The following is a 65,338-nucleotide window of genomic DNA, read 5'->3' as shown; positions in this document are numbered from 1 at the left end:
CTCAGACCCTATGGTCTTAACAAACAGAAGGATCGGATCGCATAAACCTTTTTTTGAATGCAAAAGGGAATAAATCAAGTTCAAACGAACAAAGTTAAATTACGAAACGGCATCACAAAACTGTTTTCGGGCACAAAAGTACTAACACTTGTTCACAGATTATAGATAAATGTTTATCAGACTCGACTGACTAATGACCCCTCCGAGGGAGAACCATGTCTTCAATTTTTCTCGCCAGACTTTCTGTGAGAGGAGTCACCGCCACTTCTATTTCATCCAACTCGGAGAGCTCATAGCCAGGCATGAAACCTAGGCTCATTGCCCCCAGGTTGATGTTAACATCATAATGTGAGCGGGCGATGGTGAAGGCTTGGATAATCCCCAAGCAAAAAGCTAACTTCTCTAGCTGGCGCACCCGCGCTGTGATGTCTACGGCATGGGCCACGAGCGAGCTGGTTCCCTCCGCATGCACCACCTGCAGGTCGTCGTAGATGACGCTAAGGCCAACCTTTAGGAGTTCGAGCTCATCGCTCTCCGCCTGAAGAACACTCCTTGCCTCAGTGAGATCCTTGGCAAGTCCGACAACAGCGCCCTCGGCCTCCAGCTTCTGAGCCTTCATGGTGTCAAGCTCGGCCTAGAGGGAGTTGATCCTCTACTGCGCCTCATCATGCTCTCAGACAGCCTAGTCGCGCTCCTCGTGGACCGTACCATGCTTCGTGTGAAGCCTCTCTGAGGTTTTGAGCAGCTCATCTCGCTCCCTATGAAGCCGGGCGACCGCCTCAGCGTCCAGCTTTGCCCTCTGCTCCAGGGTCATGTACCTCTCCTCGGCTCGCAGCTTGAGCTCCCGCTCCATCCCCATCTCGTCCAGGAGGTCGATGATCTGCTGGCGGGTCTCGGCATCCCGCTGGAGCAGCTCATCCTGCTACTTCTGCACCCTGGCGGCCTCCTCCACGTCCAGCCACGCCCTCACTGCTAGATCCTAGAACATCCTCGTGGCGATTGGCGGCGGAGGTTGTAGATACGAAGGCGAGGAGGCGAAGTACAAAACCCTAGGGGCGAACCCCATGGTTTTATAGGGGCGACGGATGTGAGAAGAGCAACCACCTGCCTCGATCTCTGGTCCTGCCATGACACACCACCGCATCATGCCACGGGATACGCGCCCACGATCCCTATCCTTTCCCACCAAAATCATGTCGGACGGTTCGCCTTCCCAAGCGGACCGGACTCTTTTCCCACAGAGGGGATACGGGTCAAAAAAGCTTCTTCTCTAGCCCACCTAGGCCCAGGAGTCCAAGGGTTGGCCCAACGGTCTCGACGGCTGTCCCAACGAGGGATGGGCCCACGAGTGGCTAGAACTCAGGAATACAAGCCTCACGGGAACCACAATCCATGAATCAAAGTCCCAACCGAGCTAATCCTAGACATGATCCCCATGAATGGGATACTAGGGTTTCCTTTAAACTGACCAGATTGACAAAAAACCAAATCGCACAAGCCATACCCACGAAGGGTCTGAAATTACCCCCCGGGCGATTCTATCCGAATCACCTAGGGGCTCAGGGGCTACACCCAACGGGTGCGCTCGCGCGCACCCTCTAGCAAACCAAAATACCCCTGGGCGACTCTACCCGAATCACCCGGGGGCTACACCCGTCGGGTGCGCTCGCGCGCACCCTCTGGCAAGTCAAATCACTCCCTAGATGATTCTGTTCAAATCACCCGGGGGCTCAAGGGCTACTGTTGGGGACCTAATACCGGGGTACCCAATGAGGTGGAACTAATAACCATCGAACGTCGATGCTTCTGGTCAAACAAGAACGCTACTACGCTTCTTGCCCGAACGATGGAAGATCAGTTCCGCCTCGCCCGATCTCCGAGAGTTGGCTCCGCCTCGCTCGATGGCTGAGAGCTGGCTCCACCTCGCCCAACCCCCAAGGGCTAGACTCCACCTCGCTCAATGGCTGAGGGCCAGCTCTGCCTCGCCTGATGCCCAAAGAGCTAGCTCTGCCTCGCCTAAACCCTGAGAGCTGGTTCCGCCTCGCCCGATGGAGGAGAGCTGGCTCCGCCTCGCTCAACACTTGAGGGCTAGCTCCGCCTCGCCCAACGGAGGAGGGCTGGCTCCGCCTCACCCGACGCCCGAGGACTACACTCCGCCTTGCCTAATGGCTAAGAGCTGGCTTCGCCTCACCCGACGGCCGAGGGCTGGCTCCACCTCGCCCGACGACTACACCCTGCTCCTCCACGTTGACAAGGGCAGGGTACGATAGGACATTCGAGTCAACCACAATATCAAGGACCATGCCCTGCACGCCTGCAGGAAGGTACCATTAGGATATGATGGGACGGGTGCTTTAAGCCCTTTCCGACATAACAGTGCCCAAATAGTGTTGTAGGCACCGACTTTTGCCCATAGTGTAGTAGGCGCCACCTTCAGCCCTCGGGCACGGATACTAACACAGACATACGACAACCGCTACAATCCAAAGAAGAACTCACGTCATCTACAGTAACAGGCGTATAGTCATTTCCCTATCTACCCCCCGCGGAGTCATGGCTAGGCGCCCTGACACCCCGCACCATCTGCTGGGGGGGACGGGACATAACCACTCACTGAAGCAAGGCCAAGGCATGGCCCTATTAGGGTCAGCGGACACGCTATCCCTGCCATGATCTACCATGACAGTGGAACGGGCTCAAGGGAAAAGGAAAGCTTGGCACCTCCGAAGGGCGACCTCTACCGTAGGTTTTTTCATCTTTCTCCCATCTGTAAACCCCCTACTCCCCCTTGGTCTATAAAAGGGAGGGAAGGACACCCCACGGAGGGGGATTAGTTCGACACACACAACACATCATGCACACAGCCAAGCAGCGACCGAGCTCTTGGCATCCTTTTGACCATTCCATCAGAGACTTGGGACCCTTCCCTCTCTCGACCGTTTGTACCCCTACTATGAACCTTTTTCGGTATTGATAACACGAGCAGCAGCAGACTGGACGTAGGGACATTTAGCCTGAACCAGTATAAACCTTGTGTCCCTTAGTGCACCATCCAGGCCTAACGCGCAACAATTATAAATTTACTAGCTAGTGTTTGTTCGAAACACCGACAAGAGGGGGTGAATTGGGCTAATTCTAAAATTCTTTGCAATAATTAAACCCTACGGTTAGCCCACTTCACCCCTTGTGCCTAGAAAGTGTTTCTAATGTTCTATTGCACAAAAGTCTTACAACCTAAGTTCTAATCCTACTCTGGCATGGCAATTCTATGATTGTAAAGATAAGAATTGAATTGCTCAAAGTAAGTGCTTAAAGTAAAGAGAGAAGGAGGAACGCGGCGATGTTTTGCCGAGGTATCGGAGAGTCGTCACTCCCCACTAGTCCTTGTTGGAGCACCCGTGCAAGGGTATAGCTCCCCCTTGATCCACGCAAGGATCAAGTGCTCTCTACGGGTCGATTCTTCGACACTCCATCGCGGTGAATCACCCACAACCACTCACAACTTTAGTTGGGTCATCCACAAGCTCCACTAGATGATCACCAAACTCTCAATCACCACCAAGCCATCTAGGTGATGGCGATCACCAAGAGTAATAAGCAAGAACTCTCACTTGACCAGAACAAGCCTAATGAGAAGGGTGGATGCACACTTGCTACTCTCTTTTCACTAATGAGGCCTCTCTCTTGGATTCTCAAATCTCAATCACCTCACTAGGACCTTGCTCTCCTTGACACTCTCAAGGGTGTTTCTCAGCTGTTGAAATGAGCAAAAGTGATCCCTTGAGTAAATAGAAGAAGTATTTATAACCCCTCATTCAAAACAAACCATTATGTGCCACTGTGGGGTGACCGGACGCTTCAATCAAGGTGATCGGACACTCCGGTCAGTTCTCCCTGCCACCAAGCAGTTAAGTTGTGACCAGACACTGACCAGCGTCCGGTCAGCACTGACCGAACGCGTCCGGTCATGAAACTGCCCTCTGGAACCTTACTGATGTTGACTAGACTCTAGCACCCAGCGTCCAGTCACTTTGCTGCTCAGCAGCCGGTCAGTAGCCAGAACCTGACCAGCATCTGGTCAGCACTGACCGGACATGTCCGATCAGGATTCTCCCTCTCTGGAACCTTACTGGAGTTGACCGGACTTTGGTACCCAGCGTCCGGTCACATTTCTCTTAGTGTCCGATCGTAACCCGACGACTTCACCTTGATCAAATGAACTGGCTGGACTCTGCACCAGCGTCCGGTCACACCGGAACCAGCGTTCGGTCAATATTTGACCCTCCATTCACTTCCAACATGCAATCATATGTGAATGAAGTTTGCTCCAATTGATCTTAGGGCTACTTAGGAGCTACCTAGTGCTAGATTTGACAAGTGTGCACCACATCTAACCCACTACACTCACCTAGGTCAAGCTACTAGTTTATATCCCCCTTAATAGTACGGCCAAAGGAAAAACAAAGTCCTAAACTACTCTAAATGTCTCTTTAACACTAGACGACACTTAGAACTAGTCCATCCTTAACTTTGTCGTCCATCCTTTGAAAACCAAAACAATTTCCATCGTAGGGGCATGACAACCATGATTGCCCAATCAATTGCCATTACCATGACCTAACTTAATTGCATCTGTAAAACACACATTAGTTACAGTAATCTCATATTGTCATTAATCACCGAAACTCAACTAGGGGCCTAGATGCTTTCAGCTTGTCTTGGGCAGGCGTGGTGTCAGCTCAGTCATTCAGTGGCGGCTCCTGGACCTCCTCCTACACGAGGATCTCCTCCTCATACTCCTTGATCACCTCCTCGAACTCGTGGTCTCTGATGGTCATGATCTTCGCCAACTCGTTCTCTACATGCATGCGATGATGATGCAACGCTTAGTATTTTAGCAACAGTAGCTCCTAAATTAAGAATACACATGGTAAACTACTAAGCTAGCTCTAATGACTAAGATACTAAGCTAACTATCATCTTCATCAAGTAAAGTGTTGGGTTCAACTAACAAACACCTAGCTTTACAAATGAAGGATATATGTTTATTTCTACTAATGATTTAATGTATATTTGAAACAAAGAGCATTTAACTACCCTTATGTTAAGTCTATTCTAAAGCTACAAAAATTACATTGAGCACATAATAATACCATGAAGCTACTGTAAAATTTTCAAAGCTACAGCTATCACCATATTGCCACAAAAATTCCTACAATATTTAACCTAATAATATTAAGCACTCTCAAATGATTTAATAGTTCCTGGTATTAACAAATATATATATGAACTAAATACACCAATAGATAGAGCACAATTTTAGGAACTAACAAAATTAGTTTTACAATTTTTGGATACCTACATGATTTTATATGATTTACCAAAGTTCAGCTCAGAATTAAAATGAAAAGCCTTTTCTATTCTCCACGAAAAAGATAAACTGATTTTGGCCCAACGCGGCCCACGCGGCGCAACGCGCGCGCGAGCGCGCGGCGGCCCCCAATCGAGGCGCGGCTCACGCACGAAGGCGGCCCACGACGAGGAAGCCCACGCGCGCCGGCACTCTTGCAAAAACGCCACTAGACTATGAGCAAAATAACCCGCAGTCCATGTTACTATTTCTATAGACAGCAACTTTGCAACAGAACCCTCAAATCTTTCTCCTCTTTACAACAGCAAGGTCCTCGGCCATCCCCGCACGCTCTAGTGCGGCGAGCGGTGGCACTGGCGCTTACGCCGGCCACACGGGACCCCCACTGACCAATCTACGAGGCCGACGCTCACCTAGGGTTCGACGCTCCGGTGCGATGATGGGCGGCGGTTGCATGAGTTGAGACGCCATAGAAGGACCTCTCCACGACGGCAGGCACCCTGCGGCAATGGCGACGGTGTTCAGGCGAGCCGCAGCAACAACAAGGTGGTAGGGGTAGCGGGTGAGCAATGACCACTCACCAGTGACCTTGCCGAGAAGCTGGCTCAGCCAAAGACAACCCGAGCGAGGCTGGCCACATGCACGTTGTGAAGTGAACGGCGGACCGCAAAGGCACGGCCGCGTCATTGGCGAGGAAGCGGCACTAGAGCTATGACTAGCACGCGCACGACGAAGAGGGAGCCAAGGCTAGCTAGTGGTGTAGAGGAATTAACGTGGGGTGAAGTGGTGGAGGCTGGCCACGACGCGGGCGGTGACAGGCCTTAACGGCACGGCGGCGGGCAAAGCTCCAAAATTGGAGCTTAGCGTGACGCGAGTCAAGGCAAGGTGGGGTCAGCTGGATAGGGGGTGTGAAGGCAGAGACGTGAGCATGAGGAATTGATGAGAGGTGCTCGATCTCTGGCTTCACCGTGACACGACTCGACGGCGGCGGAAAGCAGAGGGAGAGAGAGACGGTCGCGATAGTGGGTTTGGCTCATCCACGCCTTGGTGGGACGCGAGCGGTGAGCTTGGGAGGCCCACGCGCTGGCGCTACAGACAACGTGTGCCCATGTCCGAACGATGTGGCCCACGCGTTGCAGTGCCATAAATGGCATGGCGACGATGGCTCGCCCACATGCGCACGGCTGAGGCGACATGCACAGGGGCGACAACAGCGCAGAGGTGCAGCGGACCGACGCAGATGTGACGACGATGCGACGGCAGCGGCAGTGTCGCGACGCGAGGAGCGTCGGTAGTACGGACGTGATGGCAGCACGACGTGGGATGGGGCATGTGGCAGCGGCGGTGGCTCCATGCAGCGGGCCAGCGGCAGCCGAGCCATGGCCAGGCCAGAGGCGGCCTCGGCCGGCCGCGAGCGGCAGCATGCGCACGCGTACAAATTTTAAAGCGCTCAACACGACCAAACGGTTGCTCCTAAACCTAAACCGTCTTCACCATGCTCAAGATGGCACATAAGACTACCAAATCGAGCTATAACACTACACCACTCCTTAACCTAATCTCTCACAATAAATTGCAAAACATAGCAGTGTCTAACTATTGGCAGACTTGAAAATTTCTAAGTTTTTGAGCTGAATTTGATTTCCATTTGCGATTTCTAAGCTAGTGGAAATATTAGCTAGTAATATCATTTTTTGACCGCAATCATTTCATTGTCATCTACAAAGTTTGTACTTCAAACTTTATTTAAGTATCACACACATGTTCTATAGCATTTTTGCTTAATAAAAATTGGTTTTAAACCCTAAGTGATATAACATGACTATCGAATCAACTTTTGCTCCGCATTTTAGTTGATCGTTTCGAGTTACAGAAATTGATTACACGCTTTATCACTTGCATTAGCACATAAACATGATGCTCATGATATGTTTTAGTAAATGATTTATGGTGTAACACCGAGGGTGTTACACCGAAAAATGGCGGTGCCCACGATGGTGCACCGTCGCACCTGTGGCGGTGCACACCGCCACTGATGGTGCCAGCGCCAGCTCTACCTCCTCTCGGCCACTGCCAACTGGGCACTGCCCTAGGGATGGCGGTGCCACCGTGGTGGTGCCCTCTAGGGCAACACGCTGCTCTCGGCCTCCCCAGCCGATCACCGCCATAGGGGTGGCGATGCACCGGACAGAGGGTGACGGTGCCCTCAGGGCAGCACCCTGAGCCCAGTTTCACCTCCTCTTCTTCACCAACTTCTTCACCTTTGTAAATATGCTAACACCACCAAGTGTTCACCACCTTATGCACGTGTGTTAGCTTTTCACAAATATTTTCCCAAAGAATTAGCACTCTTTTCATCACGCCACTCGATCCTAACACATATGCAAAGTTAGATCGCTCAAGTGGCACTAGAAGACCGATATGCAAACAAGTTTGCCCCTCTTGATAGTACGGCCATCTATCCTAAACTCGGTCATGCACTTCTCTATACAACCTTTGATTGGTGAAATGAAATGCCCTAGGTTTTACCTTTGTCTTGTGCATTCCATTCCATCTCCTCCAATGTTGATGTAACACATGCACCAACCATATCACAAATGGTATGATTCACTTCATATCATCACGTGACCTTGTTGGTTCATCGATCTTGACCTCACTTGCTTTTCACCGTTGCCTTCATCCATCGGGGCCTAGTCTTGCTCAAGCTTCACCGCCACGTGGTCCATTGCTCCAAAGCCTCCAACTTGCCCTTCACGCTTGTAACCGGTCCATCAAGCCAAGTCTTGTCTTGATCTTCTCCACCTTAGTCATATGACTCAATGTCATGTCTCATATGCAATGAGCTCCTTCATCACATGTGTGAGCTTTGCGACACATCCAAGCCAACTTCACCATCATGGCATGAGTTGCTTACACAAGTGTATATGTGAACTAATCACCTGTGTATCTTACATTTAAAAACATTAGTCCACCTAGGTTGTCACTCAATTACCAAAACCAAACAAGGACATTTCAAACGTACATGTATATTGTCATTGTAACATATGCAACATTAGATTCATTTTTGCAACATCCAGATGAAACATATGCACCAAACATCTGAAACGCATGAAACATATGGTTGAAACTTGTGCTCATCTACTTGCTGCTCCCTAATGGATGCTCGTTGACGTGGAGCTTGACGCCGGCACAGAGCTCGATGCCACGGCGCGGAGGTCAGACCTTGGCTGTGTAGCGCGAGTCCGGACGAGAGACCCGAGGTGCGGCGGAGCGCAGCACGAGGCGTGAGGTGTAAGCGACGCGAGGCGAGAGCAGCACGCACGCGGCACGAGGCGTGGGTGGGCGAAAGGCATGAGACCGCAGGCGCGTGAGGCATGAGGCGCAGAGCGCGTGACCGACCGGACAGACGCTCCATAGAAAGCGTTACCAATTAAAAATGTAAGAATCTCAATTCTCACCATTCGATTACTTTTCTTCTACGAGTCAAAATTTTCAAGTAGGGAATCGAAAAAATTCTTCGATACTATGATTATTATCTATCTATTACACCTAAAAAATCCCTACAGCTATCATCAGCGTCGCCCCGCCCCACGAAAAAAACACCGTAAAAAACCAACATCCCCATTTCCAATCGAAAAAATCAAATACGGCAAAAAAACGTTTCAGAAACAAACTCTTCCACATCCCCTGTTTCAGAAACAAACTCTTCCACATCCCCCGTTTAAGAAACTAACTCTTCCACATCCCTGTTTCCAAAAAAAATACCGTTTAAAAAACAAATACAACAAAAAAACGTTTGCGCATCCAGATCAAAAATCATATACAACAAAAAAAACTATTTCCGAAACAAAATGTTCCACATCCAAAATCATATAAACGACTGATTACAGGCTGATGAAACCGATCATCGAGTTTGGCCAAAAAAAAACTTGGTCTCTCGACCGACTACGGCGTCGAGTCGAATCAGCACCCGCGTTGTCTATACTTAATAAATCCACGAGCATTTTCATGATGTTATGGAGGATGTAGTCGATGAATGGGCACGTTACTAGACGCCTCGTCGTCTGGCACACATTGTCCCGCATAAGGTCGCATGCCTCCGTGGCGGTGGCCGAAGGCTGTGAAGACGAGGAGTTGACCTGAGACGCCTTCGAAGACAAGGAGGTGGTAGGCGAAGACGTCGTTGACGACGATGAAAAGGATGAAGAGGAGGTGCAGCGTATGTACTTGTAACTATCAGCGAAGTTGACGTCGCAGAAAGAGACGACGGCGAGGGCAAGCAGGACGCGAGGACCGGCGTGGCAATGGTGATGTAGATCATCCGTGACAATGTAGTGCCCTTGTGGAGCTTCATGGCCGCGAGGGGCGTACGCAAACATAAACGACGAGAAAAAAAAACAAATCCTCGCGGACAAACACTCCAACATGAAAAAAAAGGACAAGGATGTACATAGTAGACGGAAAGATAACATGGTTCCATATATATAAAAAGAAATTTAGAAATAGTTTAGGTTGTCAATATAAATTTGTGTATTAGTTATTTAATATTTTCTGAAAATAATCAAATTTGTTATCGTATAGTAGATATGCGTGAGTAAAAATATGACCCGTGTAACTCACGGACATATATGTAGTAAGAAAAAAAAAACCTTTCCGGCCCGGTTATAGCACCCAGGCCCAGCCAGCAGGCCCGGTTATATAACCAAGCCACCGGCCGACCAACCACGCTTTCTTCTTCCTCTCTTCGCGGCCGCCGCGTCTCAACTCTCAACGCTGCGCCAAAACCCTAATCTAAACCCCAACCCCGCCGCGCCTCGCCTCTCCTCCTTTCCCGTACTGCAATTCGGGACGAGCCGCTGCCGGTCCCGATGGGGAAGAGGAGCGGCAGTAAGAGGCAGGACAAGAACAAGGTCATTCTCCCGCCGGAGCTGCCGCCGGAAATCGACGACGATGAGGTGGATCTCAGCGACGAAGACATCGCGTTCTATGGCACCGACGGCAGTAACGTAGCTCCCTTCCGCCGCTTTGACAAGAAGTCCATCGACAGGTTGGTGTCGCTGGGCTCCGGGGCGCTGCACTGTGCCTTCCGATTCCTCACTTCCCTCCCTTGGTGTCGCATTGCTCCTGATTGATATGTCGGGAGCGTGGAATTTCTCTTTGGTTCGTTAAGGTATGTCGGGAGGGTCGCCGGACGCGACGAGGGCGAGGTCGAGCGCCTCTACGAAGAGCGCCAGAAGAGGAAGGCCACAGGGTCCTCGGGGAGACCCCGCGAGGATGATGACGGTTTGGAGGTCGACCCCGTCGACGCACTCCCCATCAAGACCCTGCAAGGGGAGCTCATCTACAATAGAGGTAAACCGTTAGATACACAATTCCCGTGACTAATCATTACCATCAAGTCTGAGTTTCCAGTAACATGATTTTTGTAACAACTTTTAACCTGTGCAAAACAGGAATGTCCTGTAAATTGCAGTGCACTTGAAGTTAATAAAAACACGTTATCACTTGCAAATGACATTTTTACACATTGATGTCTGAATTTTGAAGGACAATGATGTTTTTTTTCTTCTTCAAATTTGTTCTGTTTGTGGTGTACTGGTGTGAATGCTCACATAATTTTGAAACATGTATGTATGACATGACATGCAGCGAAGAAAGCAAGGTCTGAAGACAATTCTGGCAGTGTTAAGTCTAAAGCTCAAGAGAATGGTGCAGATGCCAAGCAAAGTATTAAAAAAGATGAACCGAAGGGAAAATCTAAAAACAAAAAGGGAGATGATAATAAAGTGAAAAATATTCAATCTCAAACAGAAGTTCCAAAGGGACAACTACACTCAAATGTGCTGGTACTACTTCTGTTCCCTTTTTTAAAAATATGCACCAGTCAAAATTCCATTTTTGAAATCTCCTTTCTAGTTGCTCACTTGCTCTAGTTCATTTTAGGCTCATGGTGTGTTGGTAGAATATAAATGTACCAGTTTCTTGGCTCCTTTCTTTAGAGTAAAGATAAGGATATATATCTGATCATAATAGTGTCATGAAGCATGACTGTAAATGAATTTGCTACGTTTGGTAGTAATATGTAAGTATATTAGGCATATTCAACCTCAAGTAAGTTATGGAAAGTGGTTTGTATATATCCCGATTTGAAGGTTCGATAACTCACTTGATGTTGACATAAAAATCATTTGTAAAAAATGTTAACATAAAAATACTAGGCTGAATAAAGCAGAAGATTTGAGCCAAATTAACTATCTTGCTGTGTTTATCAAAGGTTGGGTCAATCTAACGAACTACAGAAGTTTTGGGCTGGGAGTGTTCTACTGATTTACCACAGTTTATACATTTTTTAATAAAAAAATTCCCTCACATACCTTGCATGGCACATGACAGGAGGAAGTGAAGGAGGAACTATCAGCTGAGGAATTATTCGAAAAAAAGAAGGCTCAACTTGCCGAACTGGGGATGGCTATGCTTGAAGATCCTGAGTCAAACATTAGATCTCTGAATGATATGTTAAGTATAAGCAATGACAAAGACCAAAAGGTTGCTAAACTTGGTCTGATGTCCTTGCTTGCTGTGTTTAAGGACATTATTCCGAGGTATGTTACAATTAATTTTTATTATATACCTTGGCTGGATTTGTTTCTTCCCAAGTTACCTATACATGTTTTTTATGCAAACTGCAGTTATCGGATTAGGCAGCTGACAGAAAAGGAGCTATCAGTAGAAGTTTCAAAAGAAGTGAAGAAGACAAGATATTATGAGTACACACTTATTCGCTGCTACAAGGTCATACTTGGGTCTCCTTCATGCATAGTGAAGTTTGCCTGGTCATGAACTATGCTAAATAGATATTATTTACCTACTGATTTGAACTGTTGTTCATCTTTGATTTTGGTGCTCTGGATAACTTCCAAAATTCTGATGGTTGGAGTTGGTTTTCTTTTGTGAATTTTCAGGCATACCTACAGAAACTGGTATCGTTGGAGAAGCAGCCCCATTTTTATACTGTGGCTGTTCGTTGCATGTGTGCTTTATTAGATACTGCCCCACATTTTAACTTCCGTGAAAACCTATTGGCTAGTGTGGTAAAAAATCTAAGCTCCTCAGACGATGTAGTAAGGTAAAAACTCTTTTTTTGTGTCAAGTCCTTGGCTGATCTGAAATTGTTTAAATAATGTAGCTGAGTACTTTATAAATAAAATATTGCTGTGTCAAACCATCATCCTTACTTTTTTGATTGATTAGATACACCATGGAGCTAGGTAGCAGAATAACTTTATTAATTCATCTTACAGTGGTCTAAATTGTTTTTGAGTTTCCTTCTCTTTCCTTGAACTGAAAAGGATAATGGGTACAAATCATTTATTTGAGCAAATATACCATACCCAATAGCACTAATTGTGGTATTTGTTGTTACTCCTTGATAGCTCTTAGTAATTAATAAAACAAGGAGTTTTTCATGTGATAATGTACGCTATTTTTACTTCGGCGCAGTTTTGTAGTCCATTGGGTCACTGAAGTAGTCCACATATACCTAATTTTTCTTTGTAGGAAAATGTGTTGTGAAGCAATAAGATCATTATTTATAAATGAAGGAAAACATCGTGGCGAGGCAACAATAGAAGCAGTTCGGTTGATTGCAGATCATGTGAAGCTCAATGATTGCCAGCTCCATCCTGATAGCATTGATGTATGGTGATTATCGGCTGTCTTATTTGTCGTATGTATTTAATGTTCATTTTGTACCTTTTTCATGCAGTTTATGTTTAAAAGAAACTGAGCATGGATCAATATTCTATCATTGCTGACTATGTACTGGGATGTTTATCTTAGGTCTTCCTGTCTTTGAGATTTGATGAAGATATTGGAAAAGATGAGACTGAGGAGGAAAAGGTGAAACCAAAGAAGAATAAACGTTGGCAAAAAAATCAGGAGGTTCCGAAGCAATTGCCAGTTAATGATAAGAAGAAAACCAGACAGGAACTGATCTCAAAAGCTAGAGAGGAGGTAACATCAGATAAGACATTATTTATTGGAAGGCCGCGTGAATTCGTATAATCATTTCCATTGTATTTTTTAAGGTTGATGCAGATCTTAGAGCAGTTTCCTTCACTCTTGATCCAAAAGAGAGAAAAAGGATACAAAAAGAAACACTTTCTGCTCTGTTTGAGACTTACTTTCGCATTCTGAAGCATAGTGTGACCACTTCAAATTCAAGGTCTGTGTTTGATTTCTTTACCTGTATCATAACAAATAATTCCTTCTTTGTGGAATTATATGATATGCCTTTTGTTTTGGATTTGACATGTTGATTTAATAGCATGAAATTTCACTTCATTTTGGAATGAAGTTACCATCTGACAGTCATTGTATTGTTAAAAATTCCAGGACCAAGGTGAATAATGTCTCCCCAGGTGGCTCACACCCATTGCTCACTCCATGCTTGGAGGGCTTAGGAAAATTTTCACATTTAATTGATGTAGATTTCATGGGTGAACTTATATCTTGCCTCAAGAAGCTTTCTGGGTATAGCGACCGACAAGATGAAATTCCCAATGATAATGCACTGTCTGTCTCAGAACGTCTGCAGTGCTGCATAGTTGTGTTTAAAGTCTGGAGGAGCAACCTTGAGGCATTGAATGTGGATCTACAGGATTTCTTTGTGCAGCTTTATAACCTCATACTGGAGTATCGGCCTGACAGGTTTTGACTCCTTGCTCTTGATGATAGTTACAACGAAGAACTATCTCTGCCCTTTTTTTAATCTATAGTTACCATTTGTTGAACAATCCAAGATAACCTGCTACCGTATTATTCTTTTCAAACAAAGGTACTCATGGCAGATAGCAAAGTTTTATCACCAACCATCATTAATGCTTTAAATCTTGTTGAGATCCCTTGTTAATTATTGCTTCAATGCTATGGACATGCTGACAATGCCTATCATGCACTTCATCATACATTTTCTTTTATTTTCTTCCCAAAAAAATTATTGTAATCTTGAAGAATGATAGTATTATGTCCATGCCTATTTCTGATCTTTCAATAATGTAGAGACAATGCTATACACTAAATATTTCCATGGCGATAGTTGTCTTCTTTACTTTTTCCTCCCTGTCTTGGTATTTGTGCCATTTTCAATATATTTTGGATAATTTTAGGGATCATTTTCCTTGAATTAGCCTATGTAGTTATTAAGCTGTCTTGTACCATGAAAATACTTCTTTCTGTTACATCCAGGGATCACGGCGAGGTATTGGCTGATGCTCTGAAGACACTTCTTTGGGAAGGCAAACAGCAGGATATGCTAAGAGCTGCTGCTTTCATTAAACGTTTGGCCACATTTGCCCTCTCATTTGGCTCTGCAGAAGCGATAGCAGGTTTGTTCTGGAGGTCTCGTTTTTGTTTGTCCCATCCTTTTTGAGCTGATGCCTGCAGAACTTCTATAATATCCCAAGATGATTAATAGTAATAACTAATAATGCACGGAGCACTTGTCAGGACTCAGGAGTACTTGTCTCTATTTAGTTCAAGCGTTGGTTATACAATAAGTATTAGTATTGTATTAAACCTGCTTGAATACATTTCATTACTGACTGCTCCCTCTGTCCTGAAATATAGCGTATTTTCATTTGTCTTAAGTCAACCCACCTCATGTTTGACTAAAATTATAGGGAAACATGTTAACTTCTACCACATCAAAATGGTAAGTTATAAAAATACATTCCATAGTGTTTCTAATGGAGCTTATATGATGTAAAAAAATAGTATTGTTCTTTTCTACAAATTTGGTCAAACTTAAGATGGGTTGACTTAGGACAAATGAAAATACACTATTTCAAGATGGAGGAAGTAGTGTTATGGGTATTAGTTATCAAGCATAATCTTTCCTCTTTTGTTTAATGTCATAATTGTTTACATGTTTGATGATTATTTCAGCATTGGTCACACTGAAGCATCTCCTCCAAAAAAATAGCAAGTGCCGCAATATGTTGGAAAATGATTCTGGTGGCGGTTCTCTGTCTTGCTTAGTTGCGGTATATTTATTCTCATGTTCTTTTTTCCATAATTGGATATTGACACTTTGTATTTATTTGATCATGCTATTCCTCTTCTTTTATCCAGAAATACAACCCTGAAGCTACAGATCCATATCTGAGTGGTGCACTCGCTTCAGTCCTTTGGGAGCTCAGCCTCCTAGAGAAGCATTATGATATCTCTGTTTCCTCGATGGCTTCGAATATCTTGAGTATGGCAAACTTGAATCCCACGCAGAACCCCGTTCCTATCTTGAATGTGAACCCTCTTGAAGCATACAGAGACCTGTCAATGGAAAGGGAACTATTAAAACCAGCTAGCAAAGCATTGCCACTGAATCTAAAAAAGAAGCGACGTGGCAAGGAGTTTGTTGCGCTAAGCCCAGATGTACTTCAGAAGGCAGATTGCTCGGTGGATAAAGAAGAGCTCGAAGAGAAGTTGCAGAGCCATTTCGCTGTGCTAAGAGGCATCTCGGAGAATGAGAGGTTGAGGGCCGAGCTGAACAACACGTTGTCATCCATAAACATGTACAAGGAGTACAAGAAGCAGAAAAAGAAAAACATGAAATTTAAGACCGGGAGGAAAAAGGTAGCAAGGGTTTAGGGCTCCACTGGTGAATGGGTGTAATTATCTCAAAATTTTGGCTTATTTCTCATGGCTACTATACCGCAGTTTTCTGCTACCTTTTGCAGTTTCTGCACACGATACTATATATTGAAGATTTGTTTCCATTCGTGATTTTGGGAAATAGTTCAGGCCCTATTTGGGGAGCTGTAATTTTTTCAAAAGCATCTGAAAGAACTTTAGAAGCTGTAACTTCTGCTTTTAGTATAGCTTTTTGGATTCGAAGCGACCCTATTTGGAGGAGCTGCTGGCTCAGAAGCTCTACAAACAGGTCCTTAGAGGCACAGTGCAACAGTTTTTCGACCTTTCTAGGAGAGAAATAGAAGAATCTTTGATGGTAAACTGAACTCGTCAGGGCAAGTATATTCAATCTAACAAAAGAAATGGCGCTCAAAAGAAGAAATGGCCTTTAGGAGAGTGGCTTGTGGGCATCCTTTGCATCCATGAAATTAGCTAATTGGAAACAGAGGCTGTAGTGCTAGGGTTCTTTGGTTTTCTATGTAATAAAACCATGTATCGAACTTGCTCTCTTCTTAAAAAAATGTTATATAGTGAGTTTCAAAAAAAATGTTATATGGTGCTCCTGCAAACTTAAAAAAAAAGGTACAGTGCAACCGTCACAAGCTTGCGAGAAAACCTACCTAGCCACATTTGAAAGGAAACAGTAAGTTTGCAAAAATTGAAGTGAATTTGGGCGATTTAATAATAAGTTAAAGAACAGGCACGTGCTGTAAGCCTGCACATGTCCTCCAAGGTGCCAGACTTGACTCACCTATTCCAGCAACTGAATCCTTGTCAATTTGTAGACAAGCCTATAACATTGGCAGATGATCTCTCTCTTGAATTTTCTGTCACACTCACTTTTATGTAAAATACAGAGACCTTCCGTTGAACTCCCCGAAACAAGGAGCCTACATGTTACAGCACAGTAGATACCAGCACCAGGGTAACCCTCTCTTCACGAGAATGGCGCAGGGTTGACGACGATATGGCGAAGCGGATTTGACACATCACCGCCGCCAGCATGCTTAACAAACTCTGCGGGAGTGAGGAAGCTACCATGGCAGACGCATACTATCCTCACATCCTCGCCTTTCTTGTACCTGTACAGGAAGCCGTCAATCCTCCTGGTGTTAGGCCCTTCTACCTTGGATGAGACCATTGGCATGTCCTCCATCATGAGCTTCCTGATGTCACTGGTACTGCTCGTCCGTGTCGTGAGGGAGCCAAGCGTCCGCAGGCGAGGCTGCTCTGTCACAGTGCCATTTAGTGGCTTCTCAGCCGCTTTGGTCGGAGGAAGCATGTTATTTTTATTTGTGTTATCAGAGGTTGATGGACTCGAGTCTGTGGACTGGTTAATTGCACTTCCACCAATACCTGGGAATATACAACAGCAAAGATTTTGAGATTATTTCACAGGAGAAAATGCAAGCAGAAACTGGAGAGATTATTTGATGGGGAGAAAATGCAAGCAGAAACTGGAGGAACAGTCTGTTCTCCTTTTCCCGACAGCACAATCATCAAAACGATAATGCAAAACTATTTGGTCCAAGTACTAACCATAGATTGGAATGTCAATCAAACATCATGGTACTTCAACAAGAAACTTCAGGGAAACTTCAGAAAAGATTAATAGGTCAATGGTTCAAAAGAATGGAACTTTTGATAAGCAGTTTGCAAATGCAAGCATGTAGAAGTTTTGAATTGTATGTGTATTAGCTTCCCATGATTCAGAAAACAGTGCCTATCAACCTAAAGTTAAGCGTCACTTCCAACATGGTATGAAATAATTGTTGAACCAATTCACAGTGGGAAATTAATCAAAATTGAAACGTCCCTTGTCAAGATAAAGCTTGGACATAGCCAACTAGCAACTGAAGTCCCAGGATTCAGCTGCAAGTTGAGGAAAAATGGCAATTGATGTTCATTGAAGAGGGGAAGAAACAGTCTCGAAAGTAGATAGATGTCAGATAGCCAAGCAGTGAGAGTTCAGCTAGTCTTGGCAAGTGGTATGCTGTATAACTTTACTGCCAGTATATAATATAAATACAAGTTTGTTATCAACTTGACATGAGCTTCGACCAGGGCGTTTGTCTACATTTTTTTTCATAATAACAACACAATCCCAAATACTGAATTCATCACATACAAAAGCATTCTCTTTTTTCTGATGTACTTGGTTTACTAAGTCGTTCACCGGTTGGAGAAGCGCAAGGTTAGTTTTCCTGTAAGTTCATTTAATTTAGCAAAACAACACAGTTTCCAATTCATCTGCAACTACTAATTTGCAGTTTGCACTAAGCTTGAAACCGAGACAAACTTCGTGAGACTTAGTGGGGCGTGACATACATAAACTGTAAGATCTGCTCATTCACTGAGTCGCAATGGACAATGTACGGTCGCTGAAAGCCAACTAAAGTTGCGGAGAAGCTGGTGAAGAATAGGGGAGGGCAACAAAAACTAGAACAGGTGCATCATGTTTGGAGTTTTTTTTTCCAGTTGGGTTTAGACCAATTTCTGATTAAACCTACATGTATGCCATTAAAATGATAATATAAATGCAATTATTCTCCATAATTGTAAACCTAAGACAAGATCACGAGAACAGCTCACAAAACATGTTGTCTAGATCTTTTATCCATGCTTGGATTTGAGAATCAAAATTTGTCTTACTGAAATATAGAGCTTGTGGTATGCATTGTTTTTAAATGAAGATGCCATATATTTCCTGCTATGGCTGGTTCAGTACATGTAACTTTCCATCTAACCTTTCACATTATAGTGTCATTATATGGCATTGGGCTGTACTGTTCAGATGGCATGTTGGCATATTGACTGAGTCCAAAAATGGCGAAGTTAGTTATTCCTAGGCTTCAGAAACTCAGGGGCTCCGGGATTTAATACCAGAATATCCAAATTAAAGATGCTGAAATTGCAGTTGCTTGGATCTGGACCTGTGGCTTGAGCCACTAACATATAGGACTCATTGAACCCTACAAATATTTTTAGCCCAAATCATCTAGATATTTAAGAATTGCAGTAGCTCAAAGTATTTCCTTGCCTATATGACTACAGCTTGTGGGATGCAATGTTTGAAGCAATGGCCAGCAGTCGTGCTGCCTTGCTATAATTTGTTCTGCCCAGGCAACTTTACATCATCCCGCCATATTGCTAAATGCCAAACTAGAGCAATAGATTAAAAAGTTTGGATCACATATTAACACATCCTACAATTATGATCCAAGCAACAAAAAAAAATGTGGGCTTAGTTGGTTATCCTTAAGGCAATTGAGGTGTCGTTACAGGATCAAATCCCGGATATGCAAAATTGACCAACCAAGCATGCAGTTGGCTGGAGTCGGATTTGGGGTGGCTACTCAGTAGCCATGCATGGAGTAGGCAATGGCTGGAGCACCTATGTGGCACACGGGAAATTTTGAAGTCAACCGTTCTCCTGCCCAAATCTGGTGCACGGCACGAAGACTAAGTTGCTGACTAATGCATAGCAAATCGTGATATGATATGAAAACAAGCATTCGATCCACCAAGCAGCAGCAACTAGAAAACCATGGTAGCCGAACATGAGAATTTAAGTAAACAGAAGTAGCTATTGAGTTTATGATATGATCCATTCGTGTATACCTTGCTCAGTGGTGCTTACAGAGTTGCTCCCCTGCGAGCCGATGGACCTCCTCCCACTGCCGATGGCGGCGGTCGCATCTACGGCAGCGGCGGGCTTGGGGCCGGCGGGGACCAAGGATCCCATGGAGTTGCGCCGCTCGACGCGCTTCCGGCGCGCCTCGCGGCGGCGTCGGCTCTGTATCTCGCGGCGGCGCCAGTGCTCCTCCTCGGTCTCGGTGGGCAGCGAGGTGGTGCGCAGCAGCGGCAGCGGCGCGGCGGGGGACGGGTCGGCGTCCGCGTCCGCGTCGCCGTCGCCGTGGAGGGAGCAGACGGAGGCGATGGAGGAGGAGCGCGGGAGGCGCGGGCGCTTGGCGCCGGCGTCGGTGCCGAAGCGGCCGCCCAGCGAGAGGCCGAGGCTGAGCTCGACGTCGGCGGCGTTGGCGGCGTACGCCGGCGCGCCCGACCCCTCGCCGCCGGCGCCGAAGACGCGCAGGAAGTCCCTCGACGCCATCGGCCTCCCCACGCTAACTAACAGCCTGCAGGCTGCTCCGTGCTCCCAAGCAAGGAAGAAGCTTGGGGGAAGAATTGATTATTAAGAATCCATGGTGGCAACGACCGACCGACGAATGGGGAACAGCAAGATGTCGGGAGCAAGCGCACCCCCGCCCGGCCGCCCCGCACGCGGACGAATCTTCCTAGAAGCGCGGCCGGATCGGCGGGCGGCGAAGGAGACGCGACCGAGGCATGCAATGGTCACCGCGGGCAATCGGGGGGAGAGAGATGTCAGATATGGCAGACAGCAGGTTGGAAGAACGGTAGGGGGAGGCGAGAAGATGAGAAGAGCAATCAGATCTCCGTCCGTCCCTGCCTGCCTGCAGCGGCCTGGCTGCAAGACTCGACTCGGGGCGGGGGGACGTGGCCGTCTAATCCGATTTGCCCCCACTCCTCCGTCCTCCGCCGGCCCCTCGATGATTGGGGTTGGCAACTTGGGATTGGGGGCACGGCAGCAAAAGGTGTTTTTTTTTATTTTTAATTATTGTTTTATTCTATATTTTAATAATAATTGTTTCTAATTTTTTTTTATGGATTTAACCCTTTTGGTCGTGCCATTGACGCTGGCGCGGCCAAATAACATTATCGCACCGCATGCAATGACACGACGACATCCGCCACGTTAGAGGGCGTTTCCGACGTAAAAAACGTTGTCACGTCACTCCCGCTGACGTGACAGTATTATTCTGTCGCGCTACCGGAAGTGGCGTGATAAGACCAAATCTTTGAAAAATTATAACTCTTTGATACGACGTCGGATGAAAACGAAATTTATATGAAAATTATAGCTCTCGATGAGATATACAACTTTATAGTTTTGAGTTTTTTCATCTGAGGACGTTAAGATACTCAAAAAAATAATATGAATTTCAGGAGCATAATAACCGCGTACTTATCGTATTAGAAGAATAATATCATTTCTGTATGTCGTGAACTGAAGATACATTTTACAAGAAAGTTGTAGCTCTTAATAAGATTTATAACTTTGTAGTTTTGAGTTTTAACATTTACAGTCTGTTCGCTGGTTGATTTCAGCTAGGGCTTATCAGTCAGTCAATCGTGTTTTTCTCTCACAACACGTCAGCGAACATGCTATTAGAGTCGTTAAGATGCTAAAAAATAATATAAAATTTCAGAATTGGGCCACCACCGCCAGGACGAGCAAGCCGCCCCATCGTCCGGCGATGAGCCGAGCCAAGAGAAGGACCGCACCGCAGCAGCCAGCTGCTCGGCTCGCGATCGGGCTCGGGCAAGGTAGGTACAGACAAGTGCGGCCGTGCGGGGGACGTGGCACGTGATGGACCAGGCGCGGTGCTCCCCCCACACGACACGACACACAAAGTGGCGCGGCAACTAGGCAGGGGCAGGAGGGGCCCACGCAGCATCCGAGGGGTTGAAAGAAAGAAAGACTGCCGCCCTGGAACAGCCGCCCCGCCACTTGCGCCTGCTCTTGGTCCCCCCCGCGGGCGGTCTCAAAGCCTCGCGCGACGTGGGCGAACCGGACGGCGACAGGCGGCAGTGGACCGGATAGCTTAACCTCACTCACCCAGAGGCCAGCGCATGGACGTGCATTAATTAATTAATTAATGGTAGCGGCAGCAACCTTGAGATTGAACGTCACCGGTCGGTCGGTCACGTCACGTCGACGGGCAGCCACTTGAGCAGAGCAGGGCAGCGCAACAGGCGAACAGCCGTCGAGTCCGACCCGTCCACGCGGACAGCTGCCTCTGCTGGGCTCCCCGTGGGCCGTGGACCGCACCGCAGAGCGCAGAGCGCAGAGGCCTGTCGCTCTCGTGCGTGATCCGCCAGATCGCCGTCGCCGAGACCCAAAGGCCGAAAGGTGGGGAATGGGGATGGGGAGCGAACCCAACGTCGCTTTCCACCCGTCCCCGTCCTCACCAGTCTCATCTCACCACTGTTCACTCCGGGTGACCGTCAGTCCGGTCCTCAAACTCTAAGCGTATCATCCCGATCTCTAAACTCTCGTATTCGTCCGAACGGGAATGGATTCGTACCCGAGTGCAGAGATAGAACTTGATTGCTTGAAATAAAATATTAGCGGGGTTAAAAACAAAATCACCCTGACACATAAATTACACAAATATTTACAGGGGACTATTTTGAAAGTAGTCCTCTTCTTCCTCGTTAGCAAGGCCGCGTGAGTTCATCTCTCTCTCCAGTGGTAGGCAGGCGGCGGCGCGACGCAGCAGCAGCAGGCGGTGGCGCGGCCCGCGGCACGGAGTGCGCGCTCGCCTGCCCCCGACGCGACGGTGTGGCCCGCGGCGCGCTCGCCAAGAATTAGCAGTAGTACTACTAGCAGTGAAGTTCGGATGAATGAGCACGACGGCCATTCTTTGCACTTGCGGCTGCTTGCTCATCAGGGCTCGGTGTGCAGGACGGCCTCGTCCTTCCCCTGCTCCTCGTCGTCGTCGTGGGGGTGGTCATCAGGCGCGCCGCCAGCATGTGCTGCTGCGGAGGGAGGCAGTCGGCAGCGGGCCGGACGCGGCCGTAGTCGAACCCGACCCCGCCCTGCCACGTCTTGATCCCGAACCCGTTCTGCGCGCGGCTGATCCGCGCCTTGTCCAGCGCCACGTCTGCCACCACCGCGAACGCGCCACCCTTGCCGAGGCTCCCGATGCTGCGCCGTCGCCATCCATGGGCCATGCACGAGAAATCACGTATGTGAACAGGAGGAAGAAGAGCTCACCTGATGCCGTGCCCGGCCCGGAGTCGATGTTCCGCATCTTGGCGCCGAAGCTGCCGTTGATGATGGAGATGGAGTTGTCGCCGGTGCCGATGCGGCAGCTCTGGATGGTGACCGTCGTGGACTCGGCCACATGGATGCCGTCCGTGTTGGGGCTGTCCTGGCGCGTCGATGTGCAGCCCGGCCATCGGCACGCGGGCAGAGCAGTCGAATAATGCAATCGGTGCGCGGACAAGCCGCCGCTGCCGCAGCTGCACGGGGAGATCAGTGACGCGCCGGCGAGCTGACCATGGCCATGAGAGAGGTGAGAGATAAGAGATAGAGCTGACACGTGGGGCCAAATCCGTTTGGATGAATGTAAGATCCAATAGAGTTTAGGGTTATTTTTTTGAATTTAGGGACCAAAATAACATTCGAGACCCGAACATGAACATCACTCTTTCTAAAATAAACTAGAGGCCCTCGTCGGTTGCACTACTCCAGCTGCAGCTGCACTTAGTACTACGATGCAACGACTAGCCCGTGCATATATGAGAGCACAACTATAACCATAGCTAAAGTAGAGCAACTCGTCATAGCCATAGAGTTTTATTTAATATTTTCAGTCAGAGAATCGTTTCTCTCTGAAAAACAGCTTCTACAAAAAGTAATCGGAGTTCTACGGCACAAAAACTGCTACCTCTGTCCTAATAAAAAAGAATACATTTCAAACAGTCCTGCTGTTACTCAACTATACAAAATTTAACCAAGTATATAAACCGAGAGTAATGATATTTATATTCTACCAAATATGTATATTATAAAAAATATATTATATGGTCAACCAAATAGTACTTATCTAGGATAACAAATACTTTGATACTTGTTTTTGTAGATTTGATCAAACTCTAAATTGCCTACATCCACAGGCTTTACAGCGGTGAAGATAAAGATTCCCATTTTCAAATTTCGACAGCAAATGATGAACACCGCAGGTGATACAGTTACTGATGCTTAATAACATATATTAATTAACTCACAAGAAACACAACAGTAGTGAGAACCAAACAATACTTCGCATTATTGAATACCATGACAACTACTTCGCATTATTGAATACCATGACAACAGCATCAAACATGGACACAGATTTCTGCAGTCGCCGCTTCATATGATTAGCGTCTAACCTCCCACCAATCCTGATTGGCAGATGACACAAGTTACAGACCACAGTCCAACAGCCAGTTGATTAGCTCATCAACGGCAACAAAATTCACCTACCACCAATGGACGACTGCAACAACCAATCTCGTAGCGAGACCAACACGGTACAAATAATAATAATAATCAAGCTGTCTGATCAGCAATGCTCCTACTACAAATAATCCCTGCACTCAGCTCACTTGAATGTAGCCTTATGCTTCCAACTTTGATGTAAGTCTACAGCCTGATGCCTCTACGCAGCAACAGGAGCTTGCTTAGGGCCATTGTTGACGCGACTGAACCTCCTATTCCCGTTCTGGTAGGGTCGAGATGGGTGGACACCATTCCCGTTCTGGTGGTAACTGTTCCCTGGTGGAGGTGGGCCCCGTCCTCGTCCAGGGAACTCATTCTGATTTCTGAAGTCGTTCCTGCGGTTGAAGTTCTCACCACCGTCGATCCTGCGGTTGAAGTTCTCGCCGCCACCGTCGTTCCTGCGGTTGAAGTTCTCGCCGTCACCGTCATTCCTGCGGTTGAAGTTCTCGCCGCCATCGTTCCTGCGGTTGAAGTTCTCGCCACCACCGTTGTTCCTGCGGTTGTAGTTCTCGCCGCCACCGTCATTCCTGCGGTTGTAGTTCTCACTGCCACTGTCATTCCTGCGGTTGTAGTTCTCGCCGCCGTCGTTTCTGCGGTTGTAGTTCTCGCCGCCGTCATTCCGCCAGTTGTAGTTCTCACCACCGTCGTTCCGCTGGTTGTAGTTCTCACCACCATCGTTCCTGCGGATATAGTTCTCGCCACCATCATTCCTGCGGTTGTAGAACTCCCCTTCATTCCTGCGGATGTACATCTCCCCTTCATTCCTGCGGTTGTACATCTCCCCTTCATTCCGGCGGTTGAAGTTGTCGCTGCTTCTGTAGTTGGCATTGTCCACATAGCCACTTCCTCGCCCTCTGAAGTTATCACCATGGTACACTCCCCTGCCAGATTGGAAACGACCACCTACACCATTGTACAGGGCCTGAGTCCAATGACTACATTGCATAAATCGAACAATAGCAACAAAGTGTTTAAGAATGCCCAGTACAGCAAATGGGAAATTGTGTTATTTCAAATATTCAATTGAAAACAATACCGACCAGTACAAAATTACAAAAAAAACAAGGTCAGCAGATACAGCAACCTAAAAGCATCTTGCCATGTCCCCTACACGAACTTGCAAGACACTCAAACCATTTTTAACAAGCTGAATAATATGGATGATGATTAGTATACAGGGGAAGAATTTGGCAAAACTTGTATCAAATTGAGAGCAAAGGTACATAGGGGAGGAAAAAGGACTCTGATTGATATATCTTGACATTAAATTTATGGTTTACTGCTTACCTCGTGAATTGGCTCTTTTCGCCTCAATGCCGACTTCTTTGTCCTCCATATGAACCGGAGATGCCTGGGTGACAAATAGGAATCATAACTTGGCCTCAGATTGTCAAAACCACTATCACACCGATATCATCAGGTTAAAATATCACAATCAAAACTATAGTTATCAAGCAGGAAAGGATTCAGCAGTAATCTGAAATACTGAAATATTAATCATTAGAAATCATCTATCCAGCTGCAACATCCACAGATAGTAAATTCACATAAAAAAATATGAATTCCAGTATTCATGTAATTTAGATGCTGACAAATTTCAAAACCACAAAGAAAACCATGATAAGAAAAAAAAAAGGATTACTATAATTATAGCACTGCAAACTTTTCCACTAGTCAAGTAGAGCAAGGTCCAGAAAGGAAACTAACTACTACTACAACTACAGAGTATCAGTGATTGGAAGAATAAATAATAAAAGACTAACCTCAATTGCTGCTTGCATAGACTGCTGGGACTCGTACTCCACAAAACCAAAAACATAACGATCGACCTGTACCAGTACGATATGAATTTTCTAAACCAAATATTGCAGATGGAAGAACCCAAAACCAAAAGTTCTAACCTTATTGTGCCGGACTTGGACACCACCTGGCTTTATAGTACCAAATTTCTTAAATTCCTCCTCAACCATTTCAATATTGGCATGGTAAGGCAAATTCTTGACGAAAATTGAATAGCCTTGCTCTGCAGGTCAAGTCAATACAGTGGCAGCATTGCTAATAATGCTAAAGCACTTAATAATAGGAATAAGTCACAAGCCAAACAAACCATTGCGAGAAGAATTGTTTTGAGCAACAATCCCATCACCAGTTTCAATAGCCTGGGTAGGTTTCACGGATGGTTTTTCCGGACCTTCGACAGCCTTGGACACTGGTTTAGGAGCTGGCTTCTGTTTGGAAACTGACGACGTTGTTTTGGCAACTGGAGGAGTCGGTGGGCCCTCCTTCATGACCTTGACCTGTGAGCAGGTCGTAATAGGTATGTAGTTAGTAAGAAGCAAACTAAAAATCCATATAGTGATATCAGCCAGATCACTTCTAGTAAACTAAGAACGGAATCATGTGTTATGTGAGTTAATAAAACAGAAAGCTTTGTACAACAATAAATCAAACAGAATGATAAATAACTCACAATGGATGCATAAGATTTCTTAGTAACATCCGTCTGAGTTGGAGGAGGGGGACGAGCAGCAACTAGGGCCTTTTTGGGATCCTCTTTGGGCACTTGCACAGCTGGCTGGGTTTTAACATTATTTTCAATGACAGTCCCATTAGCAGAGCGATCATCACTAATTTGCCTCTCTGTGACATTACTCTCAGCTGTCACATGGTCTGAGATCACATTCCTGTCAGCTGGAATAGGTTCTGGTAATGCTGAGCATGTTTCAGATGCAGGTCTACCATTCTGACTGATTTCATTTTCTTGAGTAGCAACTTGAATTATCTCAGCTGGTTTCCTTTCCAAAATAAACCTAAATATATCAGTGAGAACAAAATAGCCACCACTTTCTTGTGGTGCTAGGAAGAACGACTGGGTAAACCTACGAAAAACGCCTTCTTCTGAAGTCAAGGATCCAGTAACAACAATGAGCACCCCGTCCTTGTGAGATAACTGTGCATCTGCAGTCTCTATCTCTGTTAAGCAGTTCCTGACGTCCATAGCCATAATTTTTTCATTAATGGCCTGTAGAGAAAAAAGATGGATCCGAGAGTTAGTCTCAAATTCAGACGGCACGCCTATTGTACAAATGAATCAATAAATGGCCATACAAGAACTTACACTCATAGTGCTTACATACACCATAGTTCCATTAGAATCTGGTCGACCAAGAATACTTGAATCTTGGTAAAACTTGTGCACTTGATCTGGTTGCTCATGTAGAATTTGATAATATTGCTGAACAAAAGCACCACCTATCTATAAACAACAAAAATAACATTCAGCAATATTTGTGACAATCCCATGCAATAAATAGAAACACAGGAGAATATAGATTACCACGTGGGGACTTATAGGGTGGTTTACTGGGTTCCCTGCTTGCCCTGCCATTTCTGAGGGGAAGAAAAATGCCTTGCCACAAGCACGATAGTTATGCCTCACTAGAACCACAAGCACAAATGCAACTTGTAGAGGTGGACGATCAAGGATAGAATAGGAATTAAAAAAGCAAACGAGGGGAAGAACAAACTAATGCCTTGCCACAAACACGACAGTTATGCCTCACAAGAACCACAAGCACAAGTGCAGCTTTTAGAAGTGGACAATTAAGGGTAGAAAAGGAATTAAAAATGACAAGCAAACCATAAGCATTTAGATCTGTCCAAATAGGTATAAGGTAACCTAGAATTTTGTATATATAATAATACTAAAAACAGTGACACATGCCTGGTTTCAACAATCAGTCAAATAGAATCCATAGGTTAAAAAGGCATAATTCTAAGCCCAAACTAGTAAACATCAGACATTTTCTAAGTTTCTTGTCCAACAACCCCAACAAGATTATCACTGGCATAAAACGATACTCAAAAAAAAAAAATTGCAACAATTCCTTTCAAGAAAGTTCAATATAGGTAGCCAATCATTCATGACACTTGTAAAACAGAAGCTTCAATAACTGTAACCTTTGATTTTAACACACTTACTAGTTCACAATAAACACGTGTTACACACTTACACGCATCATATTCCTCTTGGAACGTGCTACGGAAGCGAATCAGACAAATCAAATAGGAAATACACAATCTAGCCATCCTTTGCAACTCTATAATAATGTTCTAAAATCTAAATTGAACATGACCAACCACAGGGTCAATAAGTCCAACCAAATACTAAGCAAGATAAACCCTGCGACCATGGAAAGAAGCCATTTTGATGCTGTTGAATAATACCTATGGGCACAGAAACAGCATTGCATAGCCAATAACTAACATACCGCCATTGAAATGAAGATTGCATCAAAATCGGAGACGAAGGGAGAAAGTTGTATTAGGCAGAGTCACGAAGACTAAATACTTGGCCAACGATTAATCATTCTAGTAATCCACAACAGAGAAAAAAAAGAGTGACCCCTCAAGAGCAGCTTACAATCTTTCTGATCGCATGCACAAGGACAGTAACAACGGATAAATCGGAAAAAGAAAACTTGGCCCGCTAGCACCACCGCACCTAAAATGCGCAGACAAAAACCTAATCCGCGCCGGGCACCACATCCCGGCAGCGCCACAAGCACTATCACCCAAAAAAACCTCCCCAGACATCCATCCGCGACAAGCGACAAATAGACGGATCGAATAAACCAGCGGGACGGAGAGATCGACACACGTGAAGGACGAGAAAGGCGTCGAGACGGAATACCTTGCTCACGGGGGGAGGGGCCGGCGAGGCGCTACCGAGGAGGAGACGGGCTGGAGGGTCTCGCCGGCGCCGCCGCGAGACGACACCGCCGGCGGTCGCGGAGTGGGGCGGGAGGAAACCCTAGAAAAAGGCCGAGGACTGAAGAGGCGGCGGCGGCGAACGCGGTAGTTTTACACAGGGGCGAGGCGAGGGGTTTAAAAAGCAGCAAAGGGGTTTTGCACCCACACTCGTGTGTCGTGTGTTTTTCACTTTCCCCGTCGCGGGTTTTACCACTGCTGCGTCGCTGACTCGTGGGATCCACTGCTCTGGCGGGGCAACGGGGCAAGTGGGGACTGAGGCATTTTTGTACAAAAAAAAGTCAGAAAAAAAATGTCCAGAACATTTCTTCACCAGCAAGTTTTTCGTTCATTCAGAATCTAGTCTGGCAAATTTGCTGTTAATATACGGTACATGATTCGTATACGTGGAAAAACTATATCATCATGCTGAGTAGCTTCTATGGTAGAGTTAGAGCCGTTTTAGAAAATATTTGGCAAACCTGACTCCAGTGGCAGTTTTGTAATAATCATAAGATCTTTAGTTTTCCAGCCATGTCAACAGCTTTAGTCCTATAGTTCCCTCTTCCCTCTTCCCTCTACGTCCGTCCGATCCGGCCACCACCGCTCCATCTCGACCCTGCATTTTAGGGGCTCAGCCTCTTCCCTTCCGCGTCGCTCCACAAGTTTGCATGAGAAAAAAAAAGCTTTGCGCTCCACCGATCGCCGTCCCCATTGCCCCCTCCCTCTTCCCCATCTCCCACCGCTCCACCTGTCGTGGCCGCACAGTACCTTGATCCGTCGCGGCCGCGACCGCCAAGTGCCACCCCATCGCCTGTCTCCCTCTTCCCTGCGCGTGCACCTCCCTCTTGCTCCCAACGGGTCTCCCCAACCATATAGACCCGTTCATGCCGATGTAGGCCGCACAACCCGTGGGTTACTCGTGCGACCATCCGGGTCGTCAATTGGACGGACGCCTCTCCAATGTCGAACCCCCGGGCCCTCCGTCGCACGCTCGTCTCTCTCCTCTCGCTTGCTCGCCTCCCATGCCAAGCATCATGCCTGCTGCCGTCACTCACGGGAGGAGGCAACGCCACGCGCGTCCGCTGGCCCTGTCTCCAAGATAGATTGAGCGCAACTCGGATCTAAGTAGGGGATGGCAACGGGTGAGGTTTCGTACGGGTTGAGTAAAAAATCACCCTCGACAATGTCCACGATATTTGGCTACACCGGCCCTCAATGGAGACCCGCGGGTGTAATGTTGCACCCACACCCGTGGGTGTGTTAATAAGAAGCTAGCATATATAACAAAAAAGACAAATTTTGCTGGGGGGCACTAGAGAAACGTGTAATTGGCCAGATCAGACCACCAGACCGAGAATTTTCCAAAAGACGTCGCAAATTCATGGTTGTTTGCCAAAAGATAGCGCACTGATTATTTTATCCATTTCTTAGTTTTGGGGAGAGAGAAGGTGGGGGAAATATCCAAACTATCCCTGTCTTCAACCTTCGGCCCTTCGCTTATTATTTGTTGTAACACACTGTCATCGTCGATTCATCGCCGTCCTTCTCGAGCGACTGTTAGCTGCCGCGATGTGTCCTGTCATGGCTCCGGATGACTTTGGTCGTCCACTCGTCCTGATCCCTTCTTGAGCGACAGAGAACAGATGGAGAGAGAGAGAGAGAGAGAGAGAGAGAGAGAGAGAGAGAGAGAGAGAGAGAACGGAGGGGCCGTGGGAGTTCTGGGCGGCACTCCGGTGGTAGTCAAGGTGGTGGACGGTGGCGGCCTAGGGAGTTGAGCTCGTGCGTCGTCGGGTTGTAGGGGCTGGGTTCCCGCCGCCGGTGGCCGGGGTGCAGGGGCTGGCGCCTCAAGGGCCGCGCATCGGGGGTCGTGCCGCTAACGCATTAGGGGCCAGAGACGCTGGGTCCGGGTCGTAGGGGCCAGTGCCGCTGGGCTGCCGCCCGTGGGGGCGCGCGGCCTCATCCTCGACTGGGTGCGTAGGTGGTCGAATGAGAACAATGATGAATTGGCGACGACGACAGGTTACGACAAATATCAACGAAGAGCCGGAGGTTGAAGAAGATGGTAGTTTGGACATCCCCCTCTCCCTCCCCAAAACTGAGAAATGAATAAAATAATCAGTGCAGTGTCTTTTGGCAAACAATCACGATTTGCGGTGTCTTTGGGTAAATTCTCAGTCTGGCAGTGTGATCTGGCCAGCAAAATTTGCCTTATTTTTCATGTTTGGTTTGGTCTACACCCCCCGCCCCCCTAGGTTTTTGTTTGATGCCTCCGACTTAGGATTGATTAAAACACTGACCCTACTAGATGCATTATGCAACCCATCATATTCCCATTGCTTATTAAAACTAAGATCAGCTTATTTCATTTCCCTTTCCTTCGATTTTCTCTTTTTTTTAACGTAGTGACCTTCGCTTTCCTCTCTCACACACACTCTTTGCCTCACTGTTTCTGTCCTAATCAGAATCGCCGCACCAAGATATATGTTGCTCTTACTGATACATGCAGGAGGCAAGTGGATACAAGCCTCATATATTTCAGATGCTAATCGAGTTGAGAAAATATATTTAACTTTACCTGGTTCATGCGGATGCCTCCTTGGCTGCTGCCCTCGTGCACCCCTCATGTTGGATTGAACAATGCTAATTGCAAGGTTCTAAACTAATAAGAAAACATGATAAGATTTTTGTGTTACTTTTCTTATTGCATTTTACATTTTTACATGCATGCTTTGCTCCATCCAACTTGTTTGGCCTCCGTAACTGACAGTAGTGTATATGAATATGTGTTGGATTTTTCTTTTGATTGACATAGCTCTTATTTGCTGATTGGCATGTTCTAAGAAGTTTATTGTTTAAAGATTCCAATACCAACAAAAGATTTAGTACATACATTTGTGTAATCATGCGTGTTATATATATTTGTAAAATAACTTGCCGTGTTATATATTTGTAAAATAACTCAATCTAGCAGAGATGATAGGTTTATAGAGAGTTGCCTTTGTCCTTTAGGGGTTATAGGGCAAAAGCTATATCAGTTGTTAGCAATTCCAAGCAATCGTCAAGGTCTGACGGGGATGTATAAAGGTTCGTGAGATTAATTATAGGCAGTAAACCGAGTATCAACATTGACCTTTCCGTGGTGTTTGCCTAATTTAAAGTTGTTTTTGCAGGTTAATTGCATCACTGCACCAAAGCTTGCTATGGAGTGCTCATGTCCCTTTTCATTTTCCCTTGACATCCACCGCTACCAAGGTCTGATGTTGTGCACACCATCTTGGACATCCTTTGGTAAGAGCATTGACTTCATCTAAGTTTGAGACATATATACAGCAAAATAGCATCTCCATACTATAGACAGAGCAATCAATGACAAGTTTTGTGTTCCTCCATTTCTAGATCCCGACTAGACATGTATCTAATGTGCTTTCTGCAGGCACAAAAAAAACAGCCTACAACTAGTAGACCACGACAACGAAAGATAAATAAGCTCATCATAGTCTATAGCAGAAAGATGTTTAACCAAGCTATTGCCATTTCCATACACCATATATAAAGGTAAAAATCTCTTACTGGGTCATATGCAATGCCATTCAAAGTCCAATTAAATTTTCAGTCAATAGGGATTATAACATCACCCATGTATCTAATGCACTTTCAATGACAGTCCCATTAGCAGCGGGATCGCTAACTTGCCTCTCAGTGACATTACTCTCAGCTGTCGCATGGTCTGAGATCACACTCCTGTCAGCTGGAATAGGTTCTGGTAATGCTGAGCATGTTTCAGATGCAGGTCTACCATTCTGACTGATTTTATTTTCTTGAGTAGCAACTTGATTTATCTCAGCTGGTTTCCTTTCCAAAATAAACCTAAATATATCAGTGAGAACAAAATAGCCACCACCTTCTTGTGGTGCTAGGAAGAACGACTCGGTAAACCTACGGAAAACGCCTTCATCTGAAGTCAAGGATCCAGTGACAACAATGAGCACCCCATCCTTGTGAGATAATTGTGCATCTACACTCTGTATCTCTGTTAAGCAGTTCCTGAAGTCCATAGACACAATTTTTTCATTAATGCCCTGTACAGAAAAATGGTGGTTTCAAGATTTAAACTCAATTTCAGACAGCATGCATATTGTACGAATAAGTCAATAAATCCTCATACGAGAACTTACACTCTTAGTGGTTACATACACCATAGTTCCATTGGAATCTGGTCGACCAAGAATACTTGAATCTTGGTAAAACTTGTGCACTTGATCTGGTTGCTCATGTAGAATTTGATAATATTGCTGAACAAAAGCACCACCTATCTATAAACAACAAAAATAACATTCAGCAATATTTGTGACAATCCCATGCAATAAATAGAAACACAGGAGAATATAGATTACCACGTGGGGACTTATAGGGTGGTTTACTGGGTTCCCTGCTTGCCCTGCCATTTCTGAGGGGAAGAAACAAATTAATGCCTTGCCACAAGCACGGTAGTTATGCCTCACAAGAACCACAACCACAAATGCAGCTTGTAGAAGTGGACAATCAAGGATAGAAAAGGAATAAAAAAAAACAACTGAGGGGAAGAACAAATTAATGCCTTGCCACAAACATGATAGTTACGCCTCACAAGAATCACAAGCACAAGTATAGCTTTTAGAAGTCGACAATCAAGGGTAGAAAAGGAATTAAAAAACGACAAGCAAACCATAAACATTTAGATCTGTTCAAATAGGTATAAGGTAAACTAGAATTTTTTTGTATATATACTAAAAACATGACACATGCCTGGTTTCAACAATCAGTCAAATATAGAATCCATAGGTCAAAAAGGTATAATTCTATGCCCAAACTAAGGTGGTGTTTGGTTGCTCTTCCTAAATTTTAGTCGTTGTCCCATCGAATGTTTAGACACATGCATGGAGTATTAAATATAGACTAATTACGAAACTAATTGCATAGTTTGTGACTAATTTGCGAGATGAATCTTTTAAGTCTAATTAGTCCATGATTTGACAATGTGGTACTGCAGTAAACATGTGCTAATGACAGATTAATTATGCTTAAAAAAATCATCTCATGGAGTACTGACGGATTATGTAATTTGTTTTTTTTATTAGTATCCGAACACCCCATATAACATCCTCCCAACATACCTCTTAAATTTTAGTCACTGGATCCAAACACCACCCAGTAAACATCAGCCGTTTTCTAAGTTTCCTATCCAACAACCCCAACAAGATTATCACTGTCGTAAAAAGATACTGAAAAAGAATTGCATAACAATTCCTTTCAAGAAAGTTCAAAACAGGTAGCCAATCATTCAGGACACTTGTAAAACAGAAGCTTCAATCACTGTAACCTTTGGTTTTGACACACTTAATAGTTCACAATCAGTGGCGGAGCCAGGAATTTATGGCTGGGTATGCCACATGTATAAAATTTCAAAGCAGCCGCAACAGGGAAAAGGGCAAGGACCGCAGCCCGCAGGGGGCGACCGGTCGAGCCGGCGAGGGGGGAGTGCAGGGGGCGAGTCGGCCGGAGAGGGGGGACGTGGTGAGGTGCCGCCTGGCGGTGCCGGTCGCCGGAGTAGGGGAGGTGCGCCGTGCTCGGGGCCGTCTCAAGAAATTTGGGGCTGGAGCGACGATAAACCGGGGCCCTAAATTTTATACAAGTTTTATGACTAATAAAATTAAATCATAGCTTCAGTGAAATATATGACTTTAACATGTATTATAGACATACTTTCACTTAAATTTATAACTTTAATATGTATTCTTTTGTACCATATGTAGAAATACAGTAAAAATATTACTAACCTCAAGAATCATATTTTCTATTTCTAGTAGACATGATGTGGATTGAATTAATTTAAATAAATTCATAGAGTGTATATATGTATTAAGTCAAAGTCCCATGCCTAAATGTGTAATGTCTTCAGCCCTTCACTCTAATCAGAACAAAAGAAAACACAAACAAATCAAATCAGCCGACAACAACATTAGTAAATTATTAAATTAAGAATTTGCTAGCACTCAAGGACTCTATAGGTCTAATTAACTTACCTGTTCCAGCCAGTCCAGGCACATATTCAGAGTCACAAGCAGGCCAATATCGAAAGGCACTAGGCAGGAAGAGGACACTCGGTAGATGGGGTCGATGCTCAGTTCTTGCGATATTGCGGCAGATGAATCATCGAGTGTAATGCTTCGGCTTGTGGGGCGCGGCGACAGATGAATCATCAGCCAGTCAGGCACACGGCAGGCAGCAACGCGCCGTGAAGCCGCACGCGAGCAGGGAGAGGGGCGCCGGGCAGGGGTGACCGAGCGACGGAGTCACAGAGATGTATTCCGGGGCTTCGTTCGTGGGCTGCCAGAAACTTTTGTTGTATTGGGCCTTCGAGTGACTCTTCCAAGATACGTATAAACCTGTGTATTAGTGTATATTATACATATTAAATTTTTCTCCCAAATCATGGGTATGGCAAGGCATACAGGGGCATACCCCTACCGCCGCCCATGTTCACAATAAACAAGTGTTACACACACCATATTTCTCTTGGAACTTGCTACGGAAGCGAATCAGACAAATCAAATAGGCAATGCACAATCTGTCCATCCTTGCAACTCTACAACAAGGATCGCGTTATCGTGCGACGCTCGCACGTCGTCTTCCTCCTCGCCGACACCATCCTCACCTCGGCTCCTGCCCCCGCTGGCACCCGTCCACCGCCGCCCCTGCCCTCGCGCATCCACCATCCATGCCCGGCGGCTCCCGCCGCCTCCTGCCACCACCTCCTCGACCTCCCCTAACCACAGGGCAGCTTATCGGCGACGTCGTCCTCGTTCGCACCCCCGCAACCTCCCCTCGACCTGCCCTCTCCTAATCACAGGGTAGCTCGCCGATGACTCCGCTGCGACGCACCCACCGCCAACCCCGCCCACTGCCGTCTCCCACTGCCCCACCCCACCGCCGTCTCGCCTGCCACCACTGCGCATGACCGCCACCATCCAAACTCCCTTCTAAAGCCGACGGTGAATAGATGCCTAACCTCGATGAGTCTTCTTCTTCCTCTCCAATGGGGGGCGCAGACACGTATGGGTCACGCGCTTTCCAAATGGAGGCTTTTACCTGTGTGCCATTAAAAAGTTGATAATTACCCACAAGCCATTAAAAAGTTGAGCTCCCACAAGTGCCACTGCTCTCAACTCTTTTGTCTCCCATGCCATTCCATCGACCTTCCGTTTGTTTTTTACCGTTTGCTCGCCCTGACATGTGGGCCCGGCCAGCAAAGATGTCCAAACTACCCCTATCTCCCAATCCCTCTTCCCTTGGGGCTGCTTCTGCCTTCCTTTTGTGCACGCCACTGCGCTCGCTGCACCACCACTCTCGCTGCCGCCCTCCCTCGTGCTGAGCTCGCCCACGCCGCTCGCGATGGCCTGCCCAGAGCTCGTGCGCGCTCCATTCGTGGTGGCTGGGGCGTGGCTGGGACGGAGCTCGCCTCCTCGCGTCATGTCTGTTGGCCACCGAGGACCATCTACGGCAGCTCCGTCGGCCATGGCAGCTAGGGTAGCAGCGCCACAGGCCAAGGCAGCTGCGCCTGCGATCAGGGTAGGTGCCCCTAGCCAGGCCACCAGCAGCCACGGCCAGGGGGCTGCACCCCTAGACACGAGGCCGGCCATGGCAGCTGCGCCTTCCCTAATTTGCTCACGAACCTTGATTTGTTCACGTACCCTGTACCCTATATCCCCAATCTCATTTTGATAGTCAATAACAGCCAAGATTGATTCCAAGCCAAATTACGTTTCTCTCAAGCTAGCAGCAGAGCGTGTCCTTTCTCCAGCTCACGTCCCCTTTCCAACTCCTTCATCTTCTATCTCGAGGGGTTCTGGAAGCAGATCGGGGCGAGTGGCCGGCGGCGGCGCTGCCCATGGATGCTGTACCACGCAGGGCGAGCAGCCGACGTGACGCGGCGCTAGCCCTGGGCGCGCAGTACCGCGTGGTGAGTGGCTGGCGGCAGCACTGCCCCCTGGATGCCGTATCGAGCAAGAAGAGTAGCCAGCGGTGGTGGTGGGACGAGAGTCGAGAGAGACTTGGAGTTGGAGAAGCAAATTTGTGTGCTCGAGTGACCCTTCAAGGACCACAATGTAATCCTCAACACATGCGGCCGCGACTTTCTCGTCATCGGTTGTGGGCGGCATCCGGCGCGGGATTCACGATTGGGTGGCGTCTGGCGGACTGCTCGTTGGCGGTGATGCGGGATTCACGGTGGCCTGCTATTTAGCGGCATGTCGAGGTGCTCGAGTGCCTGCTCACGGTGGCCAGCGTGTTGCATGTTGATTCGGCCACCGGGATGGCATCCCCCACGTAGGGGTGATAGACGGTGGCTGCGCCGTCTGCACCTACGCAGGCGGTGCCCAGGGTGTGTAACACCCTCGGTGTCCGGGACTCAGGAGTGGGGGCTTGGAGTCCAAGTTTGGATGGGGACCTAGACACCCAGGACATGAGGGTGATGGGTTAGTCCTGCTTGTGCCTGGGATACAAGCGGGGCGTGTGTTTTCGGGGTACCCAGTTGGAGGCATTGATACGCGAATCACCAGGCGATCTGGTACGGCTTGTCTACGATTTAGCATCGTAGTAAGAACTGAAAGATGGAAGGTGATGAACTAGAACTGATTGCTCAACTCTTGCTTGAAAGTAGAACATGTGCTTACATAGAATGACTAGTTAATAAATTAATACAACTATTCATAATAACATAAATAAAGACTCACTATTACTATTGCTTTCTGCAAAAAGGAAACTAGCAAACCATAAAGCTTATCACATTCCTTGGAGTCGGAAAATTATTCCTACTAGTCGGATAAGTCTTGCGAGTATATTGTGTACTCAGGGTTTATTTACCCTTGTTGCAGGTAATGCTTGAAGAGTACCATTGTGTGGAGGATTCTTCTGGTGGGCACAGACGGATCCTCGTTCTTTATCGCTAGATGTTCACTTTTAATTCCGCTGTTTAAGATTCCGCACTCTAACTTTGGAAATGTAATAATATAATTTTTATGAACTCTGGATGTATAAAATGCATTAAGTATTGTAACTCGTTCTCATTATTGGATCCTTGGGAAAAAATATGGATCTTTCGGGTTCTCCCTTGGGGTGTGCCCGACGAATACCGGTCGTTATAGCTTGCTTTTGGGGTGCTTAGTGTCTGGTGGAAGACGAGTGTCTCAGTAAGTGTGCTATTTCGGGGCGGTTCTGCCATAGTTGGTACCAGAGCCAATAATGGGTTACGAGTTCATCACTCTTTTTCAAAACTTAAAAATTTGACCAACAAAAGTTTTGCGAAAAGTAGGATGCGATTAAATTATGTAAATAAGTATAACCCCTAGCAATATGGTCTATCTAGGATAGCGGCACTGGTTTTATCTAATCAGTTTCTGTAGGTACACTGACTTACGTTGCGTAAGAAATCGCTTAGCATACGGAAAGTGAGTGTGCAATGTGCCAAAATTTTTGCGAATGCCGCTATATTTCGGCTTGAGTGAACGTATAGGCCGAAGCATGCATCATAATAATAGAATCTTGCTTAAACTAAAGTCCCCCCCTACACATGTAATTTAGATTAGTAAATTGATAGGATAACTTAAAAGAATGCTTTAATAAATATCTTGTCATTCTTCTAATCCCTTGCTTCTAATCTAGAGGGTTGTTCTAAATGGATGGTTCCTATCTCTTACAGATGAATCTGAGGTCCAGATGAATCTGAGGTCCAGATGCAGGAGCACCAGTGCCGGTGCGGGCCACGGTCTAGGCGAGGGCCATGGTGAAAGTGGCCGGGCCAATGAGCACGGCAACGGGGAGAGCCAGGAGGCTCCATTTTTTGCTCCCCCTCCTCCGCCACCGCCACCGCCGATGACTCATGCGAAGATGATGGTAGAACTGATGGCTGCTCGCTGTGAGTCAGCCCGTGCCATGGAGCTAATGGCATAAGCTATCGCTGGCTTCGCCCACGGAAGCCATGGGGGCAATGGTGGGAATGGGGGTGGTGCCCATGGTCCTAAGGGACCCTCTTCTTACCATGATTTCCTCAAGACCCACCCGCCCACGTTCACACCAACAACTGAGCCCCTAGATGCGGAGCACTAGCTTCGCATTTTGGAGTAGAAGTTTCTGTTGCTCAACATGGCTGATGAGCAAAAAGTGCGCTTCACCACGCAACAGTTGTTGGGGTCCATGAGTGCATGGTGGGATACCTTCCATGCCATGCAGTAGCCAGATCACCAGGTGACCTGGCAGGAGTTCACCGTAGCATTCAGAGAGTTCTATATTCCTGCTGGTGTCCTCAATAGGAAGCTGACTGAGTTCCTGGATCTTCGGCAAGGGGGTATGACAGTGATGGACTATGTCAATAAGGTCAATCACTTGTCCCAGTATGTTGGCATCCATGTTGAAACTGACGAGAAGAAGAGGGACCGCTTCTATCGCGACCTCTCTTACAACCTTCAGGAGAGATGATGAATGCTACCATCGCCCTAGAGGGCTTACATCGAGATTCCCAGGCAGAGGGGAAGAGAAAGCGGTTGGCTACGGGGTCTTCTAGCCACCCCCATACTCAAAAGGTACAGGTTATTCGATGGGTGCCCTATCAATCATCTGGCGGGCATTCGTTTCGACAGCCCCAGCATACTTCTCAGACTTCTTCCACACAGTACCGTGCACCCACTCAGCAGGTGCAACCCCAGCAGCCTTAGGGACAACAGGTCCCACCTCATCTAGGACAAGGAAACAAGCCTGGCGCTTGTTTCAAATGTGGCAAGGATGGCCACTATGCCTGAGAGTGTCCCCAGAACCAGCCAACCCAGTCTGCTCAACCATCGACGAACTCCAGGATAGTCAAGCGGATAGTGATCAAGAGGAAAGTGCCAGCCAGCTGATCTAGATAGGTGAATTTCATGGATGCTGAGCAGATATTGCAGCAGGAGCCGGTGATGGCTGGTATGTTCACCATTGATTCCTATCCAGCGTATGTGTTATTTGATTCTGGTGCATCACATTCATTCATGAGCATGGGATTTGTAGACCGGCACAACATATCTCTTATGGCTATACCGTATGCCTATAGAATCCGTACTCTAGGTTTGCAGATGTGCATCAATACCCGAACAGACATAGTAAGCTTGGTATTAGCCACCCACACTTATCACCTATAGTTCATGGTACTGCCTAGGTAAGGCATTGATGCAATTCTTGGAATGAACTGGTAGCGGGTGTATGGGGTAGTCTTGGATTTGAAGCAGAGAATTGTCGAGTTATGGCTTCCTTCTTCTGAGGATATGATGTCTCTTCTTATACCCTCAGATCCATTCTTACCTGTTGCTGCTCATGCTGAAGCCTCTCCTGACCTTACCTCTATTCTGGTAGTATGTGAGTTCCTGGATGTATTTCCTAAAGATCTACCTGGGTTGCCACCAGATAGAGAGGTGGAATTCTCCATTGAGCTAGAGCCTGGTACTGCTCTTATCTCCCAACGCCTGTACCGCATGGCTCCAAAGGAATTGGCTGAGATGAAGAAGCAACTGGAAGAGTTTATGGAAAAAGGTTTCATCCGTCCTAGTTCTTCACCATGGGGTTGTCCAGCCATTTTTGTGAAGAAGAAGGATGGTACTCTGCGATGTGTGTGGATTACCGCCCACTTAATGCGGTAACAATTAAGAACAAGTATCCTTTGCCCTGCATAGATACTTTGTTTGATCAGCTAGCTGGTGCCAGGGTGTTCTCCAAAATTTACCTTCGTTCAGGCTATCATCAGATCAAGATTAGACCACATGATATACCAAAGACAATTTTTTCTACTAGGTATGGACTGTATGAGTACCTAGTAATGTCTTTTGGTCTCACCAACGCTCCTGCATTCTTCATGTACCTGATGAATTCAGTCTTTATGCCGGAGCTAGACAAGTTTGTTGTGGTATTAATTGATGATATCCTGATATATTCCAAGAATGATGAAGAGCATGCCAAACACCTTCGGATAGTACTGGCTCGATTGAGGGAACACTAGCTATATGCTAAATTCAGCAAGTGTGAGTTCTGGTTAGATCGAGTGCAGTTCTTGGGGCATGTGTTGACACCAGATGGCATTTCTGTAGATCCCAGCAAGGTGCAAGATGTGCTGAATTAGAAGTCTCCCAAGTCTGTGCACCAGATTTGTCAGTTCATTGGTCTAGCTGGGTACTATCAGCATTTCATCCTGGATTTCTTCAAGATAGCCCAGCCAATGACCTAGCTGCTCCAAAAAGAAGTCAAGTTTGATTGGAGCCTAGCCTGTGAAGAAGCCTTCCAAGCTTTGAAGACATTTCTAACCACTGCTCCTGTGTTGGCCCAACTAGATATTGATAGACCCTTTGATGTATACTGTGATGCCTCAAAGACGGGGTTGGGGTGTGTGCTGTTGCAGGATGGGCGTGTGATAGCTTATGCTTCACGCCAATTGAAAAAGCACGAAGTAAATTACCCCACCCATGATTTAGAGTTGGCTACTGTGGTCCACGCTCTAAAGATTTGGAGGCACTAACTGTTGGGCAACAAAGTGCATATCTTTATAGATCACAAGAGCCTCAAGTATATTTTCACCCAGTCTGAGTTGAATATGAGACAAAGAAGGTGGTTTGAATTGATTAAGGATTATAACTTGGAGGTACATTACCACCCAGGAAAGGCCAATGTAGTGGCTAATGCTTTGAGCCGCAAGTCACACCTGGTTGAAGAGACACCTTTGTCTCTCAACCATGCAGATGTGTTGACTCACATTGCCTTGACCTCAGAATTGCTGGAGCAGATTATTTTGGAGCAGAGGCAAGACCCTAAAGAAATTTCTCACATTAGGAAATTGATTGCCAAAGGGTGTGGTCCTCACTTTAGTATTAGTGAGCATGGTGTAGTGAGGTACAAGGATAGACTGGTGGTTTCATCTAGTGAGGAGCTGAGAAGGAAGATTTTGAGTGAAGCCCATCATTCGAAGCTGTCTATTCATCCTAGCAGCAACAAGATGTACCATGATCTACGCCACTTGTATTGGTGGTCTAACATGAAGCAGAACATCACCCAGTACATCATGGAGTGCGACACCTGTGGGCGAGTTAAAGTAGATCATATATGTACTCCAAGATATTTGCAGCCCTTGCCCATTCCTGTTTGGAAGTGGGAAGATATCTCCATGGACTTTGTGGTGGGTTTGCCCTACACATCCAAGGGCTATGATTCTATTTGGGTCATTATGGACCGTCTAACTAAGTCTGCTCATTTTATTTCGGTGGACACTAGATATACAGCTAGGAAGTATGCCGAGATATATTTTGATCGGATTGTGACCCTACATGGAGTTCCCCTTACTATCATCTCTGATAGAGGGTTAGTTTTTGTCTCTCGTTTCTAGGAGCAACTCTAGGAATGTCTTGGTACTCGTCTTCTTAGAAGCTCAGCATATCATCCACAAACTGATGGTCAAACTGAAAGGGTGAACCAGGTGCTCGAAGACATGTTGAGAGCTTGTGCCATTTCTTTTCCTGAGAAGTGGATGGATGCCTGAAGTTAGCTGAATTTTCTTACAATAATAGCTACCAAGATAGCATTCACATGGCACCATTTGAAGCTCTATATGGAAAGAAATGCAGAACGCCACTTAACTGGGTTGAAGTGGGAGACTGTGGGTATTTTGGGCCTGAGTTCATAAAGGAGGCTCGAGAGCAAGTAAGCATTATTCGAAGTCACTTGAAGGTAGCTCAGAGCTGACAGAAAGCCTATACAGACAAGCGAAGAAGGCCCTTAGAGTTTGCAGCTAGAGATTATGTGTATCTCAAGGTGTCTCCTATGATAGGGGTGCACCGGTTTGGTGTCCATGGCAAGCTAGCCCCTCGATATGTGGGTCCTTATCAAGTGTTGGAGCAGTGTGGCCTAGTTGCCTATCGTCTCTAGCTTCCTGATATTTTAGTTGTGGTACACAATGTGTTTCATGTATCGCAATTGAAGAAATGTTTGCGGGTTCCTAATGAAGCTGTGGAAATTGAAGGGCTTCCCCTCTAGCCAGATTTGACTTATATTGAGCACCCTATCAAAATCCTGGACGAGAAAGAAAGAGTGACAATGAACAGTGTGGTAAAGTTCTACAAGGTACAATGGCAAAACCACTCTAAGGATGAAGCCACATGGGAACAAGAGAGCTACATATTGAAGCATTACCCTCACCTTCTCTCTAGTTCTGATAGTTAGTTGTTATGTTGAAATGTATTCCCTATCTCCTTCTCACACTAGGCACATGAAATCTCAAGTCGAGATTTTGTTTTAGAGGGTAGATTTGTAACACCCTCGGTGTTACACTATACAACTTTTTGTTAAAACACTACATGAGCATCATACTTATGTGTAAATGTGTGTAATATAGGGTATAAAGCAATATACGGAACTTGAAACGTTCATTTGAAACATGGAACGAATGTTACATTTCATGTTGCGTTGTATTACTTAGGGTTCTAAATGAATTTTTATTGAACGGAAATGCTATAGAACGAATATGCGAAACTTTACTAAAGTTTGTAGCATGAACTTCGTAGAGGACAATGAAATATGTGCGGTCAAGAACGGGATTCACTAGATAGCTTACTTAACAGCTTGGAAATGGAATTCGACGCGAAACCGTTTGAAACTTAGTCAATTTTCGTAAGTCAGAAAATAGTTTGATGAAGCTAAGTTCGATGATTTGTATAGGGGAATCGGGTTAAGTAGTGGCATAGTCTTATGGTAGGGTTTAGTAGCTTAATATACCATCTCGAGCGTAAAATAGTTGGTTTAGCATTTGGATCATTGAGTTGGATGTTTGGGATGCTTTAAAAACCGTGCACGACACGTTACCAATGGCTGCTGCGTTTGGCCATGGTCACCCCTGCCTCGGCTCGGTGTGCTACACTAGTTCGCCAATGCGCACACGCACGCAGCCGCGCACACCGCTGCCTAGGCCTACCTCTGGCCATCGTCACCTGCACCGCTGTGGCCGCGCTCTGCCAAGCGTCTCACGCCCACACGTGCACATCGCGCCTGGCGGGCCCAGCCTCTCTACCGCCGTTGCCATCGCGTCCGCCTGAACCATCCTACCTCCTAGTGCTCACCTGCATGGGACCATGTGCGTGTGGTCGTCCTTGGCTAGCCTGTGGCTTGGCCAGCTCGGCTGCTGTTGCGCGATGCCATTGATGCCCACCATTGCGTCGTGCTGCGGCCCGGTCGCGCTGCGTTCCGACCGTCGCTGCCACGCGACCACTGCTACTGTTGACCTTCATAGCTACACACATGTGAGCTTGCCCCACCTGCCTTAGCCATCACGTCTGAGCTTGATGCGATGCTACGTGGAAGCCTCTCCCTGGCTGGCGCCGTCCACTGTGGCGCAAAGGACCGAGTCGCCGTTGGCTTGCGTGTTAGGCAGTGCAGCCAGCCGTTTGGAGCATGTTTTGTTGTTCCCCACCGCCCTGTAGCCCATGTGCGATGGAGCACTGAGTTGACAGCCACGTCCCGCCACGGCAGCGACAGGCCAAGCCATGCCGGCTTTCCCCTGTTCTGCTGTCGCCATGGTCGCTGAGCCACACCTTTCAATTCAGCCTGGAGGAGCCACCACGGTTCAATTAACTCTGTGCACGGCTTCGCGGGGTTGTCATCCAGCCACCCGACCCCACCGTGCCGTGATCCTTACTGTGCTATGCTCCAATTTGGTCCTCTCGCCAGGTTGTTAAGACCGTCATGGCATGCGTCGACGTCCAGCCCCCTCTCCAGAGCTACTCGCGTCCAATTAGTTGCACCACCAGCTTTGCCTCCACCCACTCGTCCCCCTACGCACCTTTGCCTAATCGCTACAGCCACCTAGCCATCCCTGACGCAACCGTGCTACCGCCGTGCGCCACCGCACCGTTCGTGCGCACGCGGCCATCTCGGCTCCAGCTTCCTCCAGTCAGTCCGCCACGTCTGGTAGGTTCGGGGTGAGTCGCTGATGCCCATTCTTGAGTTCGTTTATGTTGTCGATGCCTTGGCTCACGAGAACGTGGCCACCGCCGTAAGGAGGAGTCCGCCGTCGTGGAGGGAGCTTAGGACAACAACTACGTTCGCTGCTTCACCGCCCATCGCTTCGGGTTTATGTCTAGGCAAGCATCAGCTCGAGATTGGGGGCGGGGAAGGGTTGGTCTCGTCGGCGTAACCACCGGTGCCAGCGTCGCCGCGCCGGTGCGTGCGCGGGTGCCCGGGGGACTTGGCTGTGGTAAAGAAGGAAAAGGGGAGGGCCATATTCATAAGATAGCTGACTGAAGAAATAGTACTATGGACCTTGGTTAGATTCGGTAGGAGGAGGACATTATAGCAAATGTTTTGGCGCGCGCGGGCCTCCCCGCCGTGGGCCGGCGTTGCTTGGCTAGGTCGCGTCCTCGTGTGGGCCGCACCGTGCGTAGCGCGTTGCGGTGGACTGGGCCGAGCCGCGTGTGTCTAGGCCGCGCAATAGAAATTGGTTTTTCATTTTCCAGTAAAGTAGTAAATGCTTATTCAATTTAGTTTTTGAGCTGAACTTTGATAATTTGTAGTAAATTCTGTAGATATCCAAAAATAGTGAAACAAAAATTGTTAGGTTCACAAAAATGCCATCTATCTGTTAGTATAGTTAGTTTACAGTTAGCTATGAGAATGATAGATTCATAAATTTAATTAAAAAGCTTAGTATTATTTAGCTTAATATTTGTAGGAATTCTTGTGGCAAATTGGTGATAGCTTTAGCTACGAAATTTTTACATTAGGCTCATTAGATCATTATGTATTTGCTGTAAATTTTATAGCCCTAGAGTAGGTTGATAAATAGAGTAGCTATTATCCTTGTTTTATCATATATAGAGTAAATCAGTATTAGGAGTAAGAATACATTTAGTTGCTATGATAATGTATGTCATGCTTGATACTTGTTAGTGATAACAGTAGGTAACTTAGTACCTTAGCCGGTAGGACTAGCTTTGTAACTTGACAGATGTATTTATTTTAAGAGCTGCTGTTGCCATATTATTAAGTGTTGTATCATCATTTCATGCATGTAGATCATGAGTTGGTAGAGTTCGTGTCCATGGTCGAACATGATTACGAAGAGGTCATTGAGGAGTACGAGGAGGAGATCCTCGTGTAGGAGGGAGCCCCTGAGCCTTTTGGTGCTAATTTTGCTGGCCCACCGACTGCCCAAGGCAAGCCCTGGTGCATGACCCCTATTTTTAATGATCACTAAATATATATATGATGTGCATTTACGTTACAGGTATTTTATGGAAACTACATGTATAAATATATCTACCTATGAGTCCTACTAGTATAGGTCGAGTAGCTGCTATGCTCAGGATTTCGGTAGCATGAGTAATATGCCGTTACTCCCAATAGGTGAGAATTATGATCACTCATGATAAAATGGTGGAAAGGAAAAGTGGTGATCGGGTAGGGATATGGTTTGGGTATTGGTGGGTGTAAGAGGTTGTGTCCTGCGGCCAACAGGGTATAGCTTGGTTACACTTTTTCCATGTCTGTGTCGGTTAAGGACCGGTCGTTGCATAAGGCTCTAGGCAAGTCACAGATTTATTATCCCAAGCACATACTTGGGTATGGGCGCAGGGAAGACTCGTTGCTCTCTTGTTGTGGATCCAATTCTTTTCGGACCGACTGATTGAAGGTGGGGATGGTGGAGGTCCTTGCACCGCACTGAGTCTGGGACTCAGGAGTGAGGACTTGGAGTCCATGTTTGGATGAGGTCCTGGACACCTAGGACAGGAGGGTGATGAGTTAGTCCTGCTTATGCCTGGGGTACAAGCAGGGCATGTGTTTTCAGGGTACCCCGCTGGGGGCATTGATTAGCGAATCGTCGGGCGATCTGGTATGGCTTGTCTACGGTTTCGCATTGCAGTAAAAACTGAAAGATGGAAGGTGATGAACTGGAACTGATTGCACAACTCTTGCTTGAAAGTAGAACATGTGCTTACATAGAATGGCTAGTTAATAAATTAATATGGCTATTCATAATAACATCAATAAGGATTCACTTTTTGTATTGCTTTCTGCAAAAAGGAAACCAGCAAACCATAAAGCTTATCATATTTCTTGAAGTCGAAAAATTATTCCTACTAGTCGAATAAGTCTTGCGAGTACATTGTGTACTTAGGGTTTATTTCCCCTGTTGCAGATAATGCTTGAAGAGTACCATTGTGTGGAGGATTCTTCTGGTGGGCACAGACGGATCCTCGTTCTTTATCGCTAGATGTTCACTTTTAATTCCGCTATTTAAGATTCCGCGCTCTGACTTTGGAAATGTAATAATATATTTTTTATGAACTCTGGATGTATGAAATGCATTATGTATTGTAACTCGTTCTCATTATTGGATCCTTAGGGAAAAATATGGATCTTTCGGGTTCTCTCTTGGGGTGTGCCCAACGGAATCCGCCCGATGTAGCTCTCTTTCGGGGTGCTTAGTGTCTGGTGGAAGACGAGCACCTCCGTAAATGTGCTATTTCGGGTGGTTCTGCCACAGGGTGCCGGCTGTGGGTCACTCGGCGGCTTCGCTCGGCTATAGGGAAGAGAAGAGAGAGAGGAACGTTTGGGCGGCTGACAAACGGGCCCCACTATAGGGCAAAGTGGTCATTTCATCTATCTGTTTGACACCGTTGGAGATAAAAACTAGACGGAATGGCTTCAGGGACAAAAGAGTTCAGAGCAGTGGCATCTGTGAGAGGTCAACTTTTTAATGGCTTATGGGTAATTAACAATTTTTTTAATGGCACACAGGTAAAAGCCTCTTCCAAATGCGTGACCCATCGCGTGTTTGAGTTTGCGCTATAATAAGGTTATAAGAACAAGACCAACCACAGGATCAATAAGTCCAGCCAAATACTAAGCGGGATAAACCTTGCCCATGGAAAGGTGTCATTTTGATGGTATTGAATAATACCATGAGCACAGAAACAGCATTGTGTAGCCAATAACTAAGATACTGCCATTGAAATAAAGATTTCATCAAAATCGGGGATGGATGGAAGGGAGAAAGTTGCATTAGGCAGACTCGCGAAGGCTGCATACTTGGCGAACTAATCAATCATTCTAGTAATCCACAAGAGAAAAAAATTGACCCTTCAATAGCAGCTTACAATCTTTCCGATCGCGCATGTACAAGGACAGTAATGGATAAATCGTAAAAAGAAAACTTGGCCCACTAGCACCACCGAAACCTCCCCAGACATCCATCCGCGCCAAGCCACAGAGAGATGGATCGAATAAACCCGTGGGACAGAGTGATAGGCACACGTGAAGGACGAGAGAAGCGACGAGACGGAATACCTTGCTCGCGGGGGGAGGGGCCGGTGAGGCGCGACCGAGGAGGAGACGGGCGAGAGGGTTTTGCCGGGAGGAAACCCTAGAAAAAAGCTTAGGACGGAAGAGGCGGCGAGCGGCGAACACGGTAGTTTTACACAGGGCGAGGCGAGGGGTTTAAAAGGCTGTACCCGGACTCATGTGTCGTGCGTTCCGCAGGTTTTACCATTGCTGCGTCGCTGAATCGTGGGGTCCACTGGTTTGACAGGCGACGGGGCAAGTGGGAACTCAGGCAATTTTGTAGAAAAAAAAAATCAGAAGCGATTTCATGAAAACTCGCCCAGAACATTTCTTCAGCAACAAGTTTTTAGTTGTTTATTATTCAGGCAAAATTTGCTGTTAATAATTTCAAAAAGAAATTTGCTGTTAATACAGGGTACTCGTACATGATTTGTATACTCCCTCAGTCCTAAAACAAGCTTACATCTCGCATCTCGAGGAATCCACCAATCTCAAATTTGGATAATTTATACAATTAGTATTGACATTTATATCTCTATAAACATATTTATTTACTATAAAGCATATATGACATGATTAATCTAATAATTTTTATTTGGTATCATAAACATTAATATATTATTTAATATATTTTGATAAACTTAAGATTAGTTGACTCCTCGAGAAGAGATATATCAATCTATTTTGGGACAGGCGGAGTACATGGAAAAACTATATCATCATACAAAGGCAAAGGATGTTTAGGGTGCGTTTGGTACAACTTAGCTTCATTAGTGAACAATTTTTACTTTATCTCGAAAAGCAGCTCTACCAGTGTAGATGTGAAACTGTTTTGGTGAGCCATTTGGTAAAATAGTTTCTTCTCCTTAATAAAAAGTATAAAATAACTACTTGTACTCTTCTCCATTTTTAATTTCTTTCTTTCTCTTTTTTTTCCTCCTCTCCTCTTTTTCCCCACACTGGTCTTTCTTCTGCTCTTTCCACGCCTCTCTTCCCTATGGCACGGGTGCCTCCCTCCACACCTCGCTCTCCCAAGCGGTGCCCTCGCCACACCACCTCTCCCCACCCGGGGGTGCCTCTATCCCTCCCTATTGGCACTATCCATCCTGTGGGGGTATGGTCCCCGGTATCCACAAGACATGGCATGGGCCGCACCATCAGAGGTGGCTCAACCCACAAAATCAAGGCGTGCACGGCGTTGCTCGGCTTGCACCACAAGTTATTGTGTAGTACCAAATATGATATTTTTCTTGTAGTCTTGCCCCTCCAGAGTATATAAGGAGAGGCAGGGATCCCCTAGTGGACAGATCCATATACATCTCAATGCAATACATCAGAACACAGGATGTAGGTATTACGTCGTACTGACGGCTGAACCTGTCTAAATCTTGTGTCTTGGTGCTTGTATTACCATCTCGCTCCTGATCTCGCTCACCTCTACGACAAATCAACCATCGTGGGATACTCCTTGGTGGACTGCCGAGCATCTTTTGTCGACAGTTGGCGCGCTAGGGGTGTGCGCTTGATCCATGGCGGGCCAGATGGGATCTCAAGATCGACGCCGCTCGTGACAACCTGACTTCCAGCGGAAGCGTCATTTAGCAGCCCTACGGGCTCGACATACGGCGCATGCCTTACCGCCTAACGACATCAGTGTATCAAGCTTCAGCTACAGCATGCATCAACGCCGAAGATTTAAAAGCAGCGTTATGCCATCACGTGATGATCTATGCCACCATGCAAGCTAAATATAGTTTCCATATAAGACAACAAGCCAAGAAGGAAGGAGCAAGATAGAAGGCATGCAAGCTAATCATGCATATACATGTATATGCATCACGTACAGTCTAATCCTGCTGGCTGTTTTCATCCAACGACTACTCGATCCAGAGGCTACCAGGATGTGCACAAGTTTCTACATGTGCGCACGAGGCACTGCTGCTGCTCAACCCCAATTCCCTAGACTCTGTCAAGGTCATCACCAGGATCGACAATTTGTCTTCAGCACGGCCCGCTGATCGCGGCGGCCTCCGTTGACTACCTGATGAGACTTGACGTCGACGCGTCTTGTGACGACAAAGCCCTCCGACGCCGACATGATCGCCGAGATGAGCTTCCAAGCCATCGAACAAGCCGTCCGATCTGTCAAGCGAGCCGCTAAGCGAGCAGCCCGTGTCGCCGACCAGACGTTCTGTCTAAAGCTAAGTCATAGCTTTAATATTCTTCTAAATATTCTCTAGTCTCCATACATCGCCGCAATGTTTCTCCGAGCTGTTTTCTCCATGTTTGCTCTCCAAACGATTTTTCAAACCCTTGAACAGTCATGTTGATGCTCGAACGTCTCCAGAGACGGCCCTGTCTCCGGCTCCTCCCGACACATGCACGAGCGTCTGCCCTCTGCGTTATGGGTGGTCGACAGCGGCTCCTTAGCGACGCCTGTTCCTCCTACACGTGCACGGGCTCCGTGCTCGACGTTATGGACTATGGGCTAGCTAGGGCTGGAGACTCAGCTACACACTAACTAGCCGGGCGGTTTATATTAAATATAAATACATCTTTGCACCAACTGATCGTCGAGCTACATACGCTATTTTTTCTCCGGAGTTCATATATTTTTACATCATGTACTACCCGTTCTACATATTTGTATTGCAGGATCATCGTCCAGGTGATCGGACCACCTGGTGCTCGGGCTTCTCCACCTGGTGCTCGGCGCTCGGATTCTTCGTGCTCGAGGACTAAGTGGGCACACTTCACCGCACGAACGTTGCCAGCTACGCCGGGGACTTCTCGGTGCTCGGACATCGCCAGTGATGCCGGGGACTCTTCGCTTTTTGGTGCTCGGACATCGCCAGCGATGCCGAGGACTCCTCGGTACTTGGACATCGCCAGCGACGCCGATGACTCCTCGGTACTTGGAACCAGCGATGCCGGGACTCCTCGCTCCTCGGTGCTCGGACATCGCCAGCGACATCGGGGACTCCTCGGTACTCGGACATCGCCAGCAACGCCGGGGACTCCTCGCTCCTCGGTGCTCGAACATCGCCAGTGACGCCGGGGACTCCTCGCTCCTCGGTGCTCGGACATCGCCAGCGACGCCGGGGACTCCTCGCTCTTCGGTGCTTAGACATCGCCAGCGATGCCGAGGACTCCTCGATGCTCGGACATCGCCAGCGATGTCGGGGACTCCTCGCTCCTCGGTGCTCGGACATTGCCAGCGACGCCGGGGACTCCTCGCTCCTCGGTGCTCGATCATCACCAGCGACGCCGGGGACTCTTCGCTCCTCGGTGCTCGGTCATCGCCAGCGACACCGAGAACTCCTCGCTCCTCGGTGCTCGGACATCGCCAGCGGCGCCGGGGACTCCTCGCTCCTCGGTGCTCGGACATCGCCAGCAATGTTAGGACTCCTCGTTCCTCGGTGCTCGGACATCGCCAGCGACGCCGGGGACTCCTCGCTCCTCGGTGCTCGGTCATCGCCAGCGACGCCAGGGACTCCTCACTCCTCGGTGCTTGGACATCGCCAGCGATGCCGGGGACTCCTTGCTCCTCGGTGCTCGGACATCGCCAGCGACGCCGGGGACTCCTTGCTCTTCGGTGCTCGGACATCGCCAGCGGCGCCGGGGACTCCTCGCTCTTCGGCGCTCGGACATCGCCAGCGATGCCGGGGACTCCTCGGTGCTCCCTTGGTGGTCGGATCTTGCTACGTCTTATCGATGTGCTATCAAGCTGCTCCATGCTGTTCGGATCAAGGTGCTGATCTTGGGCAGCACATCTAGGGTCTTGATGCATTCATGTCGGATGACATCGGCAAAGCTTTCAGACTTCTTTTTCTTTGACTCTGCTACAAGATTCATTCTTCATCTTCCAGCAGGCTCGAAGACTACGTGGGCACACTTCACCTTGCGGTGAATGTGCTTGTTCTCATCTCGAGGCTACGCCCGGGGACTGGCTACCTGCTCGGCTGGTCTTCTACTTTCTGACCCTGGTACCACGTGACTACGTCACCTACTATCAGGCTCGGGGACTAGCTGTGGGGGTATGGCTCCCGGTATCCACAAGACAAGACATGGGCCGCACCATCAGAGGTGGCCCAGCCCACAAGATCAAGGCGTGCACGGCGCTGCTCGGCGTGCACCGCAAGTTATTGTATAGTACCAAATATGATACTTTTCTTGTAACCCTGCCCCTCTAGAGTATATAAGGAGAGGCAGAGGTCCCCTAGTGGACAGATCCATATACATTTCAATGCAATACATCAGAACACAGGATGTAGGTATTACGTCATACTGACGGCCGAACCTGTCTAAATCTTGTGTCTTGGTGCTTGTATTACCATCTCGCTCACCTATACGACAAATCTACCATCGTGGGATACCCCTCAGTGGACTGTCGAGCATCTTTTGTCGACACATCCCCACTGGCACGCCACCTCTGCCCCTCCCCGGCGGCACGGCTCGTCCCCCGGTGGCATGGCCCCTCACCACGCATGCGCGTAGCCTCCGTCCCTCCCTGCACTGGCCTCCGCCACACGAACGGGCCATGGGGGCAAAGCCGATCATGGCCAAGATATACCCCACCAGACGCAGACGAAGTTGGGAGAAGCCCAAAATTTTAGCTCTTCCTCTCTCTCCTCGCTTGTCTTAGATGAAATTCCGAGGCTCATGACGTGAAGCTGAGCGAGCGAGTGGAGGCATTTGGTACAGAACAACTCTAAACTGTTTCAGAAGTTGATCCATAATGTGTACCAAACTGACACTTAGTCCAAGTAAAAACCTTTGTCTACTTATACTACATGAGATCCAGCTTAACCACATGAGCAAGCACGTCAAAGTAGATCAAATTGAATGCTGAGAGCTTGATTCGATCATGCCTATTTTGAGTTGGTCGTGAGTTACGTAAGCGCTTGACGGCTTGAGTTATGTGCATTTTATATATGTTTTTAATGTTATGCGGTATTTATTTTTAAGAAAAACATACCGACGCTCACTCTCTCAACGTCTAATCATCCGTTTGCTTTTGGTAATTGATTTAGGGCATATTAGCTTTGTCGGTTTTAAAATGTTGCTATGACATTTATCCCGGTTAAAATTTCTTAAGTTTGACTAGGTACGTAGAAAATATTAGTAACTCCAAATAAGTTTATCATAAAAATAGGTTCAACAATCTATCTAATGATACTAGTTATGCACATAAATACTAATATTTTCTTGTATATATATTAGACAAAGTTGATATGTTAATTTTTTTCAAAAAATAAGAACAACAGTTACATAAAAAACTAGACAATGCAGGTACTCTTTGACGCATGATTTTCTCAGCCTAGGATCTCACGCAGCGTCGAAACAGCTCCCTACTCACTTTCTTCTATTTCTTGTGATATGTTTGTCCTCTCACTCATACAATCCTATCTTTCTTAGTCCATCGCTCTTAGGGTTTAATCCTAACTTTAATTAAATATGTAAGAAAATATTAATATTTATGGTAAATAATTAGTATTATTAGATGAATTGCTGAATATATTTTTTTATAATAAAATTATTTGAAGATACAACTGTTGCTAACATTCCCTATATACCTCGTCAAACTTAAGAAAGTTTAACCGGTATGATTCCTATAGGGACACTCCTTTTTGAACGAAGGGAGTACATCACATTGGTCATTGCAATGTACGAGTATGTTTGTTACTCTCGCCGTTCTAAATTATAAATCATTTTAGTTTCATTCTAAGTCAAATTATCTTAACTTTGTCTAGTTTATAGAAAAATATGCAAACATCTTGTCGGTGTTTCATAGACCGACTAGTAAATTTATACGATTGTCGCCTTGCTCTAGGAAGACGATGGTAGCATCCAAAAGATACGAGAATTTATATTGATTTAGGCCGAAGCCCTACGTCCAGTCTCAGAGATGATCGAGTGCGTGTTCCTCGCTTGAATGGTCTGAAGTTCTTACAATGGAGGTGCAAGAATTGTGGAAGAGGTAGGAGAATGGAGCTAGAGCTAGAGGATGGACTGTCCGAATGAGAGTTTTGAGAGTCCGATGTCTTGGAAGGGTGCCCTGGCTACCCTTATATAGAGTCCGGGGCCAGGTCACATACAAAGAAGGGTGCCCTAGGTCGTTGGTTGTCTTGTTGCTTGCGGAGCTGGTGGCCACCATCCTGAGTCCCGGGGTCGTGGCCTTTGTTTTGGATGGCCTCAAAGTCAAGGCTGCTGTCGTGAACCCCATCCCATAGTGGGTGTGGTCGTACACCTATCTCATCGGGCCATATTTGGATGGTGGGTCACCGTACTAGCCGCCATTGCTTGGTGGTGTTGTCTTGTCTTTGCTGCATGGCGTAGGGATGGCGTCTGACCGGGCTATGGGGACTGCTGGCCTAAAACGTCATTGTTTGGTTTTGGTAATTGAGTGACAAACTTAGGTGGACTAATATGTGTTTGAGTGGAGATATAAAGGTGATTAGTCCACAAGTACATCATGTGTGAGCAACCTATGCCATGGAGGTGAAATGGCTTGGATATGTTGCAAGGCTCACACATGTGATGAAGGAGCTCATTGCATATGAGACATGACATGGAGTCATGTGATCAAGGTGGAGAAGATCAAGACAAGACTTGGCTTGACGGACCGGTTGCAAGTGTGAAGGGCTAGTTGAGTGATAACTTAGCGCCGATGAACCGAGGCAATAGTGAAGAGCAAGTGAAGTCAAGATCGATAAACCAATACTGTCACGTGATGATATGAAGTGGATCATATCATTTGGTGATTGGTTGGTGCATGTGTTGCATCAACAATGGAGGAGATGGAATGGAATGCGCAAGGCAAAGGTATAACCTATAGGGCATTTCATTTCACCTGTCATAGGTGTGTAGAGAAGTTTATGACCGGATTTAGGATAGATGGCAGTACTATCAAAAGGGGCAAGCTTATTTGCATATCGGTCATCTAGTGCCACTTGAGCGATATAACTTTGCATACGTGTTAGTATCGAGTGGCGTGGTGAATTGAGTGATTAACTCCTTGAAAAATGTTTGTGAAAATACTAACACACATGCACATGGTGGTGTCCACTTGGTGGTGTTGGCACATTTGCAAAGGAGAAGAAGTTGGAAAAGAAAAGAAGTTTTAGGGGGACCGGACTCTGCCTCGGCAGTGATCGGACTCTCCCCCCTGCGTCCGGTCATCACGCACAGAGAAGGGCGTAGCTTGGTTCAATGATCGAACGCTGAGAAGAAGAAGGAATGGACGCTGACATAACACTATTACTCGACCGACACGACGCGCAGAGAAGGATCAGACAAAGGTGTGTCCAGTCGTCGTTTGGCCCTCTCTAGACCTCTCTAGAAACGCCCGGATGCTGGCGTCGGTGCGTCTGGTCCTAACAAGGGTGGTATGTCCTATGCTGCTGGTCTGCTGTGCTATGCGCGGGTGTATAATGATCGGACTTAGTAGAGGTGCGTCTGATCTTGGCACAGAGGTGCGTCCGGTCATCGCTGAGCAGACACGAGCGTGAGCTAGCCGTTGGCGGCAACGACTACTTTCAAATGGTCGGGACACATGGCTATCCAGGAGTGACTGGACGCAGGGCCTGGTGCGTCTAGTCATCACGACCAGCACGTCCGGTCGCTACAATTTCAGTCCAATGAAGGGATAACGGCTAGTTTAGCCCATGGGGCTTTAAATAGAAGTGGTGGCCAGCCTTGGGATTGTGGCATAACCACCTAAATTATATGGCCTACGAAAACAACTTTAGGGTAAACAACTAAGGTAGAGGTGGCAATCAGATCATGTCGAGCCCTCTGGCATGACCTCGACTAGCAGCACAAGTTAGGTCCTGCAACAGGGGTTAACAAACCTTAGTACTTGAGGGTACTCAACAAGTCTTACCTGACTAAAAGAAATGACTCCAAGGGTATGCAGGCTTAAAGGAAAGATTGAAGCAAGAAGTAACTTTTGCAGAAAAGCTTACTATGAGTGGATCCTTACTTTTAATGTTTTAGCTTCGTGTTAAGTTATCAGTGGTATGCAGTTTGCACCTGGTCTAAATCAATCACTTCATTAAGCATCTCATCTCATCTCATCTCATCTCTTCTTATACCAGCTCGTATCCATTAGTATCATTATTTCATTGATTAACTACAATGCAGATTAGGAAATTGAGTCTCCATAACCGAGGAGCACGACAATTCAAATCTATTAGGCCCAGCTGGGGTTTTCTTACCACACGACATATGTAGGTCCTAGACCTACATATATCAACCTTCACTCGGATCCTCCGAAATGTGAATCGGTCTACGCTACCCGATAGCATAGTACTCCACCTCCCTGTGTCGTTCGTCCGTGATGGATTCATAGGATGTGTACACACTACTCTCATCATCTCCACACTCCTAATGCGCAGTTGTCTTTTCTCATAATGGAATAGCCAAGATATTAGGCTTACCGAAGTATGTGGCCAGTACTACAAGGTCTCGACTCACACAGGTCTACAATGGTACAGTCCTCAATCAACACAGGCAGGGCACTACGTCAAGACTCAAACTTGACATAATGAAAGCTCTAGTTTGGTTTTGGTGAATTGATGAAACCCTTAGTGCTAACCTAGTTTATCAAAGTGATTATGAGATAGGTAGCACTGCTCCCAGTGATGAAGCAAATGAAGATCATGACATGATAATGGTGATGGCATGGTGATGATCAAATGCTTGGACTTGGAAAAGAAGAAAGAAAAACAAAAAGCTCAAGGCAAAGGTGAAATTGTTAGGAGTTTTTTAGTTTAGTGATCGAGACACTTAGAGAGTGTGATCACATTTAGGATTGATAGCCATACTATTAAGAGGGGTGAAACTCATATCGAAATGCGGTTATCAAAGTGCCACTAGATGCTCTAACTCATTGCATATGCATTTAGGATCTAGTGGAGTGCTAACACCCTTGAAAACATTTGTGAAAATATGCTAACACATGTGCACAAGGTGATACACTTGGTGGTTGGCACATTTAAGCAAGGGTTCGAAACTTCACCGACGGAGTGTCCGCCCGTAGAGTGTGGACAGTCCGATGGTGCCACCGGCGCCCTATACAGAAAAGATAGGGTTTCACATAGTGCACCGAACGCTGGTCACGTAGTGACCGGATGCTGGGTCCTACGTCCGGTCAGTGGCGCGCAGTGAAGGCCACCCTCGGTCTCTTGACCGGACATAGGCGATCAGACTCTGGCTAAACACTATTCAGCATTTGGTCCCACTAACATGGCAGTACAGAGAAGAAGAGAAAGGACCGAACGCTGATGCTGCATCCGATCGTGACCGACCGGACGCGTTCGGTCACAAATTTTCATCTCTAGATGCTTACTGGAAGTGACCGGACGCTGGGGTCCTATGTCCAATCGGGCGTGACCGGTCACGTCCGGTTGTGAGTGGAACCTTACTAGAAGTGATCGGACGCTGGGGTCCTGTGTCCGATCCTACACTGTAGAGCGTCTGGTCACAACTTAACTGCATTGATGACCGTTGAGATCGAACGACCAACATTTGAAGCAGGGGCCATGTGGCGTGCATCGCGCGACCGGACGCTGGGGTCCTGTGTTCGATCGATCTGACCGGCGCGTCCGGTCGCCCCATTTTTCAGTGGACTGAGGAGCCAACGGCTCTATTCATGGGGGCTCTCTATTTAAGCCCCATGGCAGGCTTAAGCTCACTCTGTTGGCCATTTGCATTGACATAGCAACCTTGTGAGCTTAGTCAAAGCCCTCCCACTCATCTCCATCATTGATTCATCATCTTTGTGAGATTGGGAGTGAATCCAAGTGCATTGCTTGAGTGTTTGCATCTAGAGGCACTTGGTTTTTGTGTTTTGCTACAGGATTCACTTGTTACTCTTGGTGGTTGCTGCCACCTAGATGACTTGGAGCAGCGAGGATCGTTGAGTGAAGGTGGGTGATTGTCTCTGGCTCCGATCATGGTGATTGTGAGGGGTTCTTGACCTTTCCCCAGTGGAGAGCCAAAATGTACTCTAGTAAATTGCTTGTGGCTTATGTGATCCTCATCTTGTGTTGGTTGTGCGGCACCCTATGAAGGGTTTGGCAGGTGATGCCAATCAATGCGTGAACCTCCAAGTGAGTGAATCACCACAACGAGGACTAGCTTGTCGGCAAGCAAGTGAACCTCGGTAAAAAATCTATTTACACCAAAATTTGGGAAGAAGAATGTGGGAAATTCGAAGCTTCCAAGATTGTGTCATCAAGGAATCAATTGCAGAAGGATCGATATCGATGTGGTACTATGATCGGCTCTCTTCGGATGACATCAGCAGATAATGTCAATGAGCTATGGTTGGCATCGGGAGAAACATGTCAGACTCTACAAAAAAAGGAAATGATTAGGGTCCAAGTTATCTTAAGTTAGGAATGTTTTCTCTTATACCAAAGATTGTAATAAGTCATACTTGAGTAGGATTCATGCTTAGGTTCTGGGTATAAATTTTAGACCCTAGCTATTGTAAAGGACATCCAATCAATTAATACCAATTACTGTTTTTGCTTTATGCCAACCCTTAGGAGTAGGAGTAGTGTAGATCTCAGCGAGTCTTCAACAAGCAGGGCTGCATCGGTCTGACCGACCTCCGGCTTGTCTATAAGTACTGTCATGGCTTATACTTCTATTTGTAAGGCTACATCAGTTAAGTTCGACCTCCACTACGACCTCTAGTATAAGCTAGTTATCTTCTTATCTAGTTCAAGTACGACTGCATCGGTTAAGTTCGACCTCCACTGCTCGAATTAGATTAAGGTTAAGTTATCGGCTCTACCTAAGGGTGGCATCCTTTGGGTAGATTCATTAAGTTACTGATTTTGCTGATGTTCTTATTGTCATCACTTTTAGCAATATCAACTTGCCTGGTCGAGATTGATCTAGATCGGCCTCATATCCTTTTAGTCCATCGTTTATTTCGTTACATTACGACGGTTCTCACTTTGAATGGCGGATTATGTTTTATCGACTGTTCTACTTCGATCTCGATCGTGCATAGTATGTAGTTAAGGCATGCCTGGTCTTGAGAAGGTTTACTAGCTAGTTGAATCTGGGCTATAGCTCGCTATTATGGATGTATCGATCTGGTCGACCCCCACTATTAGTACTTTAGATCGGAGGATGCTAGCTGGTAGATTTGCTTTCGACCAGGCATGACCTTGGCTATTTGCTATGCCTGCATCAGCTAAATAGCCGATCGCCTGCACTTTAACGCTCATAGTATGTTTTCATGATCCTGTTAAATGTGAATAGATTTGTTTTCTTCAAAGGTTTAATCTGCTATCTTTATTATGGCTGCCATCGATCCGGTTGAACCCCACTGTTAAAGATAATAGGTTAGATTTGAGGAGTTTATAGGTCTGCTCATATTGAATAGTCGATTGTTCACATGCTATGATCCTTTTTCTACCTGAATCGGCTAGTTTAGCTGATTCGCTTGTGCTTTCACAGATATAACACGCTTTCATGAACCTATTGAAATACAGTCGGTTCTATAGGTTTTTTGGTTCTAGACTATCATCATCATCATAGCTGCATCGATTCGGTTGAACCTCACTGTTGACAGTAATGGATTAGATCTTGATGGTTCATAGGTCTGTCTGTATCAAATAGTCGATTGTGTGCGTGGCATATCCCTTTTTCACCGAATTAATTGGCTCTACACTACGTATTGATCGAATCTGATTTAGACAGTGATGTATCTCTGATGTATACATGTTAGTAGCTTAAGGGAAAGAATCATTAAAACTAGGTGCATTGCAGTCATCATTATAAAATCAATCACAACCCGCGAGTGTTATAGTCCTTAACAGCCGATTTCTTCTCGTATCGGCTATTTAGTCGATTTTCCCGTCTGGGTGCTCTCGAAGCGGCACACTTGGAACTGTCCGGGCAAGACCAGCATGTTCCACCTTAAATTACTGATAAACTTTCTCTCCTTGTCAATTGTAGGTCAAATTGACTGGCACACCTTTGGGAATTCACAGGGTCGACTGGTCCCGCGTTGAAGCCAAGTGGATCTCCGGATTCATCCTAAGCAGATCCTTTTAGCTTGCTTTGTGCTAGGCGCATTAACACATTTTTGTGCCGACACACGTTCTGGCACGCCTGGTGGGACCCCACAATCGTCATGGCAAGTTACAACAATAGTGACATCCTTATGGTGCCTTATAAAGACCTACCTGATAAGGATAAAGATGTCATCAGCAAAGCTATAGAAGAATTTTAGAACAAGTGTTTGTTGTCCTACACCAAAACACACGACAATAAAGTTGTTTATAAATATCCACTACCAAGAGTTTTGATGCATAGGCAGTCAGATACAAACGAAGCTAAGGATAGGCATTTCTTCGTGGATGCCGTAAGCAAATCTGTTCATGATGCCATATTGAACCATAATACAGTTTTTTAACACATTCCACAACACCATGAAAGAGGTGTTTCATGGATATCCAATTGATTAGGTTGGACCGGCTTACTACAATATTCCACATCCGTTGACTCAAGGGACTAATCAAGCCGATACTAGCCATTAAGAAGCAGGACTAGCTGGTAATGATGATGTCTAGGCAATTCAGAGCTCATCTGAGCAAGTTCAAGGTACCACTACTAATCAGATACAAAATAATCTTAGATCATTAGTATAGTATGTGCAACAGCCAACGGGGCAAGTTCAGAATCAAATGGTTAATTTTGGCACATTAGGCCAAATACCATCGTCGGCTCAAAAAATAGCGCCATCAGTTCAAAGGATTCATAGAGACATGGATCCCAGCATCTACAACCAAAGACTTCAAGCAGCAAATCAGCAAAAGACCCAATAGATAGAGATCCCACAAGGATATCATTATGGGACAGATTACAATACCCTTCATATGATTCCAAATCTAGAGTAGCAAGGTACCCAAAATTTTAATCCACAAATGGGTCAGCAATTGTAGAGAAATCCAGATTCAAGTGCTGATGAGTTGTTGCTCAGAGTGACTGAGATGATAAAGAATCAGTTCGGTTTGAAGCCAAAAGGGCAGACCTTTTCATACAAACATCCATATTCAGAGTGGTATGATTTGGTCGCTCTTCCTACAAATTACAGGCTCCTGGAGTTTGCTAAGTTTGCTGGCCAAGATAGCACAAGCACAATAGAACATGTGAGTCGGTATCTTACGAAGCATCCATTGAAGAGGCTCACTAGGTTCGTTTCTTCTCCTTGTCCCTGTCAGGACCAGCCTTCACTTGGTTTTCATCGTTACCAGTCAATTCCATTGCCAATTGGGCTGACCTAGAGAAGAAGTTTCATACATATTTTTATACTGGGATAGGGGAAAAGAAAATTATCAATTTGACAACTATAAGGCAGAGAACTAATGAATCTGGCATCGAGTTTCTTCAGAGGTTCCGAGAGACCAAAAATTTGTGCTTCTCATTGAACTTGACTGATGAGCAGCTAGCTGCTTTGGCCATTCAAGGAATGTTCCAACGTGGAGAGAGAAGCTGCTAGGGCAAGATTTTGACAATTTAGGTTAGTTGGCTCAATGAGTCGCAGTGCTCAATAGCCAATTCTAGAATATGCGCAGAGATACCCGATTCTAGAAGAGTGCCGCATTTGCCAAAGCCTATAATCCATATTAAGTTGATGATGGCTATGAAGACAAAGAAGAAGAGATTGCTATGGCCGAATGAAATTAGGGTAAGAAGATAGTAATGGTGCCAAATCCTTAGGGAAAAGGAGTTGAAGAGAGCTATGATTTCGACGTCACAAAATCGGACAAGCTCTTCGATTTCTTGCTTGAGAGGGGACAGATCAAGTTGCCCGCCAATCATGTTATGTTAACTCCCGATCAATTGAGGAACAAGATGTTCTGTAAATTTCATAACGCTACTTCTCATTCTACTAATAAGTGTAGAATTTTCTGGCAACAAATACAGATGGCTATTTAGCAAGGGAAGCTCAAATTCGATACACCTCGGAAGATGAAAGTTGATGATAATCCTTTCCCAAGAGATCAAAACATGGTTGATGCTAGGTTGCTCAAAGGGAAGACTAAAGTCCTAACATCAACTAGGGCCAAAGAAGCCAGAACCATCGACCCGAAGATGCAAATATCGGCTGACGAATATAGAGAAATTAGAAGGCGTCGTGACTAATAGAAGAGCCGATATGAGTAGGGAGAGATGTCAAGGGACGGGGAGACAAGGCCGCGTATCACATCTCAAATTTTGTTGAATAAATGGCAATGACAAAAGGAGAAGGATTATCAACGTTGGTTAGAAAAGAAAGAATACCAGCGTTAATAGGAGAAAGAGAGGTATGAAAGAAAGTATTCTGAATCACATTGGAATTATCCTTTCTTCAGACATTATTGGAATGAAGGTTTGAAATTGTCTACTAGAAATAATTGCCTAGAGTGCAGTGAGCAATATTGGGAGTTTGGACAATCTCAAGCCAACCGCCGGTCTATCCATGCTCGAGATGAGTATCATCGTAATAATATGGATCGACGCTTAAAAAATAGAAGCGTTCATGATTAGCTTGGAAAGCAAGTTGTTGATCAAAACTGGGCTGATTATGAAGAAGAAGATAATGAGGAAGAGTATGTTTGGTAGGAAGGGCAATGGTGTCCAGGATGTTTTACAAGAAGCTAGAAAAGAAGGGTACAATGCCTAAAGAACAGAGAGCTAGAATAGGCTCAGGCATCTGGTAGACCTCAAGTGTGGCATGCTAAACAAATAGCCGATAGGTGTCAACCATCGGCTAATATTCAAATGACTTTTCTATTGCCGTCAGAATTTAGAGCTCTAGCAGACCAAGAAGTCTATTCATATTTTGATGAATCGGAGTGTGAGGAGATAGTTGCCAAGTTGATAGTAATACAACATACTATATTCGATAAGCCAGTCAAGCATTGGCATTTAAAGGCTTTATATGTGAAAGGTTTTGTTGATGGGAAACTAATGAGCAAAATGTTGGTAGACGAAGGTACTTCTATTAATCTTATGCCTTACACTACTTTTTGCAAGCTTGGCAAGAGACCAAGAGATTTGATTGAGACCGACATGATGCTTAAGGATTTTGGGGGTAATGCATCTAAGACTAGGGGGCAATGAACGTCGAATTGATAATCGAAAGTAAGACTTTGCTCACCACATTTTTCGTCATTGATGGAAAAGGTTCATACAGTTTACTCCTTGGTCATGATTGGGTTCATGCAAATTGTTGTGTACCATCGACCATGCATCAATGTTTGATTCAGTGGCATGGAGATGATGTTGAGCAGGTTCATGCTGATGATTCTGTAAGTATCGCAACAGCTGATCCAATATATTGGGAGCTAGAAGACTTCGAGTGTTTCTCTAGCAAGCTATGGGAAGGAGGCTTCATTAAAATCAATGATGAAAGCCAACAGCCGATCCAAGCAATCGGCTCTAAGAGTTTGTTTTAATGGATAATCCAATAGATGGTATGAGTGGTAAGCTAGGGTGTGGCTTCACATCGGCCGATGAATTAGAAGAGATAGACATTGGTCCTAGAGATAGGCCTAGGCCGATGTATGTGAATGCTAAGTCGAAATCTGAGTACAAGCAAGAGTTGATAGATTTATTAAAAGAATTTAAAGATTGTTTTGCTTAATAAGATACCTGACCTAGATCAATCAATTGTTAATCTTTGGTCTAAAGAGTTCTGGTGCAACCTATCAAGAATCGATCAATGGAAAATATCTAAAGGAATATTATCCTTGCATTTGGATCAATACTTGATAGCCGATTTGTTCAGTCATTGGCTCTAATAGCCGGTACCAAAAGGGTATCACCTTTAGCTCAAAATTATCCTAGAAAGAGGGAAAAGCTGGTATGAGATGTATCGCCTATAGAGCAAAAACAAACGCAGAAACCATCATGATATATACAAAGACACTGTAGAAAGTACACTTAGATACAATCATAGAAAAATGGAAGATTTTATTCATTGATTAGTTTGCCCTAAATACAAACTAATCGAAGACATTGTTTATCACATCCTGAGCGGATGTGATGTCCACGATGGCCTCCGTCGCATCGATGAAGTCACCGATCAACTTCTCGTGCTCCTTAGTGCCATTGCCCATCGAGAACCGGTATCCATGGTATGGAGCTCGTACCTGGTCTAGACCTATGCCATGGCCAGCGCCACTGATGCACCATGACGGATGCCATGAAGGGTGATCTCCTGCACATGGGCCATGACGTTGTGGAGGCGGGTGTTGATGAGGGGGCCCTAGGCATTGACGGCCGCTGTTTCCACGTTCGCCACTAGGCGGAGGGACTCCAACTGCACCGCCAAGGTTGGCGATCATAGAAACAAAGGAGCTATTAAGATAAAGAAAGTGGAAATCAAAATAAAGGTGTTCTTAGAGTTCATCTTACCTACCACCATGGCGTCAGATTCGGCTAGCCGCGTTCGAGCTGTCTTGGCCTCTTCCTCGACAGTGAGAAGGGCGGCTTGAGAGGCCCCAAGGTGGATCTCAAGCTGACCATTTTCCTGAGTTGCCTCATAATAACGGTCCTAGGCTGCCCTCCACTCCTGGAGGAAACGCCGGGCGTCATCACAATTGTAGGAGTCAGAGGAGTCCGACGATGAGTCTGGCACGGAGGTGGCCTCAGATACAGCATTGGAGGGCTTGCCGGCCCTAAGAGGAAGTGGACAAAGGCTATCATTCAAGACAAACCTATAAACAAGTCAGAAAAAGTTCATTGCCATAAGAAGAAGATGTCAATCTCATCTCATATGGCAGAGGTGCTGGCTCATCAGTAGGTTCTCCTCTAGAACCTCCGCCACCGCACGCTTGCCCCGGTTGTCCTCGCTAGCCATAAGGTTGATTAGATCTATGAGAAGGGGGAAGAAAACTGCTACAGAGTTTGTGAGGACAAAGAAGTGCAAAGGAACAGGAACAGTTGTGAGTATAGATGTGTTCGAGGCTAGAGCCCTCGGCTGGTATTTGTAGCCATGAAGC

The 65,338-nt window shown here is 46.3% G+C and overlaps 4 protein-coding genes across 7 annotated transcripts; 1 reads left to right on the top strand and 3 right to left on the bottom strand.

Moving 5' to 3' along the window:
* Positions 1-9,499: 9,499 nt before the first annotated feature.
* LOC136542586 (nucleolar complex-associated protein 3-like) lies at positions 9,500-16,171 on the top strand. The gene is made up of 13 exons (XM_066535097.1): positions 9,500-10,418; positions 10,542-10,723; positions 11,021-11,217; positions 11,765-11,973; positions 12,061-12,163; positions 12,334-12,497; positions 12,929-13,067; positions 13,211-13,384; positions 13,459-13,595; positions 13,766-14,080; positions 14,618-14,757; positions 15,317-15,414; positions 15,503-16,171. Exons 1-13 carry the CDS (start codon positions 10,240-10,242, stop codon positions 16,016-16,018), a joined length of 2,553 nt encoding a protein of 850 aa, XP_066391194.1. The 5' UTR covers positions 9,500-10,239; the 3' UTR covers positions 16,019-16,171.
* Positions 15,563-20,607, bottom strand: LOC136542594 (ninja-family protein 6-like). Of its 3 annotated transcripts, none has more exons than XR_010780743.1 (3): positions 19,682-20,607; positions 16,812-17,416; positions 15,563-15,700 (listed from the first exon to the last, which is right to left on the bottom strand). XR_010780743.1 is itself a non-coding variant. In XM_066535105.1 (2 exons), the coding sequence occupies exons 1-2, from the start codon at positions 20,169-20,171 to the stop codon at positions 16,998-17,000; spliced, it is 909 nt and encodes a 302-aa protein (XP_066391202.1). In that variant the 5' UTR covers positions 20,172-20,607; the 3' UTR covers positions 16,719-16,997. The 3 variants fall into 3 exon arrangements, 1 of the variants encoding a protein (XP_066391202.1); XR_010780744.1 differs by lacking the exon at positions 15,563-15,700 and adding an exon at positions 16,512-16,680; XM_066535105.1 differs by lacking the exon at positions 15,563-15,700 and having other exon boundaries at positions 16,719-17,416.
* A 3,424-nt stretch (positions 20,608-24,031) lies between these two features.
* Positions 24,032-29,063, bottom strand: LOC136542567 (nuclear transport factor 2-like). Of its 2 annotated transcripts, none has more exons than XM_066535072.1 (9): positions 28,885-29,063; positions 27,529-27,629; positions 27,310-27,447; positions 26,662-27,213; positions 26,299-26,488; positions 26,093-26,214; positions 25,955-26,020; positions 25,479-25,542; positions 24,032-25,094 (listed from the first exon to the last, which is right to left on the bottom strand). In XM_066535072.1, the coding sequence occupies exons 2-9, from the start codon at positions 27,577-27,579 to the stop codon at positions 24,352-24,354; spliced, it is 1,926 nt and encodes a 641-aa protein (XP_066391169.1). In that variant the 5' UTR covers positions 27,580-27,629; positions 28,885-29,063; the 3' UTR covers positions 24,032-24,351. The 2 variants fall into 2 exon arrangements, with proteins under 2 accessions (XP_066391169.1, XP_066391175.1); XM_066535078.1 differs by having other exon boundaries at positions 27,529-27,600.
* Positions 29,064-32,554: 3,491 nt separating this feature from the next.
* Positions 32,555-33,480, bottom strand: LOC136542582 (nuclear transport factor 2-like). Its single transcript, XM_066535088.1, has 3 exons — positions 33,338-33,480; positions 33,119-33,256; positions 32,555-33,022 (listed from the first exon to the last, which is right to left on the bottom strand). The coding sequence occupies exons 1-3, from the start codon at positions 33,386-33,388 to the stop codon at positions 32,567-32,569; spliced, it is 645 nt and encodes a 214-aa protein (XP_066391185.1). The 5' UTR covers positions 33,389-33,480; the 3' UTR covers positions 32,555-32,566.
* Positions 33,481-65,338: the final 31,858 nt, after the last annotated feature.

Source organism: Miscanthus floridulus, chromosome 1 (assembly GCF_019320115.1).
Source record: "Miscanthus floridulus cultivar M001 chromosome 1, ASM1932011v1, whole genome shotgun sequence".
Lineage (NCBI taxonomy): Eukaryota > Viridiplantae > Streptophyta > Magnoliopsida > Poales > Poaceae > Miscanthus > Miscanthus floridulus.
Note: the sequence above shows the minus strand (reverse complement) of the source record. Positions and strands in the feature narration are given on the sequence as shown.

Excerpts from the sequence above, each read along its gene's own strand:
- LOC136542586 (XM_066535097.1), top strand. The coding sequence starts at position 10,240 with ATGGGGAAGAGGAGCGGCAGTAAGAGGCAGGACAAGAACAAGGTCATT. Across the intron at positions 10,419-10,541 it reads GACAAGAAGTCCATCGACAG|GTATGTCGGGAGGGTCGCCG; the intron begins GTTGGTGTCGCT and ends TGGTTCGTTAAG. Across the intron at positions 13,068-13,210 it reads TCCATCCTGATAGCATTGAT|GTCTTCCTGTCTTTGAGATT; the intron begins GTATGGTGATTA and ends TGTTTATCTTAG.
- LOC136542594 (XM_066535105.1), bottom strand. The coding sequence starts at position 20,171 with ATGGCGTCGAGGGACTTCCTGCGCGTCTTCGGCGCCGGCGGCGAGGGG. Across the intron at positions 17,417-19,681 it reads TGTAAGCACCACTGAGCAAG|GTATTGGTGGAAGTGCAATT; the intron begins GTATACACGAAT and ends GTATATTCCCAG.
- LOC136542567 (XM_066535072.1), bottom strand. The coding sequence starts at position 27,579 with ATGGCAGGGCAAGCAGGGAACCCAGTAAACCACCCTATAAGTCCCCAC. Across the intron at positions 26,489-26,661 it reads AGAAATCTTATGCATCCATT|GTCAAGGTCATGAAGGAGGG; the intron begins GTGAGTTATTTA and ends ACCTGCTCACAG. Across the intron at positions 25,095-25,478 it reads GAAAAGAGCCAATTCACGAG|GTGGTCGTTTCCAATCTGGC; the intron begins GTAAGCAGTAAA and ends ACAATGGTGTAG.
- LOC136542582 (XM_066535088.1), bottom strand. The coding sequence starts at position 33,388 with ATGGCAGGGCAAGCAGGGAACCCAGTAAACCACCCTATAAGTCCCCAC. Across the intron at positions 33,257-33,337 it reads ACCCTATAAGTCCCCACGTG|ATAGGTGGTGCTTTTGTTCA; the intron begins GTAATCTATATT and ends TGTTGTTTATAG. Across the intron at positions 33,023-33,118 it reads TGTATGTAACCACTAAGAGT|GGCATTAATGAAAAAATTGT; the intron begins GTAAGTTCTCGT and ends TTTTCTGTACAG.